Raw genomic sequence first — 70,191 nt, 5'->3', positions numbered from 1 at the left:
ACAGAACTAAACACAGCTATGGATTCGCTTCTCTGATTTCATCTGAAGATCTGAAGGCAAAAGAACAGCTGACCAAGATGATTCGTTTCAATCTCTCCCTTCTCTTTTTCACAGTAAAAGTTTTATGGACTTTTCTGTGTTTAATATCAGGCACATGCAGAGGCTCTGCTTCATGAAGGGCTTTTTATCTGCTGAATGTTGTTCCCAGCGTCCTCATCTGATGCGGGAGAGACGGCTCTCCCAGAGTAAACACACGTTCTGGTCTCGTGAGCCAGTGTTCACCAGTGAAATCAAACGCACATCAAGAGAGTTCAGCTTCTCTCATTATGCAGCCAGACCAGGGGCCCGTTTCAATAAGGAGGTTCAACCAACTCTGAGTTAAAACTTGAACTCTGAGTTGACTTACCCTGAGATGGGAAACTCTGAGTTTTCGGTTTCAGAACAGCATAAATGAGTAAGTTCAATCAACTCTAAGTTGACTGACTCGGAGTTAAGCGCGTGCACCACAACCATAAAAAGCCATTATCAATGGAGCACAGATATTATGAGTCACCATGGTAACAGCACCAGACAAAAAGAGGTCTGCATATTTCTCATCAGCAGTACGCAAACATTTTCTTTTTAAGCAACAGGGCAGCAGCGGCGATCGATAGAGTTGGTTTGGGAGAAAATAGTTGCTCGAGTCAATGCGTAAGTTTACATTTTAATTAAGCTACTGTTATACAGTGTTGGGTGTAATTACCAAGTAATCTAAATACTGTAATTTAAATAAAGGGATTACTCTTAATTCTTCTGTAATATAAAGTAAAATATGATGTCATTGCATTTAATACTGCATAGACTATAGAACAATTCTGTATAAAACAACAATGGATTTAACATAACATTTTTAAAAGGAATATTTTTAATGTAACCTTCCCTCTCTACACACTTTGGTCAATTCAAGAATAATTCATGCAATTGTATATTGTTAATTTGAAAGCATTAAAAGTGCAGTTTATTGTCTCTTTTTGTATTGTTCAAGTGGTTGAGGTTGATATGGGATTTATAAAGTAATTAGTAATAAGTAGACCAATACTTTCTAGAGATAGTAATTATTACATTAATCTAATTACACTGTTGAAGATGTCATTTGTAGTTAGTAATTAATAACTATTTTAGAGTAACTTACCCAACTGTTATAATATCAGAGGTGAAACTGGAAGAACAGTATGTTATTAAACCTCATTTTAATTTTCATGTAGGTGCAATCCTGCAGGCATTAAAAGAAAATAGCAGCTGAAAAAATGAAATATAAAAACATAATTCAGTCAGGTATGGCTTGAGCAAATCATGGGTGTAGGCTACCTGACTTTACAAACATTTGACATATTAAATAACTAAATAGCATCCAGTGTCTTGCAGTGCAGCAGCATTTTTGACATAGGTCTAATTAACACAATTAAATGTTCATTCTCATTTGACTTCTACTCAGCCAACAGAAAGAAGGAAGAGGCTCGCAAAGATGGAGATGAAGATGCAGAGGAGATGGAGATGAAGATGCAGAGGAGATGAAGATGCAGAGGAGATGGAGATGCAGAGGTGATGCAGAGGAGATGGAGATGGAGATGGAGATGAAGATGCAGAGGAGATGGAGATGCAGAGGATATGGAGATGAAGATGCAGAGGAGATGGAGATGCAGAGGAGATGGAGATGCAGAGGAGATGGAGATGGAGATGCAGAGGAGATGCAGAAGAGATGGAGATGGAGATGCAGAGGAGATAGAGATGGAGATGCAGAGGAGATGCAGAAGAGATGGAGATGGAGATGCAGAGGAGATGGAGATGGAGATGCAGAGGAGATGGAGATGCAGAGGAGATAGAGATGGAGATGCAGAGGAGATGGAGATGGAGATGCAGAGGAGATGGAGATGCAGAGGAGATAGAGATGGAGATGCAGAGGAGATGGAGATGGAGATGCAGAGGAGATGGAGATGCAGAGGAGATAGAGATGGAGATGCAGAGGAGATGGAGATGTAGATGCAGAGGAGATGGAGATGCAGAGGAGATGGAGATTCAGAGGAGATGGAGATGCAGAGGAGATAGAGATGGAGATGCAGAGGAGATAGACATGGAGATGCAGAGGAGATGGAGATGCAGAGGAGATAGAGATGGAGATGCTGAGGAGATGGAGATGCAGAGGAGATGGAGATGGAGATGCAGAGGAGATAGAGATGGAGATGCAGAGGAGATAGAGATGGAGATGCAGAGGAGATAGAGATGGAGATGCAGAGGAGATGGAGATGCAGAGGAGATGGAAGTGCAGAGGAGATGGAGATGAAGAGGAGATGGAGATGCAGATGAGATAGAGATGCAGAGGAGATAGAGATGGAGATGCAGAGGAGATGGAGATGGAGATGCAGCGGAGATGGAGATGCAGAGGAGATAGAGATGGAGATGCAGAGGAGATGGAGATGCAGATGCAGAGGAGATGGCGATGCAGAGGAGATGGAGATGCAGAGGAGATGGAGATGGAGATGCAGATGGAGATGGAGATGCAGAGGAGATGGAGATGGAGATGCAGAGGAGATGGAGATGCGGAGGAGGTGGAGATGCAGAGGAGATGGAGATGGAGATGGAGATGCAGATGCAGAGGAGATGGAGATGGAGATGCAGAGGAGATAGAGATGGAGATGCAGAAGAGATAGAGATGGAGATGCAGAGGAGATGGAGATGCAGAGGAGATGGAGATGGAGATGGAAATGCAGAGGAGATGGAGATGCAGAGGAGATGGAGATGCAGAGGAGATGGAGATGCAGAAGAGATGGATATGCAGAGGAGATTGAGGTGCAGAGGAGATGCAGAGGAGATAAGAGATGCAGAGGAGATGCAGAGGAGATAAGAGATGCAGAGGAGATGGAGATACAGCGGAGATGGAGATGCAGAGGAGATAGAGATGGAGATGCAGAGGAGATGGAGATGCAGAGGAGATGGAGATGGAGATGCAGAGGAGATGGAAGTGCAGAGGAGATGGAGATGAAGAGGAGATGGAGATGCAGAGGAGATGGAGATGCAGAGGAGATAGAGATGGAGATGCAGAGGAGATGGAGATGGAGATGCAGCGGAGATGGAGATGCAGAGGAGATAGAGATGGAGATGCAGATGCAGAGGAGATGGCGATGCAGAGGAGATGGAGATGCAGAGGCGATGGAGATGAAGATGCAGAGGAGATGAAGATGCAGAGGAGATGAAGATGGAGATGGAGATGCAGAGGAGATGGAGATGCAGAGGAGATGGAGATGCAGAGGAGATGGAGATGGAGATGGAGATGCAGAGGAGATGGAGATGCAGAGGAGATGGAGATACAGAGGAGAAGGAGATGGAGATGCAGAGGAGATGGAGGTGCAGAGGAGATGCAGAGGAGATGGAGATGCAGAGGAGATGGAGATGCAGAGGAGATGGAGGTGCAGAAGAGATGGAGATGCAGAGGAGATGGAGATGCAGAGGAGATGGATATGCAGAGGAGATGGAGATGAAAATGCAGAGGAGATGGAGATGCAGAGGAGATGGAGATGCAGAGGAGATAGAGATGGAGATGCAGAGGAGATGGAGATGGAGATGCAGAGGAGATGGAGATGCAGAGGAGATAGAGATGGAGATGCAGAGGAGATGGAGATGCAGAGGAGATAGAGATGGAGATGCAGAGGAGATGGAGATGTAGATGCAGAGGAGATGGAGATGCAGAGGAGATGGAGATTCAGAGGAGATGGAGATGCAGAGGAGATAGAGATGGAGATGCAGAGGAGATAGACATGGAGATGCAGAGGAGATGGAGATGCAGAGGAGATAGAGATGGAGATGCTGAGGAGATGGAGATGCAGAGGAGATGGAGATGGAGATGCAGAGGAGATAGAGATGGAGATGCAGAGGAGATAGAGATGGAGATGCAGAGGAGATAGAGATGGAGATGCAGAGGAGATGGAGATGCAGAGGAGATGGAAGTGCAGAGGAGATGGAGATGAAGAGGAGATGAAGATGCAGAGGAGATAGAGATGCAGAGGAGATAGAGATGGAGATGCAGAGGAGATGGAGATGGAGATGCAGCGGAGATGGAGATGCAGAGGAGATAGAGATGGAGATGCAGAGGAGATGGAGATGCAGATGCAGAGGAGATGGCGATGCAGAGGAGATGGAGATGCAGAGGAGATGGAGATGGAGATGCAGATGGAGATGGAGATGCAGAGGAGATGGAGATGGAGATGCAGAGGAGATGGAGATGCGGAGGAGGTGGAGATGCAGAGGAGATGGAGATGGAGATGCAGATGCAGAGGAGATGGAGATGGAGATGCAGAGGAGATAGAGATGGAGATGCAGAAGAGATAGAGATGGAGATGCAGAGGAGATGGAGATGCAGAGGAGATGGAGATGGAAATGCAGAGGAGATGGAGATGCAGAGGAGATGGAGATGCAAAGGAGATGGAGATGCAGAAGAGATGGATATGCAGAGGAGATGGAGGTGCAGAGGAGATGCAGAGGAGATAAGAGATGCAGAGGAGATGCAGAGGAGATAAGAGATGCAGAGGAGATGGAGATACAGCGGAGATGGAGATGCAGAGGAGATAGAGATGGAGATGCAGAGGAGATGGAGATGCAGAGGAGATGGAGATGGAGATGCAGAGGAGATGGAAGTGCAGAGGAGATGGAGATGAAGAGGAGATGGAGATGCAGAGGAGATGGAGATGCAGAGGAGATAGAGATGGAGATGCAGAGGAGATGGAGATGGAGATGCAGCGGAGATGGAGATGCAGAGGAGATAGAGATGGAGATGCAGATGCAGAGGAGATGGCGATGCAGAGGAGATGGAGATGCAGAGGCGATGGAGATGAAGATGCAGAGGAGATGAAGATGCAGAGGAGATGAAGATGCAGAGGAGATGAAGATGGAGATGGAGATGCAGAGGAGATGGAGATGGAGATGCAGAGGAGATGGAGATGCAGAGGAGATGGAGATGGAGATGGAGATGCAGAGGAGATGGAGATGCAGAGGAGATGGAGATACAGAGGAGAAGGAGATGGAGATGCAGAGGAGATGGAGGTGCAGAGGAGATGCAGAGGAGATGGAGATGCAGAGGAGATGGAGATGCAGAGGAGATGGAGGTGCAGAAGAGATGGAGATGCAGAGGAGATGGAGATGCAGAGGAGATGGATATGCAGAGGAGATGGAGATGAAAATGCAGAGGAGATGGAGATGCAGAGGAGATGGAGATGAAAATGCAGAGGAGATGGAGATGGAGATGCAGAGGAGATGGAGATGAAAATGCAGAGGAGATGGAGATGAAAATGCAGAGGAGATGGAGATGCAGGGGAGATGCATAGGAGATGGAGATGCAGAGGAGATGGAGATGCAGAGGAGATGGAGATGCAGAAGAGATGCAGAGGAGATGGAGATGCAGAGGAGATGGAGCTGGAGATGCAGAGGAGATGGAGATGCAGAGGAGATGGAGATGCAGAGGAGATGGAGATTCAGAGGAGATGGAGATGCAGAGGAGTTGGAGATGGAGATGCAGAGGAGATGCAGGGGAGATGGTGATGCAGAGGAGATGCAGAGGAGATAGAGATGCAGAGAAGATGCAGAGGAGAAGGAGATGGAGATGCAGAGGAGATGGAGATGCACAGGAGATGCAGAGGAGATGGAGATGCAGAGGGGATGGAGATGCAGAGGAGATGTAGAGGAGATGGAGATGCAGAGGAGATGGAGATGGAGATGCAGAGGCAGAGGAGAAGGAGATGAAGATGCAGAGGAGATGGAGATGCAGAGGAGATGGAGATGAAAATACAGAGGAGATGGAGATGAAAATGCAGAGGAGATGGAGATGCAGAGGAGATGCATAGGAGATGGAGATGCAGAGGAGATGGAGTTGCAGATGCAGAGGAGATGGAGATGCAGAAGAGATGCAGAGGAGATGGAGATGCAGAGGAGATGCAGAGGAGATGGAGCTGGAGATGCAGAGGAGATAGAGATGCAGAGGAGATGGAGATGCAGAGGAGATGGAGATTCAGAGGAGATGGAGATGCAGAGGAGTTGGAGATGGAGATGCAGAGGAGATGCAGGGGAGATGGTGATGCAGAGGAGATGCAGAGGAGATAGAGATGGAGATGCAGAGGAGATGGAGATGGAGATGCAGAGGAGATGGAGATGCACAGGAGATGCAGAGGAGATGGAGATGCAGAGGAGATGTAGATGGAGATGCAGAGGAGATGGAGATGCAGAGGAGATGGAGATGCAGAGGCAGAGGAGATGGAGATGGAGATGAAGATGCAGAGGAGATGGAGATGCAGAGGAGATGGAAATGGAGATGCAGAGGAGATACAGAGGAGATGGAGATGCAGAGAAGATGCAGAGGAGATGGAGATGCAGAGGAGATGGAGATGCACAGGAGATGCAGTGGAGATGGAGATGCAGAGGAGACTTAGAGGAGATGGATAGGGAGATGCAGAGGAGATGGAGATGGAGATGCAGAGGAGATGGAGATGCAGAGGAGATGGAGATGCAGAGGAGATGGAGATGGAGATGCAGAGGAGATGGAGATGGAGATGCAGAGGAGATGGAGATGCAGAGGCAGAGGAGATGGAGATGGAGATGCAGAGGAGATGGAGATGCAGAGGAGATGGAGATGGAGATGCAGAGGAGATGGAGAAGGAGATGCAGAGGAGATGGAGATGCAGAGGAGATGGAGATGGAGATGCAGAGGAGATGGAGATGCAGAGGAGATGCAGAGGAGATGGAGATGGAGATGCAGAGGAGATGGAGATGCAGAGGAGATGTAGATGCAGAGGAGATGGAGATGCCGAGGAGATGCAGAGGAGATGGAGATGCAGTGAAGATGCAGAGGAGTTGCAGAGGAGATGGAGATGGAGATGCAGAGGAAGTGCAGAGGAGATGGAGATGCAGAGAAGATCCAGAGGAGATGGAGATGCAGAGGAGATGGAAATGCAGAGGAGATGGAGATTCAGAGGAGATGGAGATGGAGGTGCAGATGAGATGGAGATGGAGATGCAGAGGAGATGGAGATGCAGAGGAGATGGAGATGCAGAGGCAGAGGAGATGGAGATGCAGAGGAGATGGAGATGGAGAGGAGATGCAGAGTAGATGGAGATGGAGATGCAGAGGAAATGGAGATGGAGATGCAGAGGAGATCCAGAGGAGATGGAGATTCAGAGGAGATGGAGATGGAGATGCAGAGGAGATGCAGAGGAGATGGAGATGCAGAGAAGATGCAGAGGAGATGGAGATGCAGAGGAGATGGAGATGCAGAGGAAATGGAGATGCAGAGGAGATGGAGATTCAGAGGAGATGGAGATGGAGATGCAGAGGAGATGCAGAGGAGATGGAGATGCAGAGAAGATGCAGAGGAGATGGAGATGCAGAGGAGATGGAGATGCAGAGGAAATGGAGATGCAGAGGAGATGCAGAGGAGATGGAGATGGAGATGCAGAGGAGATGGAGATGCAGAAGAGATGCAGAGGAGATGGAGATGGAGAGGAGATGGAGCTGGAGATGCAGAGGAGATGGAGATGCAGAGGAGATGGAGATGCAGAGGAGATGGAGATTCAGAGGAGATGGAGATGCAGAGGAGTTGGAGATGGAGATGCAGAGGAGATGCAGGGGAGATGGTGATGCAGAGGAGATGCAGAGGAGATAGAGATGCAGAGAAGATGCAGAGGAGAAGGAGATGGAGATGCAGAGGAGATGGAGATGCACAGGAGATGCAGAGGAGATGGAGATGCAGAGGGGATGGAGATGCAGAGGAGATGTAGAGGAGATGGAGATGCAGAGGAGATGGAGATGGAGATGCAGAGGCAGAGGAGAAGGAGATGAAGATGCAGAGGAGATGGAGATGCAGAGGAGATGGAGATGAAAATACAGAGGAGATGGAGATGAAAATGCAGAGGAGATGGAGATGCAGAGGAGATGCATAGGAGATGGAGATGCAGAGGAGATGGAGTTGGAGATGCAGAGGAGATGGAGATGCAGAAGAGATGCAGAGGAGATGGAGATGCAGAGGAGATGCAGAGGAGATGGAGCTGGAGATGCAGAGGAGATAGAGATGCAGAGGAGATGGAGATGCAGAGGAGATGGAGATTCAGAGGAGATGGAGATGCAGAGGAGTTGGAGATGGAGATGCAGAGGAGATGCAGGGGAGATGGTGATGCAGAGGAGATGCAGAGGAGATAGAGATGGAGATGCAGAGGAGATGGAGATGGAGATGCAGAGGAGATGGAGATGCACAGGAGATGCAGAGGAGATGGAGATGCAGAGGAGATGTAGATGGAGATGCAGAGGAGATGGAGATGCAGAGGAGATGGAGATGCAGAGGCAGAGGAGATGGAGATGGAGATGAAGATGCAGAGGAGATGGAGATGCAGAGGAGATGGAAATGGAGATGCAGAGGAGATACAGAGGAGATGGAGATGCAGAGAAGATGAAGAGGAGATGGAGATGCAGAGGAGATGGAGATGCACAGGAGATGCAGTGGAGATGGAGATGCAGAGGAGACTTAGAGGAGATGGATAGGGAGATGCAGAGGAGATGGAGATGGAGATGCAGAGGAGATGGAGATGCAGAGGAGATGGAGATGCAGAGGAGATGGAGATGGAGATGCAGAGGAGATGGAGATGGAGATGCAGAGGAGATGGAGATGCAGAGGCAGAGGAGATGGAGATGGAGATGCAGAGGAGATGGAGATGCAGAGGAGATGGAGATGGAGATGCAGAGGAGATGGAGAAGGAGATGCAGAGGAGATGGAGATGCAGAGGAGATGGAGATGGAGATGCAGAGGAGATGGAGATGCAGAGGAGATGCAGAGGAGATGGAGATGGAGATGCAGAGGAGATGGAGATGCAGAGGAGATGTAGATGCAGAGGAGATGGAGATGCCGAGGAGATGCAGAGGAGATGGAGATGCAGTGAAGATGCAGAGGAGTTGCAGAGGAGATGGAGATGGAGATGCAGAGGAAGTGCAGAGGAGATGGAGATGCAGAGAAGATCCAGAGGAGATGGAGATGCAGAGGAGATGGAAATGCAGAGGAGATGGAGATTCAGAGGAGATGGAGATGGAGGTGCAGATGAGATGGAGATGGAGATGCAGAGGAGATGGAGATGCAGAGGAGATGGAGATGCAGAGGCAGAGGAGATGGAGATGCAGAGGAGATGGAGATGGAGAGGAGATGCAGAGTAGATGGAGATGGAGATGCAGAGGAAATGGAGATGGAGATGCAGAGGAGATCCAGAGGAGATGGAGATTCAGAGGAGATGGAGATGGAGATGCAGAGGAGATGCAGAGGAGATGGAGATGCAGAGAAGATGCAGAGGAGATGGAGATGCAGAGGAGATGGAGATGCAGAGGAAATGGAGATGCAGAGGAGATGGAGATTCAGAGGAGATGGAGATGGAGATGCAGAGGAGATGCAGAGGAGATGGAGATGCAGAGAAGATGCAGAGGAGATGGAGATGCAGAGGAGATGGAGATGCAGAGGAAATGGAGATGCAGAGGAGATGCAGAGGAGATGGAGATGGAGATGCAGAGGAGATGGAGATGCAGAGGCAGAGGAGATGGAGATGGAGATGCAGAGGAGATGGAGATGGAGATACAGAGGAAATGGAGACGGAGATGCAGAGGAGATGGAGATGCAGAGGAGATAGAGATGGAGATGCAGAGGAGATGGAGATGCAGAAGAGATGGAGATGCAGAAGAGATGGAGATGCAGAGGAGATGGGGATGCAGAGGAGATGGAGATGGAGATACAGAGGAAATGGAGATGGAGATGCAGAGGAGATGGAGATGGAGATGGAGATACATAGGAAATGGAGATGGAGATGCAGAGGAGATGGAGATGGAGATGCAGAGGAGATGGAGATGGAGATGCAGAGGAAATGGAGATGGAGATACAGAGGAGATGGAGATGGAGATGCAGAGGAGATGGAGATGGAGATGCAGAGGAAATGGAGATGGAGATGCAGAGGAAATGGAGATGGAGATACAGAGGAGATGGAGATGGAGATGCAGAGGAGATAGAGATAGAGGTGCAGAGGAGATGGAGATGCAGAAGAGATGGAGATGCAGAGGAGATGGAGATGCAGAGGAGATGGAGATGGAGATGGAGATGCAGAAGAGATGGAGATGCAGAGGAGATGGAGATGGAGATGCAGAGGAGATGGAGATGGTGATGGAGATGGAGATGCAGAGGAGATGGAGATGGAGATGGAGAGGAGATGGAGATGGAGATGCAGAGGAGATGGGGATGGCCCTGAGCCTGAATGCTGGAAGGCCAATGGCTGAGGGAATTCCTGGAGGGACTTCATCAGAGCCAGTCACTCCCGAAGATTTAAGTGCCTTCATAATATGTAAGAGGTCTGTATATGTGTTATTTTTTGTATAGGGTGTTTTTGATATTTCCATATATTTTACTTTGGGTTGGGTTTGTTGTTGCTCGCAACAGATACTGATGGTAATATCTGTCTTTTGGAGCCTCCTGTCCCAACAGAACCCCAGACAGTTGTAAGTAGCCTAATCAATACACCAGAAATTATGACAAATAGTATTATAAAATGTGCTCAACCAAATGCTCATCTTCACAGGACGATGAGGATGAAGAAACAGTTTCTGCTGCCACAGAGAGGCCTACAGAGGAAATGTTAATATTATGTGTCTACACATCAAACAATCTACACATTCACATTTCTTCACATCATTTATGTGGAGTAACCTATTGAATCTAAGTTAATATCTAAGTATAAACGGATATTCTTATCTCTCCCCGTCCCCAGAGTGTGGAAGAACAGCAGGAGGAAGATCCATCAACTTCTGGTGCACAGATGAACACAGTTCAATGATTTTCAGTGAATGCCACAGTTTAATTCTGTAAAATTTGTTTAGAACTACATGATGTAACACTAATCTACTGTATTTTCAGTTGCCAGTTAAGAAGTTATATAGACTTCATCTTATTAAAAAAATTGTGGGGAAAAACAGCAATAATAAATGTACCGAAAGAATGAATGAGGTGTTTAAACACAACATCCTCTTTAAAAAAGGGGAGGAGACCGAAATAAACTCTGGGTTTACGGAAGTAAACCTGCTCCCGACCAGGTTAGGTTCACAGAGTAAGTTAGCATGGTAACTGACTCTGAGTATAAGTTACCTCTCTTTCAGAAACGGGCTTGACTTACCCTGCTTTCTCAGGTTTGACTTACCTCCCATTCTGAAACAGAAAACCCAGAGTTTCCCTCATTTCAGGGTTAACATACTCAGAGTTTTCACTTAACCTCCTTTCTGAAACAGGCCCCTGGTCTTTCTGTTATAAAATAAAGTTATGTCCATTCAGCTGAATACACACACACACACACACACACACACACACGTAGTGTTTCCATGTTTTATGGGGACTTTCCATAGACATAATGATTTTTATACTGTACAAACTGTTTATTCTATTCCCTTACACTAACCTTACCCCTAAACCTACCCATCACAGAAAACTTTCTGCATTTTTACATTTTCAAAAAACATCACTTAGTATGATTTATAAGCTGTTTTCCTCATGGGGACCAAAAAATGTCCCCACACGAACAAGGATTTCAGATATTGCCATCCTTATGGGGACATTTTGTCCCCATAATGTAGGGTTTACCAGGCCACACACATACACACACACACAAAAAAAAAAAAACCTGATGAGGGTCTCATCTGAATACAGCTTTCACCACAGGAAAGCTCGTAGGAATAGTCCTGCCAGATTTGTATGTTGGCATGTATTTACTCATAACAAATCTGAAATAAAATGATCAGTGTGCTCTTGTTTTCAAACAGTTTCAATAAAGACGAAAAAAAGATACAAAAAAATATTTGTATTTTCGCATTTGAGAAGTGCTGATAATAATGAGTTTAGCAACTCCTAAAGATACTCCAAACAAATCTGTTGATTGGTTAAACACAACATAAAGCCATAAATACAAATTTGCAAGACAAAACATTTATAACATCTGTTATCATTGAACTAAATAGATTTTAATATAAAAATATATATGGCTGCTAGACCAAACCAATGCTAAGACTTTTGAACAGTGAGCATACTACTGCTTCCTTAAATGCTAAAATGTATTCTCACTGAATAAAACATTAAGTATCTTAATTAATCCCCAAAAAGTATTGTGTGTGCTGTCTTTTTGTCCAGTAATCATAGTATAGAAAAGCAGCTATCTTTAATGAAATGGCAGCTGTCATGATAAGAGTTGTAACACCTGAACCTAATAATTGAGTATTACATGTTCCCATGACAACTGATTGTCAGGAAACAATTGGTAAATGGCAGTTGCTGGCACTATAAAGAGTCCCGTCAGGCAACACTAATATGTGTTGGAGGTCCAAGTATGTTTTTATGAATTTTTACTGGTGTTGTTGAGGTGGTTAGTTTTTGTTTGACCATGGAGTATACCACTAGCCGACTCTTAAGGTATGATGATAAATTGTAGTATTTGGCATTTGTTAGCAAGTGGCGTTCATCTAACAAGTGTCTTTTTTTATGTTTTTTTGTCTAAAGTTTTTCTTTGTCACTTCTCAGTCTTTGTGTCTGTGACCATTTTGGAAGTGGTAAGGTTATCCAGGCAAGTTCTATATAATTCATGTTTGCTAGCTAGTGATGGTCAGATCGAGGCTTCGTGAAGCAATGAAACAGTTGAACCAAATGGTCCATATTGTTTCGAGGCTTCGAATCAATCCGACACCTGTCTCAACGGTGACACCTAGTGGTCACTTGCAGGTGTTGATCTGAAACAACCTTGACGAGCCATGAAAATTTGTTGTTTTTTTATTATTGTACTTTTCTAATATGTGAATCTTGTAACCTATAGGCTCCTCCCTGTGAATAATGTTATTTTGCTCCTGCAAAATGAATATTAATAATATAAATCAAGCCACAATGTCTCACTTTTTTACATAAATTATATTTTTGAATAAAAATGTTCTGCTGTGGAAGGACTTCGCCTACTTTTTTTACAGATAATTTCTCCAGCCTTTGAAAAAATCCTCTCACAAGGGACACTTGTTGCTGGCATGCAAAGATATTTAGCTAGGACATACAAATGAGGAAAGATTACTGCTCTCTCTTTCCAGTAAGTTAGTGGATCATGAGTTCTGGGCAAATACGCATCGTTGATGTATTTTTTCACTTCCACTGTGGCATCAGCTGTAGCATTGTGTATCATATGGGTTTGATGGATACGAGTAAAAAAAAGTTCCCATAAAATGCCCTGTGTTACTACTGGTGTTGATGTTGATGGTGATGGTGATGGATACATCTATGCATACCTTGCTTAGATGGCCCAGCAGTGTCAGTAGCAGGCCTAGGTACAGGGGGAATGCCATCCTCTGCTCCCTGCAAAATGGCGCATCATGGATGATGTATTGTTGCAGTAGGCAAGCTGCCGATCACAATACACACATCTCACTTTATTTGGGGTTTCTAAATGGAAATGCTCCCACACCACAGATGTACGGCATCTCTTCTGGGGAGCCTCCATTTTTATCTATCTATCCAAATCTATCTAGATATGTATCTCTAATCTATCTATGTAATTAGATATATGTATCTACAATCTATCTATGTATTTAGATATGTATATATAATATGTATCTATAATCAATGTATTTAGATGTATCTATAAATGTATCTATACATCTATCTTTAATCTATCTATATATATGTATCTATCTATCTATCTATCATCTATCTATCTATATATACAGGCTATATATATATATATATATATATATTAATCTAGCTGTCTATATATATATCAATGTATATATTAATGTGTCACTATATGTATACTCTGTGTCTCTAGCCTATCAATCAATGTGTTGTGTAAATTTAAATGTAAGCCTAAATATAACTAAACAAATCGCACTATAAATGTCACTATATCACCAAAAATCCGCTATCTCAAAATCAAACTCTTCTCACAAAACCCCACGAGCTCTATATGCGTTGATTTCACTTTTATACAGATGTGCGATTGTGTGTTCTGTTTCCGACCGTGTCAATCAAACGCTGATTCGGCGGATCACACCTGATGAAACATTAGTGAAACACTTCGAGGCTTCGTTTGGCCAAAGTCACGTGACATGGGTGTTTTGAATCACGCTTCGAAACAGTGTTTCGAAACATCTGCACTTCGGGATCTCGCAAAGCTTCGGAACGACTGTTTCGCGTCAGCCATCCCTATTGCTAGCATGTCTATTTGATTCTTTCTATTCCCTTTTTTATTTTCAAGTTAGTGGCTTTGTCAGGAGTGGATATCCTGTATCCTATCAGGCTGGTTTCCCCATGCCGGATGTGAAGCCACAAAGTTCCTACAGCTGGTATGGTGCTGATGTATCAAATCCCATCAGTCCTCAAAGATCAAGGAGTAATACTTACAGTGCTGCACAAGTCAAGGGTGTGTATAAAAGTGTAAGCTATAGTCCTCAAAATGGCTCTTCTGGTTTTGGACCAGTGACTAATGTGTATAAGCCAGGTTCTGACTCTGATGCAAGTAGTCAACTTCAAGGACCTCTGATATCTTCAGCTGGAAGTGGCAGTCTTGTTTCTGGTTCTGTGAACACTGCAATGGGTACAAGTATGCACATTGAGTCTCTGCCTGAGCCAACACAGCTCAACTATCAAACTGTAGTACAGTCTAGTAATGAGTCTATTGAGTCTAGTAGCCAGCAAATAGTGCAGAACAGCTCCCAGTCCAGTGGCCAATTAGTGGAAGTCAGCTACCAGTCTGCAGTGCAGCCCATTGTCAAGCCTCAGAGAAGTAGACTTCAAGTTGTTTCCAAGTTATTTTCCGGTAACAGCCCAGTCCAGATTTCAAGTTCTACCTTTTTGGTCAAGCCTTTGCAGCAGATAAATGAGTCCTCGCAACCCAGCTATCAGTTAGGGCAAGCCAGCTTTCAGCCTAGTGGTGTGCAGCTAGCACAGGCAAGATACCAAATCGTAGCCAAGCCCAGCTTCCAACAATATTCTCAAGCCATTATCGAGAACTCTGAAAAAGCTGTCTCGCAATCTGTGGACCAGTCCAGTGGCCTGCAACCAGCCCAAGCTAGCTCACAGTCTGTGGACCAGTCTGTGGACCTGTCTGGCATCCAACAACCAGCCCAAGCCAGCTCACAGTCTGTGGACCAGTCTGTGGACCTGTCTGGCATCCAACAACCAGCCCAAGTCAGCTCACAGTCTGTGGACCTGTCTGGCATCCAACAACCAGCCCAAGCCAGCTCAGTCTATGGACCAGTCTGGCATCCAACAACCAGCCCAAGCCAGCTCACAGTCTGTGGACCAGTCTGGCATCCAACAACCAGCCCAAGCCAGCTCACTGTCTGTGGACCAGTCTGGCGTCCAACAGCCAGCCCAAGCCAGCTCACAGTCCGGCCTGCTGTCAGCACAAGCCGGCTACCAGTTTGTTCCCCAGCATGGCTTCCAAAAGCCTACACAAACTGTCTCCCAATCAGTGAACTGGCCAAGTGGTCTGCAGTTTGCAAAAGCTAGACACCAGTCTGTTGTCTGGCCTGGTGGGCAACATCCAGGACCGGCCCGCTACCAGTCTGTGGTGCAGTCCGGTGGCCTGCAATCAGCACAAACCCGTTACCAATCTGTGTCCCAGCCCAGCGATCTGCAGTCAGCACAAGCTCGTTTCCAGTCTGTGTCCCAGCCCAGCGGTCTGCACTCAGGCCAAGCAAGCTACCAGTCTGTGTCCCAGCCCAGCGGTCTGCACTCAGGCCAAGCAAGCTACCAGTCTGTGTCCCAGCCCAGCGGTCTGCACTCAGGCCAAGCCCGCTACCAGTCTTTGTCCCAGCCCAGCGGTCTGCAATCAGGCCAAGCCCGCTACCAGTCTGTGGACCAGTCTGGCATCCAACAACTAGCCCAAGCCAGCTCACAGTATGTGGACCAGTCTGGAATCCAACAACCAGCCCAAGCCAGCTCACAGCCTGTGGATTAGTCTGGCATCCAACAACCATCTCAGACCATCTCCCAGTCCGGCCTGCCGTCAGCACAAGCCAGCTACCATTTTGTGCCCCAGTATGGTTTCCAAAAACCTACATAAAACTGTCTCCCAATCAGTGAATTGGCAAAGTGGACTGCAGTCTAACACAAGCCAGTTACCAGTCTGTGGACCAGCCAAGTGGTCTACAATCAGGCCAAGCCAGTTACCAGTCTGTGTCCCAGCCCAGCAGTCTGCAGTCAGCACAAGCCCGCTACCAGTCTGTGTCCCACTCCAGTGGCCAGCAGTCAGCACAAGCCCGTTACCAGTCTGTGTCCCAGCCCAGCGGTCTACAATCAGGCCAAGCCAGTTACCAGTCTGTGTACCAGCCCAGTGGCCTGCAGTCAGCACAAGCTCGTAACCAGTCCGTGTCTCAGCCCAGTGGTCTGCAATCAGCCCAAACCAGCTACCAGTCTTTCTCCCAGTCCAGGGGCCAGCAGTCAGCACAAGCCCATTACCAGTCTGTGGACCAGCTAAGTGGTCCGCAATCAGGCCAAGCCAGATACCAGTCGGTGTCCTTGCCCAGCAGTCTGCTGTCAGCACAAGGTTGTTGCCAGTCTGTGGACCAGCTGTGTGGTCTGCAATCAGGCCAAGCCAGATACCAGTCTGTGTACCAGACCAGCAGCCTGCAGTCATCACAAATTCATTACCAGTCTGTGGACCAGCTAAGTTGTGTACATTCAGGCCAATCCCGCTACCTGTCTGTCTCCAAGCCCAGCGGTCTGCAATCAGGCCAAGCCAGTTACCAGTCTGCGGACCAGCCCGGCAGTCTGCAGTCAGCACAAGCCCGCACCAGTCTGTGTCACAGTCCAGTGGCCAGCAGTCAGCACAAGCCCGTTACCAATCTGTGTACCAGCCCAGCGGTCTGCAGTCCGCACAAGCTAATTACCAGTCTGTGTCTCAGCCCAGCGGTCTGCAATCAGGCCAAACCAAATACCAGTCTGTGTCCCAGTCCAGTGGCCTGCAGTCGCCAAAAGCCCGTTACCAGTCTGTGTCTCAGCCCAGCGGTCTGCAATCAGCACAAACCCGTTACCAGTCTCTGTCCCAGCCCAGTGGGCTGCAGTCAGCACAAGCTCGTTACCAATCTGTGGACCAGCTAAGGCCAAGCCAGTTACCAGTACGTGGACCAGCCCGGCAGTCTGCAGTCAGCACAAGCCCGCTACCAGTCTACATCCCAGTCCAGTGGCCAGCAGTCAGCACAAGCCCGTTACCAGTCTGTGTACCAGCCCAGCGGTCTGCAATCAGGCCAAGCCCGCTACCAGTCTGTGTCCCAGCCCAGCGGTCTGCAATCAGGCCAAACCAGCTACCAGTCTGTGTCCCGGCAGTCTAGATTCCAGGTCTTTCCTAAGCCAGAGCAGTCAAGTTACATGTCTCTTTCAAGTCTTGGTTCCAAACCTTTGGAGCAACCCAGTAAAATACCACTTCAAGCTATGAGTCTGATGCAGTCTTTCCAGCCTGGCTTTCAAGAACCAGCACTCTCAGACTACTCAAAATAAGAATTCATCTCCAGGCATATTGAGGTTGTTGCATTAAGTGAAGTCATAGCTGCATACTTTGCCTTGTGTTCTTTATTTAGTGTTTCTTTTTACAAAAATAAACAAACCTGTAACCTCAAGTGTCTACTGGGAGTCTTAGTATTGTTTGTACTGCATTAGCATGACCTAATCTTTCTTTAACATTAATCTGCTTTGTTCTCTCCTACGATTACACCTGTAGATAAGTTTTGGTTGAGCAGATCAAAGTGTATACTAAAAACAAGTGTAAAGGTGTCTAAAATGTTTTGAGCTTATCCACCTTCAACAACTTCCGGGTAGTCGAATGCATTTGACTAGATTGCTTTCATAGTGTAAACGCTCATTAGGTTGACTGTTTAAAAAGTACACTTATAGCACACTTAAACTGTCATAGGGATGGCATGCTTCCCATAATGTTAATGCATTGGGTCAGTTGATCATTCATGGCCATTTGAACAGAGTAAACTGTATGTATTTAATGAACATATAAATATACTTTATGTACTTTGAAAGATACTTTAAAATTGCACTTGAGTATACTTGACATGCTGACAAAAGTCTAAGAATATTTGGAAAGAAGCCGCAGTAACAAGTGATAGAAGATTGCTGGGGCAAATGTAAAATAATGCGATTATCTAAAAGCATACATATGTTCAAAACTGCCTATTGTTACAGAATGAAATGTCGGCCCAGGAAGGGTTAATGACTCTTAAGCTTTGGGGGTGTTGATGGACTCTCTACTCCATCTGTTTTGATCATCATTCTGAATCCAATCCAGACCTAGTCTTTGACAAATTAATTTTCTGAGCTTTTTGTTTAAAATGTTGCTTTATTAAATGAAACTTACCCACAGTTTTATTGCATACATATTTTATATAAAATAATTTTCATATTCTTAAACCTTTAACTTTTGCTTTTTACTTCGACCAAGGGTCTTCTTTGAAATGAGACCAAACTTAAGTCTGTGCTCTAAAGCTTAATTTTATGACAGGGACATTTTTGTCCTCTAAGGACCTCAGAGTAACTTTTTTTTTAAATTGATGCTCAAGAGGTTACACTCTGGCCTCAGGCCAAATAATGACAGATTGCAAAATTGGTGTTTTATTCAACTCTAGATTTTGAGGGAGATCATAGTTTTCAGCCAGTTGGTTTCAAAATTACACTTGTTATTTAGAAACTAGAAAGCAGTATTAGAACATGAATGTGGTCTTCATAAACATTCAAAGGATTTTAAACCGTTCGCCTGCAAGAAGATGCGAAAGAAGCTCAATTTTGTACACATGCAGTGTTTCCTCTGCGTCAGCGCACCATTACTGAACTGAGCTCTCTTTTGTGTCTTGTCAAGCTTAAACAAATGAATACACTCGAAATTATGTAAAAATGGCAATTTTGGTGAGTATCCTCCTAAGTCCAGAGATAATATAAAAAGTCTTAACGTAAACAGAGAAAAGCAGATCCATGCATTTGGACTTAAAAACTGAACTACACACACACACACACACACACACACACACACACACACACACACACACACACACACACACACACACACACACACACACACAAAAACACACACACACAAACACACACACACAAGCCAGAGAGAGAGTTTTAACAACTGAACAACACTTTCACTCACACACACACACACACACACACACACACACACACACACACACACACACACACACACACACACACACACACACACACACACACACACACACAAGCCAGAGAGAGAGTTTTAACAACTGAACTACACTTTCACACACACACACACACACACACACACACACACACACACACACACACACACACACACACACACACACACACACACACACACACAACCCAGAGAGAGAGCATTTTAACAACTGAACTACACACACACACACACACACACACACACATACACACAACCCAGAGAGCGTTTTAACAACTGAACTACACTTTCACACACACACACACACACACACACAACCAAGAGAGAGAGCGTTTTAACAACTGAACTACACTTTCAGACACACACACACACACACACACACACACACACACACACATACACACAACCCAGAGAGCGTTTTAACAACTGAACTACACTTTCACACACACACACACACACACACACACACACACACACACACACACACACACACACACACACACACACACCCACAACCCAGAGAGAGAGCGTTTTAACAACTGAACTACACTTTCACAAACACACATACACACACACACACACACAACCCAGAGAGAGAGCGTTTTAACAACTGAACTACACTTTCACAAACACACATACACACACACACACACACACACAACCCAGAGAGAGAGCGTTTTAACAACTGAAGTACACTTTTACACACACACACACACACACACACACACACACACACACACACACACACACACACACACACACACACACACACACACACACACACACACACAACCCAGAGAGAGAGCGCTTTAAAGTGAAAGTAGCCTAAAACTCTGCCCAAATCTGATCATGACTGAATAACTTCTTTAGCTTTAGTAAAGATGAATATAATTTATACATTATAGTATTTTTTTTACCTAAATACTATTATGCCTACTTGAAATCTGTTTATTTAATTTGTATCTTAATGTATTTATTTGTGCTATTCCTTGTAATTTGCTCATAAGTGTCTTTATTTAACAATATTAATTCAAATATTATTTATTTATGAAATCCTTATTGTTGAGCCCTGTGTGTTTATATATTTCCTTTTAGACCTGGTCTTTCTGTTATAAAATAAAGTTATCTCCATTCAGCTGAATATACACACACACACACACACACACACACACACACACACACACACACACACACACACACATACACCCAAAAACAAAACCTGATGAGGGTCTCATCTGAATACAGCTTTCACCACAGGAAAGCTCGTAGGAATAGTCCTGCCAGATTTGTATGTTGGCATGTGTTTACTCATAACAAATCTGAAATAAAATGATCAGTGTGCTCTTGTTTTCAAACAATTTCAATAAAGACGAAAAAAAAAAATTATTTTCGCATTTGAGAAGTGCTGATAATAATGAGTTTAGCAACTCCTAAAGATACTCCAAACAAATCTGTTGATTGGTTAAACACAACATAAAGCCATAAATACAAATTTGCAAGAAAAAACATTTATAACATCTGTTATCATTGAACTAAATAGATTTTACTATAAAAATATATATGGCTGCTTGACCAAACCAATGCTAAGACTTTTGAACAGTGAGCATACTACTGCTTCCTTAAACGCTAAAATGTATTCTCACTGAATAAAAAAATAAAGTATCTTAATTAATCCCCAAAAAGTATTGTGTGTGCTGTCTTTTGGTCCAGTAATCATAGTATAAAAAAGCAGCTATCTTTAATGAAATGGCAGCTGTCATGATAAGAGTTGTAACACCTGAACCTAATAATTGAGTATTACATGTTCCCATGACAACTGATTGTCAGGAAACAATTGGTAAATGGCAGTTGCTGGCACTATAAAGAGTCCCGTCAGGCAACACTAATATGTGTTGGAGGTCCAAGTATGTTTTTATGAATTTTTACTGGTGTTGTTGAGGTGGTTAGTTTCTGTTTGACCATGGAGTATACCACTAGCCGACTCTTAAGGTATGATGATAAATTGTAGTATTTGGCATTTGTTAACAATTGATATTGATCTAACAAGTGTCTTTTTTATGTTTTTTTTGTCTACAGTTTTTCTTTGGTACTTCTCAGTATTTGTGTCTGTGACCATTTTGGAAGTGGTAAGGTTTATCCAGGCAAGTTCAATACAATTTATGTTTGCTAGCATGTCTGTTTGATTCTTTCTTTTCCCTTTTTTATTTTCTTCAAGTTAGTGGCTTTGTCAGGAGTGGATATCCTGGATCCTATCAGGCTGGTTTCCCCATGCTGGATGTGAAGCCACGAAGTTCTTACAGCTGGTATGGTGCTGATGTATCAAATCCCATCAGTCCTCAAAGATCAAGGAGTAATACTTACAGTGCTGCAAAAGTTAAGGGTGTGTATAAAAGTGTAAGCTATAGTCCTCAAAATGGCTCTTCTGGTTTTGGACCAGTGACTAATGTGTATAAGCCAGATTCTGACTCTGATGCAAGTAGTCAACTTCAAGGATCTCTGATATCTTCAGCTGGAAGTGGCAGTCTTGTTTCTGGTTCTGTGAACACTGCAATGGGTACAAGTATGCACATTGAGTCTCTGCCTGAGCCAACACAGCTCAACTATCATACTGGAGTACAGTCTAGTAATGAGTCTATGGATTCTAGTAGCCAGCAAATAGTGCAGAACAGCTCCCAGTCCCGTGGCCAATTAGTGGAAGTCAGCTACCAGTCTGCAGTGCAGCCCATTGTCAAGCCTCAGAGAAGTAGACTTCAAGTTGTTTCCAAGTTATTTTCCGGTAACAGCCCAGTCCAGATTTCAAGTTCTACCTTGTTGGTCAAGCCTTTGCAGCCGCTAAATGAGTCCTCGCAACCCAGCTATCAGTTAGGGCAAGCCAGCTTACAGCCTAGTGGTGTGCAGCTAGCACAGGCAAGATACCAACTTGTAGCCAAGCCTAGCTTCCAACAATATTCTCAAGCCATTATCCAGAACTCTGATCCAGTTGTCTCGCAATCTGTGGACCAGTCCAGTGGCCTGCAACCAGTCCAAGCTAGCTCACAGTCTGTGGACCTGTCTGGCATCCAACAACCAGCCCAAGCCAGCTCACAGTCCGTGGACCTGTCTGGCATCCAACAACCAGCCCAAGCCAGCTCACAGTCTGTGGACCTGTCTGGCATCCAACAACCAGCCCAAGCCAGCTCACAGTCTGTGGACCTGTCTGGCATCCAACAACCAGCCCAAGCCAGCTCACAGTCTATGGACCAGTCTGTGGACTTGTCTGGCATCCAACAACCACCCCAAGCCAGCTCACAGTCTGTGGACCAGTCTGTGGACCTGTCTGGCATCCAACAACCAGCCCAAGCCAGCTCACAGTCTGTGGACCTGTCTGGCATCCAACAACCAGCCCAAGCCAGCTCACAGTCTGTGTACCAGTCTGTGGACCTGCCTGGCATCCAACAACCAGCCCAAACCAGCTCACAGTCTGTGTACCAGTCTGTGGACCTGTCTGGCGCCCAACAACCAGCCCAGACCAGCTCACAGTCCGGCCTGCTGTCAGCACAAGCCGGCTACCAGTTTGTTCCACAGCATGGCTTCCAAAAGCCTACACAAACGGTCTCCCAATCAGTGAACTGGCCAAGTGGTCTGCAGTTTGTAAAAGCTAGATACCAGTCTGTTGTCTGGCCTAGTGGGCAACATCCAGGACCGGCCCGCTACCAGTCTGTGGTGCAGTCCGGTGGCCTGCAGTCAGCACAAACCAGTTACCAATCTGTGTCCCAGCCCAGCGGTCTGCACTCAGGCCAAGCCCGCTACCAGTCTGTGTCCCAGCCCAGCGGTCTGCAATCAGGTCAAGCCAGCTCACAGTCTGTGGACCAGTCTGGCATCCAACAACCAGCCCAAGCCAGCTCACAGAATGTGGACCAGTCTGGCGTCCAACAACCAGCCCAGACCAGCTCACAGTCCGGCCTGCTGTCAGCACAAGCCGGCTACCAGTTTGTTCCACAGCATGGCTTCCAAAAGCCTACACAAACGGTCTCCCATTCAGTGAACTGGCCAAGTGGTCTGCAGTTTGTAAAAGCTAGATACCAGTCTGTTGTCTGGCCTAGTGGGCAACATCCAGGACCGGCCCGCTACCAGTCTGTGGTGAAGTCCGGTGGCCTGCAGTCAGCACAAACCAGTTACCAATCTGTGTCCCAGCCCAGCGGTCTGCAATCAGGTCAAGCCCGCTACCAATCTGTGGACCAGTCTGGAATCCAACAACCAGCCCAAGCCAGCTCACAGTCTGTGGACCATTCTGGCATCCAACAACCAGCCCAAGCCAGCTCACAGTCTGTGGACCAGTCTGGAATCCAACAAACAGCTCAGACCAGGTCCCAGTCCGGGCTGCCGTCAGCACAAGCAAGCTACCAGTTTGTGCCCCAGCATGGTTTCCAAAAACCTACACAAACTGTCTCCCAATCAGTGAACTGGCCAAGTGGTCTGCAGTTGGCACAAGCTAGATACCAGTCTGTTGTCTGGCCTAGTGGACAACATCCAGGACTGGCCCGCTACCAGTCTGTGGTGCAGTCCGGTGGCCTGCAGTCTGCACAAGCCAGTTACCAGTCTGTGTCCCAGCCCAGTGGCCTGCAATCAGCACAAGCCCGCTACCAGTCTGTGTCCCAGCCCAGCGGTCTACAATCAGGCCAAGCCCGCTACCAGTCTGTGTCCCAGCCCAGCGGTCTACAATCAGGCCAAGCCAGAGACCAGTCTCTGTCCTTGCCCAGCAGTCTGCAGTCAGCACAAGCTCGTTACCAGTCTGTGTCCAAGCCCAGCGGTCTACAATCAGGCCAAGCCCGCTACCAGTCTGTGTCCCAGCCCAGCGGTCTACAATCAGGCCAAGCCCGCTACCAGTCTGTGTCCCAGCCCAGCGGTCTACAATCAGGCCAAACCAGGTACCAGTCTGTGTCTCAGCCCAGTGGTCTGCAATCAGCCCAAACCAGCTACCAGTCTTTGTCCCAGTCCAGTGGCCAGCAGTCAGCACAAGCCCATTACCAGTCTGTGGACCAGCTAAGTGGTCCGCAATCAGGCCAAGCCAGATACCAGTCTGTGTACCAGCCCAGCAGCCTGCAGTCAGCACAAGCTCATTACCAGTCTGTGGACCAGCTAAGTGGTCTACATTCAGGCCAATCCCGCTACCAGTCTGTGTCCAAGCCCAGCGGACTGCAATCAGGCCAAGCCAGTTACCGGTCTGCGGACCAGCCCGGCAGTCTGCAATCAGCACAAACCCGTTACCAGTCTCTGTCCCAGCCCAGTGGCCTGCAGTCAGCACAAGCTCATTACCAGTCTGTGGACCAGCTAAGTGGTCTGCAATCAGGCCAAGCCAGTTACCAGTCCGTGGACCAGCCCGGCAGTCTGCAGTCAGCACAAGCCCGCTACCAGTCTATGTCCAAGTCCAGTGGCCAGCAGTCAGCACAAGCCCGTTACCAGTCCGTGTACCAGCCCAGCGGTCTGCAATCAGGCCAAGACAAATACCAGTCTGTGTCCCAGTCCAGTGGCCTGCAGTCGCAAAAAGCCCGTTACCAGTCTGTGTACCAGCCCAGCGGTCTGCAATCAGGCCAAGCCAAATACCAGTCTGTGTCTCAGCCCAGCGGTCTGCAATCAGCACAAACCCATTTCCAGTCTGTGCCTCAGCCCGGCGGTCTACAATTAGCACAAACCCGTAACCAGCCCAGTGGCCTGCAGTCAGCACAAGCCCGTTACCAGTCTGTGTACCAGCCCAGTGGCCTGCAATCAGCACAAGCCCGTTACCAGTCTGTGGACCAGCTAAGTGGTCTAAAATCAGGCCAAGCCAAATATCAGTCTGTGTCTCAGCCCAGTGGTCTGCAATCAGCACAAACCCATTTTCAGTCTGTGTCTCAGCCCAGTGGCCTGCAGTCAGCACAAGCCCGTTACCAGTCTGTGTACCAGCCCAGTGGCCTGCAATCAGCACAAGCCCGTTACCAGTCTGTGGACCAGCTAAGTGGTCTACATTCAGGCCAATCCCACTACCAGTCTGTGTCCAGGCCCAGCGGTCTGCAATCAGGCCAAGCCAGTTACCAGTCTGTGGACCAGCCCGGCAGTCTGCAGTCAGCACAAGCCCGCTACCAGTCTGTGTCACAGTCCAGTGGCCAGCAGTCAGCACAAGCCCGTTACCAGTCTGTGTCACAGTCCAGTGGCCAGCAGTCAGCACAAGCCCGTTACCAGTCTGTGTACCAGCCCAGTGGCCTGCAGTCAGCACAAGCTCGTTACAAATCTGTGGACCAGCTAAGTGGTCTGCAATCAGGCCAAACCAGCTACCAGTCTGTGTCCCGGCAGTCTAGATTCCAGGTCTTTCCTAAGCCAGAGCAGTCAAGTTACATGTCTCTTTCAAGTCTTGGTTCCAGACCTTTGGAGCAACCCAGTAAAATACCACTTCAAGCTATGAGTCTGATGCAGTCTTTCCAGCCTGGCTTTCAAGAACCAGCACCTCTGCACTCTCAGACTACTCAAAATAAGCATTCATCTCCAGGCATATTGAGGTTGTTGTATCAAGTGAAGTCATAGCTGCATACTTTGCCTTGTGTTCTTTATTTAGTGTTTCTTTTTACAAAAATAAACAAACCTGTAACCTCAAGTGTCTACTGGGAGTCTTAGTATTGTTTGTACTGCATTAGCATGACCTAATCTTTGTTTAACATTAATCTGCTTTGTTCTCTCCTATGTTTACACCTGTAGATAAGTTTTGGTTGAGCAGATCAAAGTGTATACTAAAAACAAGTGTAAAGGTGTCTAAAATGTTTTGAGCTTATCCACCTTCAACAACTTCCGGGTAGTCGAATGCATCTGACTAGATTGCTTTCATAGTGTAAACGCTCATTAGGTCGACTGTTTAAAAAGTACACTAATAGCGCACTTAAACTGTCATAGGGATGGCATGCTTCCCATAATGTTAATGCATTGGGTCAGTTGATCATTCATGGCCATTTGAACAGAGTAAACTATGTATTTAATGAACATATAAATGTACTTTATGTACTTTGAAAGATACTTTAAAATTGCACTTGAGTATACTTGACATGCTGACAAAAGTCTAAGAATATTTGGAAAGAAGCCGCAGTAACAAGATTGCTAGGGCAAATGTAAAATAATGCGATTATCTAAAAGCATACATAAGTTCAAAACTGCCTATTGTTACAGAATGAAATGTCGGCCCAGGAAGGGTTAATGACTCTTAAGCTTTGGGGGTGTTGATGGACTCTCTACTCCATCTGTTTTGATCATCATTCTGAATCCAATCCAGACCTAGTCTTTGACAAATTAATTTTCTGAGCTTTTTGTTTAAAATGTTGCTTTATTAAATGAAACTTACCCACAGTTTTATTGCATACATATTTTATATAAAATAATTTTCATATTCTTAAACCTTTAACTTTTGCTTTTTACTTCGACCAAGGTTCTTCTTTGAAATGAGACCAAACTTAAGTCTGTGCTCCAAAGCTTAATTTTATGACAGGGACATTTTTGTCCTCTAAGGACCTCAGAGTAACTTTTTTTTAAAATTGATGCTCAAGAGGTTACACTCTGGCCTCAGGCCAAATAATGACAGATTGCAAAATTGGTGTTTTATTCAACTCTAGATTTTGAGGGAGATCATAGTTTTCAGCCAGTTGGTTTCAAAATTAAACTTGTTATTTAGAAACTAGAAAGCAGTATTAGAACATGAATGTGGTCTTCATAAACATTCAAAGGATTTTAAACCGTTCGCCTGCAAGAAGATGCGAAAGAAGCTCAATTTTGTACACATGCAGTGTGTTCTCTGCGTCAGCGCACCATTACTGAACTGAGATCTCTTTGGTGTCTTGTCAAGCTTAAACAAATGAATACACTCGAAATTATGTAAAAATGGCAATTTTGGTGAGTATCCTCCTAAGTCCAGAGATAATATAAAAAGTCTTAACGTAAACAGAGAAAAGCAGATCCATGCATTTGGACTTAAAAACTGAACTACACACACACACACACACACACAAACACACACACACACACACACACACACACACACACACACACACACACACAAAAACACACACACACAAACACACACACACAAGCCAGAGAGAGAGCGTTTTAACAACTGAACTACACTTTCACACACACACACACACACACACACACACACACACACACACACACACACACACACACACACACACACACACACACAACCCAGAGAGAGAGCGTTTTAACAACTGAACTACACTTTCACACACACACACACACACACACACACAAACACACACACACACACACACACACACACACACACACACACACACACACACACACACACACACAACCCAGAGAGCGTTTTAACAACTGAACTACACTTTCACACACACACACACACACACACACACACACACACACACACACACACACACACACACACACACCCACAACCCAGAGAGAGAGCGTTTTAACAACTGAACTACACTTTCACAAACACACACACACACTTAGCTTTAGTAAAGATGAATATAATTTATACATTATAGTATTTTTTTACCTAAATACTATTAGGCCTACTTGAAATCTGTTTATTTAATTTGTATCTTAATGTATTTATTTGTGCTATTCCTTGTAATTTGCTCATAAGTGTCTTTATTTAACATTATTAATTCAAATATTATTTATTTATGAAATCCTTATTGTTGAGCCCTGTGTGTTTATTTATTTCCTTTTAGACCTGGTCTTTCTGTTATAAAATAAAGTTATGTCCATTCAGCTGAATATACACACACACACACACACACCCAAAAAAAAACCTGATGAGGGTCTCATCTGAATACAGCTTTCACCACAGGAAAGCTCGTAGGAATAGTCCTGCCAGATTTGTATGTTGGCATGTGTTTACTCATAACAAATCTGAAATAAAATGATCAGTGTGCTCTTGTTTTCAAACAATTTCAATAAAGACGAAAAAAATATTTTTATTTTCGCATTTGAGAAGTGCTGATAATAATGAGTTTAGCAACTCCTAAAGATACTCCAAACAAATCTGTTGATTGGTTAAACACAACATAAAGCCATAAATACAAATTTGCAAGAAAAAACATTTATAACATCTGTTATCGTTGAACTAAATAGATTTTACTATAAAAATATATATGGCTGCTTGACCAAACCAATGCTAAGACTTTTGAACAGTGAGCATACTACTGCTTCCTTAAATGCTAAAATGTATTATAAAAAAATAAAGTATCTTAATTAATCCCCAAAAAGTATTGTGTGTGCTGTCTTTTGGTCAAATAATCATAGTATAAAAAAGCAGCTATCTTTAATGAAACGGCAGCTGTCATGATAAGAGTTGTAACACCTGAACCTAATAATTGAGTATTACATGTTCCCATGACAACTGATTGTCAGGAAACAATTGGTAAATGGCAGTTTCTGGCACTATAAAGAGTCCCGTCAGGCAACACTAATATGTGTTGGAGGTCCAAGTATGTGTTTATGAATTTTTACTGGTGTTGTTGAGGTGGTTAGTTTCTGTTTGACCATGGAGTATACCACTAGCCGACTCTTAAGGTATGATGATAAATTGTAGTATTTGGCATTTGTTAACAATTGGCGTTGATCTAACAAGTGTCTTTTTTTATGTTTTTTTTGTCTACAGTTTTTCTTTGGTACTTCTCAGTATTTGTGTCTGTGACCATTTTGGAAGTGGTAAGGTTTATCCAGGCAAGTTCTATACAATTTATGTTTGCTAGCATATCTGTTTGATTCTTTCTCTTCCCTTTTTTATTTTCTTCAAGTTAGTGGCTTTGTCAGGAGTGGATATCCTGGATCCTATCAGGCTGGTTTCCCCATGCCGGATGTGAAGCCACGAAGTTCTTACAGCTGGTATGGTGCTGATGTATCAAATCCCATCAGTCCTCAAAGATCAAGGAGTAATACTTACAGTGCTGCACAAGTTAAGGGTGTGTATAAAAGTGTAAGCTATAGTCCTCAAAATGGCTCTTCTGGTTTTGGACCAGTGACTAATGTGTATAAGCCAGGTTCTGACTCTGATGCAAGTAGTCAACTTCAAGGATCTCTGATATCTTCAGCTGGAAGTGGCAGTCTTGTTTCTGGTTCTGTGAACACTGCAATGGGTACAAGTATGCACATTGAGTCTCTGCCTGAGCCAACACAGCTCAACTATCATACTGTAGTACAGTCTAGTAATGAGTCTATGGATTCTAGTAGCCAGCAAATAGTGCAGAACAGCTCCCAGTCCAGTGGCCAATTAGTGGAAGTCAGCTACCAGTCTGCAGTGCAGCCCATTGTCAAGCCTCAGAGAAGTAGACTTCAAGTTGTTTCCAAGTTATTTTCCGGTAACAGCCCAGTCCAGATTTCAAGTTCTACCTTTTTGGTCAAGCCTTTGCAGCCGATAAATGAGTCCTCGCAACCCAGCTATCAGTTAGGGCAAGCCAGCTTTCAGCATAGTGGTGTGCAGCTAGCACAGGCAAGATACCAACTTGTAGCCAAGCCTAGCTTCCAACAATATTCTCAAGCCATTATCCAGAACTCTGATCAAGTTGTGTCGCAATCTGTAGACCAGTCCAGTGGCCTGCAACCAGTCCAAGCTAGCTCACAGTCTGTGGACCAGTCTGTGGACCTGTCTGGCATCCAACAACCAGCCCAAGCCAGCTCACAGTCTGTGGACCTGTCTGGCATCCAACAACCAGCCCAAGCCAGCTCACAGTCTGTGGACCTGTCTGGCATCCAACAACCAGCCCAAGCCAGCTCACAGTCTGTGGACCTGTCTGGCATCCAACAACCAGCCCAAGCCAGCTCACAGTCTATGGACCAGTCTGTGGACCTGTCTGGCATCCAACAACCACCCCAAGCCAGCTCATAGTCTGTGGACCTGTCTGGCATCCAACAACCAGCCCAAGCCAGCTCACAGTCTGTGGACCTGTCTGGCATCCAACAACCAGCCCAAGCCAGCTCACAGTCTGTGTACCAGTCTGTGGACCTGTCTGGCATCCAACAACCAGCCCAAGCCAGCTCACAGTCTTTGGACCAGTCTGTGGACCTGTCTGGCATCCAACAACCAGCCCAAACCAGCTCACAGTCTGTGGACCAGTCTGGCGTACAACAACCAGCCCAGACCAATCTAATCTACAATTAGCACAAAACCCGTAACCAGCCCAGTGGCCTGCAGTCAGCACAAGCCCGTTACCAGTCTGTGTACCAGCCCAGTGGCCTGCAATCAGCACAAGCCCGTTACAAGTCTGTTGACCAGCTAAGTGGTCTACAATCAGGCCAAGCCAAATACCAGTCTGTGTCCCAGTCCAGTGGCCTGCAGTCGCCAAAAGCCCGTTACCAGTCTGTGTTCCAGCCCAGCGGTCTGCAATCAGGCCAAGCCAAATACCAGTCTGTGTCTCAGCCCAGCGGTCTGCAATCAGCACAAACCCATTTTCAGTCTGTGTCTCAGCCCGGTGGTCTGCAATTAGCACAAACCCGTAACCAGCCCAGTGGCCTGCAGTCAGCACAAGCCCGTTACCAGTCTGTGTACCAGCCCAGTGGCCTGCAATCAGCACAAGCCCGTTACCAGTCTGTGGACCAGCTAAGTGGTCTACAATCAGGCCAAGCCCGCTACCAGTCTGTGTCCCAGCCCAGTGGCCTGCAATCAGGCCAACCCCGCTACCAGTCTGTGTCCCAGCCCAGCAGTCTGCAGTCAGCACAAGCCCGCTACCAGTCTGTGTCCCAGCCCAGCAGTCTGCAGTCAGCACAAGCCCGTTACCAGTTTGTGTCCCAGCCCAGCGGTCTACCATCAGGCCAAGCCAGTTACCAGTCTGTGTACCAGCCCAGCGGTCTGCAATCAGGCCAAGCCAAATACCAGTCTGTGTACCAGCCCAGTGGCCAACAGTCAGCACAAGCTCGTTACCAGTCTGTGTCCCAGCCCAGCAGTCTGCAGTCAGCACAAGCCCATTACCAGTCTGTGTCCAGGCCCAGCGGTCTGCAATCAGGCCAAGCCAGTTACCAGTCTGTGGACCAGCCCGGCAGTCTGCAGTCAGCACAAGCCCGCTACCAGTCTGTGTACCAGCCCAGCGGTTTGCAATCAGGCCAAACCAAATACCAGTCTGTATACCAGCCCAGTGGCCTGCAGTCCGCACAAGCTAATTACCAGTCTGTGTCTCAGCCCAGCGGTCTGCAATTAGCACAAACCCGTTACCAGCCCAGTGGCCTGCAGTCAGCACAAGCTAATTACCAGTCTGTGTCTCAGCCCAGCGGTCTGCAATCAGCACAAACCCGTTACCAGTCTGTGTACCAGCCCAGTGGCCTGCAGTCAGCACAAACTCTCTACAAATCTGTGGACCAGCTAAGTGGTCTGCAATCAGGCCAAGCCCGCTACCAGTCTGTGTCCCAGCCCAGCGCTCTGCAATCAGCCCAAACCAGCTACCAGTCTGTGTCCCGGCAGTCTAGATTCCAGGTCTTTCCTAAGCCAGAGCAGTCAAGTTATATGTCTCTTTCAAGTCTTGGTTCCAAACCTTTGGAGCAACCCAGTAAAATACCACTTCAAGCTATGAGTCTGATGCAGTCTTTCCAGCCTGGCTTTCAAGAACCAGCACCTCTGCACTCTCAGACTACTCAAAATAAGCATTCATCTCCAGGCATATTGAGGTTGTTGCATCAAGTGAAGTCATAGCTGCATACTTTGCCTTGTGTTCTTTATTTAGTGTTTCTTTTTTACAAAAATAAACAAACCTGTAACCTCAAGTGTCTACTGGGAGTCTTAGTATTGTTTGTACTGCATTAGCATGACCTAATCTTTGTTTAACATTAATCTGCTTTGTTCTCTCCTACGTTTACACCTGTAGATAAGTTTTGGTTGAGCAGATCAAAGTGTATACTAAAAACAAGTGTAAAGGTGTCTAAAATGTTTTGAGCTTATCCACCTTCAACAACTTCCGGGTAGTCGAATGCATTTGACTAGATTGCTTTCATAGTGTAAACGCTCATTAGGTCGACTGTTTAAAAAGTACACTTATAGCACACTTAAACTGTCATAGGGATGGCATGCTTCCCATAATGTTAATGCATTGGGTCAGTTGATCATTCATGGCCATTTGAACAGAGTAAACTATGTATTTAATGAACATATAAATATACTTTATGTACTTTGAAAGATACTTTAAAATTGCACTTGAGTATACTTGACATGCTGACAAAAGTCTAAGAATATTTGGAAAGAAGCCGCAGTAACAAGTGATAGAAGATTGCTGGGGCAAATGTAAAATAATGCGATTATCTAAAAGCATACATATGTTCAAAACTGCCTATTGCTACAGAATGAAATGTCAGCCCAGGAAGGGTTAATGACTCTTAAGCTTTGGGGGTGTTGATGGACTCTATCTACTCAATCGGTTTTGATCATCATTCTGAATTTGATCCAGACCTAGTCTTTGACAATTTAATTTTCTGAGCTTTTTGTTTAAAATGTTGCTTTATTAAATGAAACTTACCCACAGTTGTATTGCATACATATTTTATATAAAATAATTTTCATATTCTTAAACCTTTAACTTTTGCTTTTTACTTCGACCAAGGGTCTTCTTTGAAATGAGACCAAACTTAAGTCTGTGCTCCAAAGCTTAATTTTATGACAGGGACATTTTTGTCCTCTAAGGACCTCAGAGTAACTTTTTTTTTTTAATTGATGCTCAAGAGGTTACACTCTGGCCTCAGGCCAAATAATGACAGATTGCAAAATTGTTGTTTTATTCAACCTTAGATTTTGAGGGAGATCATAGTTTTCAGCCAGTTGGTTTCAAAATTACACTTGTTATTTAGAAACTAGAAAGCAGTATTAGAACATGAATGTGGTCTTCATAAACATTCAAAGGATTTTAAACCGTTCGCCTGCAAGAAGATGTGAAAGAAGCTCAATTTTGTACACATGCAGTGTTTTCTCTGCGTCAGCGCACCATTACTGAACTGAGATCTCTTTTGTGTCTTGTCAAGCTTAAACAAATGAATACACTCGAAATTATGTAAAAATGGCAATTTTGGTGAGTATCCAAGTCCAGAGATAATATAAAAAGTCTTAACGTAAACAGAGAAAAGCAGATCCATGCATTTGGACTTAAAAACTGAACTACACACACACACACACACACACACACACACACACACACACACACACACAAAAACACACACACACAAACACACACACACAAGCCAGAGAGAGAGCGTTTTAACAACTGAACTACACTTTCACACACACACACACACACACACACACACACACACACACACACACACACACACAACCCAGAGAAAGAGCGTTTTATCAACTGAACTACACTTTCACACACACACACACACACACACACACACACACACACACACACACACACACACACACACACACACACACACACACACACAAACACACACACCCACAACCCACAACCCAGAGAGAGAGCGTTTTAACAACTGAACTACACTTTCACAAACACACACACACACACACACACACACAAACAAACACACACACACACACACACACACCCACAACCCAGAGAGAGAGAGCGTTTTAACAACTGAACTACACTTTCACACACACACACACACACACACACACACACACACACACACACACACACACACACACACACACACACACAAACACACACACAAGCCAGAGAGAGAGCGTTTTAACAACTGAACTACACTTTCACACACACACACACACACACACACACACACACACACACACACAACCCAGAGAGAGAGCGTTTTAACAACTGAACTACACTTTCACAAACACACACACACACACACACACACACACACACACACAACCCAGAGAGAGAGCGTTTTAACAACTGAACTACACTTTCACACACACACACACACACACACACACACACACACACACACACACACACACACACACACACACACACACACACACACACACACACACAACCCAGAGAGAGAGCGCGCTTTAAAGTGAAAGTAGCCTAAAACTCTGCCCAAATCTGATCATGACTGAATAACTTCTTTAGCTTTAGTAAAGATGAATATAATTTATACATGATAGTATTTTTTTTACCTAAACACTATTAGGCCTACTTGAAATCTGTTTATTTAATTTGTATCTTAATGTATTTATTTGTGCTATTCCTTGTAATTTGCTCATAAGTGTCTTTATTTAACATTATTAATTCAAATATTATTTATTTATGAAATCCTTATTGTTGAGCCCTGTGTGTTTATATATTTCCTTTTAGACCTGGTCTTTCTGTTATAAAATAAAGTTATGTCCATTCAGCTGAATACACACACACACACACACACACACACACAAAAACCTGATGAGGGTCTCATCTGAATACAGCTTTCACCACAGGAAAGCTCGTAGGAATAGTCCTGCCAGATTTGTATGTTGGCATGTGTTTACTCATAACAAATCTGAAATAAAATGATCAGTGTGCTCTTGTTTTCAAACAATTTCAATAAAGACGAAAAAAATATTTTTATTTTCGCATTTGAGAAGTGCTGATAATAATGAGTTTAGCAACTCCTAAAGATACTCCAAACAAATCTGTTGATTGGTTAAACACAACATAAAGCCATAAATACAAATTTGCAGGAAAAAACATTTATAACATCTGTTATCATTGAACTAAATAGATTTTAATATAAAAATATACATGGCTGCTTGACCAAACCATGCTAAGACTTTTGAACAGTGAGCATACTACTGCTTCCTTAAATGCTAAAATGTATTATAAAAAAATAAAGTATCTTAATTAATCCCCAAAAAGTATTGTGTGTGCTGTCTTTTGGTCAAATAATCATAGTATAAAAAAGCAGCTATCTTTAATGAAACGGCAGCTGTCATGATAAGAGTTGTAACACCTGAACCTAATAATTGAGTATTACATGTTCCCATGACAACTGATTGTCAGGAAACAATTGGTAAATGGCAGTTGCTGGCACTATAAAGAGTCCCGTCAGGCAACACTAATATGTGTTGGAGGTCCAAGTATGTTTTTATGAATTTTTACTGGTGTTGTTGAGGTGGTTAGTTTCTGTTTGACCATGGAGTATACCACTAGCCGACTCTTAAGGTATGATGATAAATTGTAGTATTTGGCATTTGTTAACAATTGGCGTTCATCTAACAAGTGTCTTTTTTTATGTGTTTTTTGTCTACAGTTTTTCTTTGGTACTTCTCAGTATTTGTGTCTGTGACCATTTTGGAAGTGGTAAGGTTTATCCAGGCAAGTTCTATACAATTTATGTTTGCTAGCATGTCTGTTTGATTCTTTCTCTTCCCTTTTTTATTTTCAAGTTAGTGGCTTTGTCAGGAGTGGATATCCTGGATCCTATCACACTGGTTTCCCCATGCCGGATGTGAAGCCACGAAGTTCTTACAGCTGGTATGGTGCTGATGTATCAAATCCCATCAGTCCTCAAAGATCAAGGAGTAATATTTACAGTGCTGCACAAGTTAAGGGTGTGTATAAAAGTGTAAGCTATAGTCCTCAAAATGGCTCTTCTGGTTTTGGATCAGTGACTAATGTGTATAAGCCAGGTTCTGACTCTGATGCAAGTAGTCAACTTCAAGGATCTCTGATATCTTCATTTGGAAGTGGCAGTCTTGTTTCTGGTTCTGTGAACACTGCAATGGGTACGAGTATGCACATTGAGTCTCTGCCTGAGCCCACACAGCTCAACTATCATACTGTAGTACAGTCTAGTAATGAGTCTATGGATTCTAGTAGCCAGCAAATAGTGCAGAACAGCTCCCAGTCCAGTGGCCAATTAGTGGAAGTCAGCTACCAGTCTGCAGTGCAGCCCATTGTCAAGCCTCAGAGAAGTAGACTTCAAGTTGTTTCCAAGTTATTTTCTGGTAACAGCCCAGTCCAGATTTCAAGTTCTACCTTTTTGGTCAAGCCTTTGCAGCCGATAAATGAGTCCTCGCAACCCAGCTATCAGTTAGGGCAAGCCAGCTTTCAGCCTAGTGGTGTGCAGCTAGCACAGGCAAGATACCAACTTGTAGCCAAGCCTAGCTTCCAACAATATTCTCAAGCCATTATCCAGAACTCTGATCAAGTTGTCTCGCAATCTGTGGACCAGTCCAGTGGCCTGCAACCAGTTCAAGCTAGCTCACAGTCTGTGGACCAGTCTGTGGACCTGTCTGGCATCCAACAACCAGCCCAAGCCAGCTCACAGTCTGTGGACCTGTCTGGCATCCAACAACCAGCCCAAGCCAGCTCACAGTCTGTGGACCTGTCTGGCATCCAACAACCAGCCCAAGCCAGCTCACAGTCTGTGGACCTGTCTGGCATCCAACAACCAGCCCAAGCCAGCTCACAGTCTGTGGACCTGTCTGGCATCCAACAACCAGCCCAAGCCAGCTCACAGTCTGTGGACCTGTCTGGCATCCAACAACCAGCCCAAGCCAGCTCACAGTCTGTGGACCAGTCTGTGGACCTGTCTGGCATCCAACAACCAGCCCAAGCCAGCTCACAGTCTGTGTACCAGTCTGTGGACCTGTCTGGCATCCAACAACCAGCCCAAACCAGCTCACAGTCTGTGTACCAGTCTGTGGACCTGTCTGGCGCCCAACAACCAGCCCAGACCAGCTCACAGTCCGGCCTGCTGTCAGCACAAGCCGGCTACCAGTTTGTTCCACAGCATGGCTTCCAAAAGCCTACACAAACGGTCTCCCAATCAGTGAACTGGCCAAGTGGTCTGCAGTTTGTAAAAGCTAGATACCAGTCTGTTGTCTGGCCTAGTGGGCAACATCCAGGACCGGCCCGCTACCAGTCTGTGGTGCAGTCCGGTGGCCTGCAGTCAGCACAAACCAGTTACCAGTCTGTGTCCCAGCCCAGCGGTCTGCACTCAGGCCAAGCCCGCTACCAGTCTGTGTCCCAGCCCAGCGGTCTGCAATCAGGTCAAGCCCGCTACCAATCTGTGGACCAGTCTGGAATCCAACAACCAGCTCAAGCCAGCTCACAGTCTGTGGACCAGTCTGGCATCCAACAACCAGCCCAAGCCAGCTCACAGTCTGTGGACCAGTCTGGAATCCAACAACCAGCTCAGACCAGGTCCCAGTCCGGCCTGCCGTCAGCACAAGCCAGCTACCAGTTTGTGCCCCAGTATGGTTTCCAAAAACCTACACAAACTGTCTCCCAATCAGTGAACTGGCCAAGTGGTCTGCAGTTGGCACAAGCTAGATACCAGTCTGTTGTCTGGCCTAGTGGACAACATCCAGGACTGGCCCGCTACCAGTCTGTGGTGCAGTCCGGTGGCCTGCAGTCTGCACAAACCAGTTACCAATCTGTGTCCCAGCCCAGCGGTCTGCACTCAGGCCAAGCCCGCTACCAATCTGTGTCCCAGCCCAGCGGTCTGCAATCAGGTCAAGCCCGCTACCAGTCTGTGTCCCAGCCCAGCGGTCTGCAATCAGGTCAAGCCCGCTACCAGTCTGTGTCCCAGCCCAGCGGTCTGCACTCAGGCCAAGCCCGCTACCAGTCTGTGTCCCAGCCCAGCGGTCTGCACTCAGGCCAAGCCCGCTACCAGTCTGTGTCCCAGCCCAGCGGTCTGCACTCAGGCCAAGCCCGCTACCAGTCTGTGTCCCAGCCCAGCGGTCTGCAGTCAGCACAAACCAGCTACCAGTCTGTGTCCCAGCCCAGCGGTCTGCACTCAGGCCAAGCCCGCTACCAGTCTGTGTCCCAGCCCAGCGGTCTGCACTCAGGCCAAGCCCGCTACCAGTCTGTGTCCCAGCCCAGCGGTCTGCAATCAGGTCAAGCCCGCTATCAATCTGTGGACCAGCTAAGTGGTCCGCAATCAGGCCAATCCCGCTACCAGTCTGTGTCCAAGCCCAGCGGACTGCAATCAGGCCAAGCCAGGTACCAGTCTGCGGACCAGCCCGGCAGTCTGCAGTCAGCACAAGCCCGCTACCAGTCTATGTCCCAGTCCAGTGGCCAGCAGTCAGCACAAGCCCGTTACCAGTCTGTGTACCAGCCCAGCGGTCTGCAATCAGGCCAAGCCAAATACCAGTCTGTGTCTCAGCCCAGCGGTCTGCAATCAGCACAAACCCATTACAAGTCTGTGTCTCAGCCCGGCGGTCTACAATTAACACAAACCCGTAACCAGCCCAGTGGCCTGCAGTCAGCACAAGCCCGTTACCAGTCTGTGGACCAGCTAAGTGGTCTACAATCAGGCCAAGCCCGCTACCAGTCTGTGTCCCAGCCCAGTGGCCTGCAATCAGGCCAAGCCCGCTACCAGTCTGTGTCCCAGCCCAGCAGTCTGCAGTCAGCACAAGCCCGCTACCAGTCTGTGTCCCAGCCCAGCAGTCTGCAGTCAGCACAAGCCCGTTACCAGTTTGTGTCCCAGCCCAGCGGTCTACCATCAGGCCAAGCCAGTTACCAGTCTGTGTACCAGCCCAGCGGTCTGCAATCAGGCCAAGCCAAATACCAGTCCGTGGACCAGCCCGGCAGTCTGCAGTCAGCACAAGCCCGCTACCAGTCTATGTCCCAGTCCAGTGGCCAGCAGTCAGCACAAGCCCGTTACCAGTCTGTGTACCAGCCCAGCGGTCTGCAATCAGGCCAAGACAAATACAAGTCTGTGTCCCAGTCCAGTGGCCTGCAGTCGCCAAAAGCCCGTTACCAGTCTGTGTACCAGCCCAGCGGTCTGCAATTAGGCCAAGCCAAATACCAGTCTGTGTCTCAGCCCAGCGGTCTGCAATCAGCACAAACCCATTACCAGTCTGTGTCTCAGCCCGGCGGTCTACAATTAACACAAACCCGTAACCAGCCCAGTGGCCTGCAGTCAGCACAAGCCCGTTACCAGTCTGTGTACCAGCCCAGTGGCCTGCAATCAGCACAAGCCCGTTACCAGTCTGTGTACCAGCCCAGTGGCCTGCAGTCAGCACAAGCCCGCTACCAGTCTGTGTCCCAGCCCAGCAGTCTGCAGTCAGCACAAGCCCGCTACCAGTCTGTGTCCCAGCCCAGCAGTCTGCAGTCAGCACAAGCCCGTTACCAGTTTGTGTCCCAGCCCAGCGGTCTACCATCAGGCCAAGCCAGTTACCAGTCTGTGTACCAGCCCAGCGGTCTGCAATCAGGCCAAGCCAAATACCAGTCTGTGTACCAGCCCAGTGGCCTGCAGTCAGCACAAGCTCGTTACCAGTCTGTGTCCCAGCCCAGCAGTCTGCAGTCAGCACAAGCCCATTACCAGTCTGTGGACCAGCTAAGTGGTCTACATTCAGGCCAATCCCGCTACCAGTCTGTGTCCAGGCCCAGCGGTCTGCAATCAGGCCAAGCCAGTTACCAGTCTGTGGACCAGCCCGGCAGTCTGCAGTCAGCACAAGCCCGCTACCAGTCTGTGTACCAGCCCAGCGGTCTGCAATCAGGCCAAACCAAATACCAGTCTGTGTACCAGCCCAGTGGCCTGCAGTCCGCACAAGCTAATTACCAGTCTGTGTCTCAGCCCAGCGGTCTGCAATTAGCACAAACCCGTTACCAGCCCAGTGGCCTGCAGTCAGCACAAGCTAATTACCAGTCTGTGTCTCAGCCCAGCGGTCTGCAATCAGCACAAACCCGTTACCAGTCTGTGTACCAGCCCAGTGGCCTGCAGTCCGCACAAGTTAATTACCAGTCTGTGTCTCAGCCCAGCGGTCTGCAATCAGCACAAACCCGTTACCAGTCTGTGTACCAGCCCAGTGGCCTGCAGTCAGCACAAGCTCGTTACAAATCTGTGGACCAGCTAAGTGGTCTGCAATCAGGCCAATCCCGCTACCAGTCTGTGTCCCAGCCCAGCGGTCTGCAATCAGCCCAAACCAGCTACCAGTCTGTGTCCCGGCACTCTAGATTCCAGGTCTTTCCTAAGCCAGAGCAGTCAAGTTATATGTCTCTTTCAAGTCTTGGTTCCAAACCTTTGGAGCGACCCAGTAAAATACCACTTCAAGCTATGAGTCTGATGCAGTCTTTCCAGCCTGGCTTTCAAGAACCAGCACCTCTGCACTCTCAGACTACTCAAAATAAGCATTCATCTCCAGGCATATTGAGGTTGTTGCATCAAGTGAAGTCATAGCTGCATACTTTGCCTTGTGTTCTTTATTTAGTGTTTCTTTTTACAAAAATAAACAAACCTGTAACCTCAAGTGTCTACTGGGAGTTTAGTATTGTTTGTACTGCATTAGCATGACCTAATCTTTGTTTAACATTAATCTGCTTTGTTCTCTCCTACGTTTACACCTGTAGATAAGTTTTGGTTGAGCAGATCAAAGTGTATACTAAAAACAAGTGTAAAGGTGTCTAAAATGTTTTGAGCTTATCCACCTTCAACAACTTCCGGGTAGTCGAATTCATTTGACTAGATTGCTTTCATAGTGTAAACGCTCATTAGGTCGACTGTTTAAAAAGTACACTAATAGCACACTTAAACTGTCATAGGGATGGCATGCTTCCCATAATGTTAATGCATTGGGTCAGTTGATCATACATGGCCATTTGAACAGAGTAAACTGTTTGTATTTAATGAACATATAAATATACTTTATGTACTTTGAAAGATACTTTAAAATTGCACTTGAGTATACTTGACATGCTGACAAAAGTCTAAGAATATTTGGAAAGAAGCCGCAGTAACAAGTGATAGAAGATTGCTGGGGCAAATGTAAAATAATGCAATTATCTAAAAGCATACATATGTTCAAAACTGCCTATTGCTACAGAATGAAATGTCAGCCCAGGAAGGGTTAATGACTCTTAAGCTTTGGGGGTGTTGATGGACTCTCTACTCAATCGGTTTTGATCATCATTCTGAATTTGATCCAGACCTAGTCTTTGACAATTTAATTTTCTGAGCTTTTTGTTTAAAATGTTGCTTTATTAAATGAAACTTACCCACAGTTTTATTGCATACATATTTTATATAAAATAATTTTCATATTCTTAAACCTTTATCTTTTGCTTTTTACTTCGACCAAGGTTCTTCTTTGAAATGAGACCAAACTTAAGTCTGTGCTCCAAAGCTTAATTTTATGACAGGGACATTTTTGTCCTCTAAGGACCTCAGAGTAACTTTTTTTTTTTTAAATTGATGCTCAAGAGGTTACACTCTGGCCTCAGGCCAAATAATGACAGATTGCAAAATTGTTGTTTTATTCAACCTTAGATTTTGAGGGAGATCATAGTTTTCAGCCAGTTGGTTTCAAAATTACACTTGTTATTTAGAAACTAGAAAGCAGTATTAGAACATGAATGTGGTCTTCATAAACATTCAAAGGATTTTAAACCGTTCGCCTGCAAGAAGATGCGAAAGAAGCTCAATGTTGTACACATGCAGTGTTTTCTCTGCGTCAGCGCACCATTACTGAACTGAGATCTCTTTTGTGTCTTGTCAAGCTTAAACAAATGAATACACTCGAAATTATGTAAAAATGGCAATTTTGGTGAGTATCCTCCTAAGTCCAGAGATAATATAAAAAGTCTTAACGTAAACAGAGAAAAGCAGATCCATGCATTTGGACTTAAAAACTGAACTACACACACATACACACACACACACACACACACAAAAACACACACACACACACAAACACACACACACAAGCCAGAGAGAGAGCGTTTTAACAACTGAACTACACTTTCACACACACACACACACACACACACACACACACACACACACACACACACACACACACACACACACACACACACACACAACCCAGAGAAAGAGCGTTTTAACAACTGAACTACACTTTCACACTGACACACACACACACACACACACACACACACACACACACACACACCCACACACACACCCACAACCCAGAGAGAGAGCGTTTTAACAACTGAACTACACTTTCACAAACACACACACACACACACACACACCCACAACCCAGAGAGAGAGCGTTTTAACAACTGAACTACACTTTCTCACACACACACACACACACACACACACACACACACACACACACACACACACACACCCCAGAGAGAGAGCGTTTTAACAACTGAACTACACTGACACACACACACACACACACAAACACATAGAGAGAGAGAGAGTGAGAGAGAGAGCGCTTTAAAGTGAAAGTAGCCTAAAACTCTGCCCAAATCTGATCATGACTGAATAACTTCTTTAGCTTTAGTAAAGATGAATATAAATTATACATTATAGTATTTTTTTTACCTAAACACTATTAGGCCTACTTGAAATCTGTTTATTTAATTTGTATCTTAATGTATTTATTTGTGCTATTCCTTGTAATTTGCTCATAAGTGTCTTTATTTAACATTATTAATTCAAATATTATTTATTTATGAAATCCTTATTGTTGAGCCCTGTGTGTTTATATATTTCCTTTTAGACCTGGTCTTTCTGTTATAAAATAAAGTTATGTCCATTCAGCTGAATACACACACACACACACACACACACACACACACACACACACACACAAAAAAAAACCTGATGAGGGTCTCATCTGAATACAGCTTTCACCACAGGAAAGCTCGTAGGAATAGTCCTGCCAGATTTTTATGTTGGCATGTGTTTACTCATAACAAATCTGAAACAAAATGATCAGTGTGCTCTTGTTTTCAAACAATTTCAATAAAGACGAAAAAAATATTTGTATTTTCGCATTTGAGAAGTGCTGATAATAATGAGTTTAGCAACTCCTAAAGATACTCCAAACAAATCTGTTGATTGGTTAAACACAACATAAAGCCATAAATACAAATTTGCAGGAAAAAACATTTATAACATCTGTTATCATTGAACTAAATAGATTTTAATATAAAAATATATATGGCTGCTTGACCAAACCAATGCTAAGACTTTTGAACAGTGAGCATACTACTGCTTCCTTAAATGCTAAAATGTATCCTCACTGAATAAAAAATAAAGTATCTTAATTAATCCCCAAAAAGTATTGTGTGTGCTGTCTTTTTGTCCAGTAATCATAGTATAAAAAAGCAGCTATCTTTAATGAAATGGCAGCTGTCATGATAAGAGTTGTAACACCTGAACCTAATAATTGAGTATTACATGTTCCCATGACAACTGATTGTCAGGAAACAATTGGTAAATGGCAGTTGCTGGCACTATAAAGAGTCCCGTCAGGCAACACTAATATGTGTTGGAGGTCCAAGTATGTTTTTATGAATTTTTACTGGTGTTGTTAAGGTGGTTAGTTTTTGTTTGACCATGGAGTATACCACTAGCCGACTCTTAAGGTATGATGATAAATTGTAGTATTTGGCATTTGTTAACAATTGGCGTTCATCTAACAAGTGTCTTTTTTTATGTGTTTTTTGTCTACAGTTTTTCTTTGGCACTTCTCAGTATTTGTGTCTGTGACCATTTTGGAAGTGGTAAGGTTTATCCAGGCAAGTTCTAAACAATTTATGTTTGCTAGCATGTCTGTTTGATTCTTTCTCTTCCCTTTTTTATTTTCTTCAAGTTAGTGGCTTTGTCAGGAGTGGATATCCTGGATCCTATCACACTGGTTTCCCCATGCTGGATGTGAAGCCACGAAGTTCCTACAGCTGGTATGGTGCTGATGTATCAAATCCCATCAGTCCTCAAAGATCAAGGAGTAATACTTACAGTGCTGCACAAGTTAAGGGTGTGTATAAAAGTGTAAGCTATAGTCCTCAAAATGGCTCTTCTGGTTTTGGACCAGTGACTAATGTGTATAATCCAGATTCTGACTCTGATGCAAGTAGTCAAAATCAAGGCTCTCTGATATCTTCATTTGGAAGTGGCAGTCTTGTTTCTGGTTCTGTGAACACTGCAATGGGTACAAGTATGCACATTGAGTCTCTGCCTGAGCCAACACAGCTCAACTATCATACTGTAGTACAGTCTAGTAATGAGTCTATGGATTCTAGTAGCCAGCAAATAGTGCAGAACAGCTCCCAGTCCAGTGGCCAATGAGTGGAAGTCAGCTACCAGTCTGCAGTGCAGCCCATTGTCAAGCCTCAGAGAAGTAGACTTCAAGTTGTTTCCAAGTTATTTTCCGGTAACAGCCCAGTCCAGATTTCAAGTTCTACCTTTTTGGTCAAGCCTTTGCAGCAGATAAATGAGTCCTCGCAACCCAGCTATCAGTTAGGGCAAGCCAGCTTTCAGCCTAGTGGTGTGCAGCTAGCACAGGCAAGATACCAACTTGTAGCCAAGCCTAGCTTCCAACAATATTCTCAAGCCATTATCCAGAACTCTGATCAAGTTGTCTCGCAATCTGTGGACCAGTCCAGTGGCCTGCAACCAGTCCAAGCTAGCTCACAGTCTGTGGACCTGTCTGGCATCCAACAACCAGCCCAAGCCAGCTCACAGTCTGTGGACCAGTCTGTGGACCTGTCTGGCATCCAACAAAGAGCCCAAGCTAGCTCACAGTCTGTGGACCAGTCTGTGGACCTGTCTGGCATCCAACAACCAGCCCAAGCCAGCTCACAGTCTGTGGACCTGTCTGGCATCCAACAACCAGCCCAAGCCAGCTCACAGTCTGTGGACCAGTCTGTGGACCTGTCTGGCATCCAACAACCAGCCCAAGCCAGCTCACAGTCTGTGGACCTGTCTGGCATCCAACAACCAGCCCAAGCCAGCTCACAGTCTGTGTACCAGTTCGTGGACCTGTCTGGCATCCAACAACCAGCCCAAACCAGCTCCCAGTCTGTGGACCTGTCTGGCGTCCAACAACCAGCCCTGACCAGCTCACAGTCCGGCCTGCTGTCAGCACAAGCCGGCTACCAGTTTGTTCCAAAGCATGGCTTCCAAAAGCCTACACAAACGGTCTCCCAATCAGTGAACTGGCCAAGTGGTTTGCAGTTTGTAAAAGCTAGATACCAGTCTGTTGTCTGGCCTAGTGGGCAACATCCAGGACCGGCCCGCTACCAGTCTGTGGTGCAGTCCGGTGGCCTGCAGTCAGCACAAACCAGTTACCAATCTGTGTCCCAGCCCAGCGGTCTGCAATCAGGTCAAGCCTGCTACCAATCTGTGGACCAGTCTGGAATCCAACAACCAGCCCAAGCCAGCTCACAGTCTGTGGACCAGTCTGGCATCCAACAACTAGCCCAAGCCAGCTCACAGTATATGGACCAGTCTGGAATCCAACAACCAGCCCAAGTCAGCTCACAGCCTGTGGATCAGTCTGGCATCCAACAACCAGCTCAGACCAGGTCCCAGTCCGGCCTGCCGTCAGCACAAGCCAGCTACCAGTTTGTGCCCCAGCATGGTTTCCAAAAACCTACACAAACTGTCTCCCAATCAGTGAACTGGCCAAGTGGTCTGCAGTTGGCACAAGCTAGATACCAGTCTGTTGTCTGGCCTAGTGGACAACATCCAGGACTGGCCCGCTACCAGTCTGTGGTGCAGTCCGGTGGCCTGCAGTCTGCACAAGCCAGTTACCAGTCTGTGTCCCAGCCCAGTGGCCTGCAGTCAGCAAAAGCTTGTTACCAGTCTGTGGACCAGCTAAGTGGTCCGCAATCAGGCCAAGCCAGATACCAGTCTGTGTACCAGCCCAGCAGCCTGCAGTCAGCACAAGCTCATTACCAGTCTGCGGACCAGCCCGGCAGTCTGCAATCAGCACAAACCCGTTACCAGTCTCTGTCCCAGCCCAGTGGCCTGCAGTCAGCACAAGCTCGTTACCAATCTGTGGACCAGCTAAGTGGTCTGCAATCAGGCCAAGCCAGTTACCAGTCCGTGGACCAGCCCGGCAGTCTGCAGTCAGCACAAGCCCGCTACCAGTCTATGTCCCAGTCCAGTGGCCAGCAGTCAGCACAAGCCCGTCACCAGTCTGTGTACCAGCCCAGCGGTCTGCAATCAGGCCAAGACAAATACCAGTCTGTGTCTCAGCCCGGTGGTCTACAATTAGCACAAACCCGTAACCAGCCCAGTGGCCTGCAGTCAGCACAAGCCCGTTACCAGTCTGTTGACCAGCTAAGTGGTCTACAATCAGGCCAAGCCAAATACCAGTCTGTGTCTCAGCCCAGTGGTCTGCAATCAGCACAAACCCATTTTCAGTCTGTGTCTCAGCCCGGCGGTCTGCAATTAGCACAAACCCGTAACCAGCCCAGTGGCCTGCAGTCAGCACAAGCCCGTTACCAATCTGTGTACCAGCCCAGTGGCCTGGAGTCAGTACAAGCCCGCTACCAGTCTGTGTCCCAGCCCAGTGGCCTGCAATCAGGCCAAGCCCACTACCAGTCTGTGTCCCAGCCCAGCAGTCTGCAGTCAGCACAAGCCCGCTACCAGTCTGTGTCCCAGCCCAGCATTCCGCAGTCAGCACAAGCCCGTTACCAGTTTGTGTCCCAGCCCAGCGGTCTACCATCAGGCCAAGCCAGATACCAGTCTGTGTCCTTGCCCAGCATTCTGCTGTCAGCACAAGCTGATTACCAGTCTGTGGACCAGCTAAGTGGTCTGCAATCAGGCCAATCCCGCTACCAGTCTGTGTCCCAGCCCAGCGGTCTGCAATCAGGCCAAGCCAGTTACCAGTCTGTGGACCAGCCCGGCATTCTGCAGTCAGCACAAGCCCGCTACCAGTCTGTGTCACAGTCCAATGGCCAGCAGTCAGCACAAGCCCGTTACCAGTCTGTGTACCAGCCCAGCGGTCTGCAATCAGGCCAAACCAAATACCAGTCTGTGTCCCAGTCCAGTGGCTTGCAGTCGCCAAAAGCCCATTACCAGTCTGTGTACCAGCCCAGTGGCCTGCAGTCCGCACAAGCTAGTTACCAGTCTGTGTCTCAGCCCAGCGGTCTGCAATTAGCACAAACCCGTTACCAGCCCAGTGGCCTGCAGTCAGCACAAGCTCGTTACCAATCTCTGGACCAGCTAAGTGGTCTGCAATCAGGCCAAGCCCGCTACCAGTCTGTGTCCCAGTCCAGCGGTCTGCAATCAGCACAAACCCGTTACCAGTCTGTCTACCAGCCCAGTGGCCTGCAGTCAGCACAAGCTCGTTACAAATCTGTGGACCAGCTAAGTGGTCTGCAATCAGGCCAAGCCCGCTACCAGTCTCTGTCCCAGCCCAGCGGTCTGCAATCAGCCCAAACCAGCTACCAGTCTGTGTCCCGGCGGTCTAGATTCCAGGTCTTTCCTAAGCCAGAGCAGTCAAGTTACATGTCTCTTTCAAGTCTTGGTTCCAAACCTTTGCAGCAACCCAGTAAAATGCCACTTAAAGCTATGAGTCTGATGCAGTCTTTCCAGCCTGGCTTTCAAGAACCAGCACCTCTGCACTCTCAGACTACTCAAAATAAGCATTCATCTCCAGGCATATTGAGGTTGTTGCATCAAGTGAAGTCATAGCTGCATACTTTGCCTTGTGTTCTTTATTTAGTGTTTCTTTTTACAAAAAAAAACAAACTTGTAACCTCAAGTGTCTACTGGGAGTTGTACTGCATTAGCATGACCTAATCTTTGTTTAACATTAATCTGCTTTGTTCTCTCCTACGTTTACACCTGTAGATAAGTTTTGGTTGAGCAGATCAAAGTGTATACTATAAACAAGTGTAAAGGTGTCTAAAATGTTTTGAGCTTATCCACCTTCAACAACTTCCGGGTAGTCGAATTCATTTGACTAGATTGCTTTCATAGTGTAAACGCTCATTAGGTCGACTGTTTAAAAAGTACACTAATAGCACACTTAAACTGTCATAGGGATGGCATGCTTCCCATAATGTTAATGCATTGGGTCAGTTGATCATTCATGGCCATTTGAACAGACTAAACTATGTATTTAATGAACATATAAATATACTTTATGTACTTTGAAAGATACTTTAATTGCACTTGAGTATACTTGACATGCTGATAAAAGTCTAAGAATATTTGGAAAGAAGCCACAGTAACAACTGATAGAAGATTGCTGGGGCAAATGTAAAATAATGTGATTATCTAAAAGCATACATATGTTCAAAACTGCCTATTGCTACAGAATGAAATGTCAGCCCAGGAAGGGTTAATGACTCTTAAGCTTTGGGGGTGTTGATGGACTATCTCCTCCATCGGTTTTGATCATCATTCTTAATTCGATCCAGACCTAGTCTTTGACAATTTAATTTTCTGAGCTTTTTGTTTAAAATGTTGCTTTATTAAATGAAACTTACCCACAGTTTTATTGCATACATATTTTATATAAAATAATTTTCATATTCTTAAACCTTTAACTTTTGCTTTTTACTTCGACCAAGGTTCTTCTTTGAAATGAGACCAAACTTAAGTCTGTGCTCCAAAGCTTAATTTTATGACAGGGACATTTTTGTCCTCTAAGGACCTCAGAGTAACTCTTTTTTAAATTGATGCTCAAGAGGTTACACTCTGGCCTCAGGCCAAATAATGACAGATTGCAAAATTGGTGTTTTATTCAACTCTAGATTTTGAGGGAGATGATAGTTTTCAGCCAGTTGGTTTCAAAATTACACTTGTTATTTAGAAACTAGAAAGCAGTATTAGAACATGAATGTGGTCTTCATAAACATTCAAAGGATTTTAAACCGTTCGTCTGCAAGAAGATGCGAAAGAAGCTCAATTTTGTACACATGCAGTGTTTTCTCTGCGTCAGCACACTATTACTGAACTGAGCTCTCTTTTGTGTCTTGTCACGCTTAAACAACTGAATACACTCGAAATGATGTAAAAATGGCAATTTTGGTGAGTATCGTCCTAAGCCCAGAGATAAAATAAAAAGTCTTAAAGCAGCAGTAGGGAGCTTTTAGAAAACGTTGACTTAGCCTGAAAATTTGAAGATGCACAACTTACAGGCCCTCCCTCCACAGCTCCTCCCCCACAGCGGAGCCTGCCGTGCGTGAATGCGCAAGCTAGTAAGCAGGACCACCAATGACGGCGGATTATAAACAGTTATGGAACATTCACTAATAGGGACGAGACATATACAATATGCTTTACATTGACTATGGCCTGCCCATACTTTGACTACAAACTTGGTCCTCCAATCATTATGTATTTTGCAATACATGTAACTTTATACCTTTGCATTCTTTCTATAAGCTATAAATAGCTAGTAAGATAACGTTAATATAACGGTATAACGTTACAGTATCCAAGTAATTTTTCTAGTGATACGTAATGCTAGATAAGCTAATCTGTAAATCTGAAAATGTCTGTTCTGACTAAACCCAACTGTGATACTTTTATTCTCATATATTTTTATTTTTATTTTTTATTCTTATAATTTATAGTATTATGTTTCTTGTTGTATTTGTATATGTCCACTGGAAGCCTCAGTACCAAAACAAATTCCTTGTGTGTGCAAGCACACTTGGCAATAAAGCTCTTTCTGATTCTGATTCTGATTCTGATAAGGTTTGCTAGTACATTATTTCAGCACCATGACAAGCCAGTGAATTAGCAGGTTTCAATTGTTGCTTACCACAGTGCGTGACATTTTATCTTTATGCTGCTAGAGTTTTGACACCGAGTCAATGGGCTCTGTCTAATTCTTTCTTTTTCGCTTGTTTATCGTCATCGTTCTTTTTCCTTTTACCTCCTTGTTTTATGAGCAGGTGCCACTCAAGAAATTGGCAGTTTAGGTTGTTTCTCCGCCAATAGCACAGCTGCAGCACACCGGCAATCTTGAGTTTGAACGACGGTACGTGCTCGCGCTGTGCAAGAGAGGGGTGTGATCAGCGCGTACACGAGCGTGATTGACACTGCTAAGACATTCCTCATGGCTCTGATTGGTTGTTTCTGACCGGGAGCGGTGTATTTCTGCAAATGGCAATAGGACCACAGGGAGGAGCCAGAGGAGCTTGATTTTTTCAGAGATTATCCGTCTCATATTCTACTGTCAGGATATAATGACAGTTTTAACAAATATTTATTTACAAAAGTTACCTACTGGAGCTTTAACGTAAACAGAGAAAATCAGATCCATGCATTTGGTCTTAAAAAAACTACACTCACACACACACACACACACACACACTTCTTATGCAGTCCATCGATTTCGAAGATGACGTCACTTCTAGGATGCATTGTTGGAATGTTGAGGCAACTGCTGCTGTCGGCGGTGACATTGAAGGTGGCTGTGAAGCCCAATCCGGGAGCCACATGTCCTGCCGCAGTAGGAACATGTGAATGCTGCGTCTGGGTATGGATATAGTTGTGGCTGTGCGCGTTGGTATCTGCGCTGATGCAGCTCAGTTCTGTGTTGAGCGCGCTGTAATTTGATCTGTTGGGCCCCCAGATCGCATGTAGAACTCTATGCCTGTCGGTTGGCAGCTGTTGTTTCCAGGACTCCAGGGTTGATGCCACAGCTTTTCAGGGTCTCGTTGAGGTGATCCTTGTAGCGACGCTTCTGACCCCAAGGTCTCCTGTTGGCTGCGTATATCTGCCCAAAGAGGACCGGCCGGGGTAGGCGGTGGGAAGGCATGCGGATAACATGTCCAACCCATCGCAGTTGCCGCCTAGCAAGGATTGCCTCCATGCTGCTGGAGTTGGTGCGCTGTAGGATGCCCATGTGGGGGATTTTGTCTTTCCATGTGACACCTAGTATGCGCTGGAGGCATCTGATGTGAAAACCCTCAAGACACCGAATATGCCTGCGGTAGGGAGTCCATGCTTCTGCACCATACAGCAGGGTGAAACGCAGACTGCCCGGTAGACGTCCGCTTTGGTGAAGGTACGGAGATGCGGAGATTAAAGAGGTTCCTGTCCAGACGAAACTGTAGGGAAACACCCTTGTCGGGGCTGAGGGAGTTACGGGAGATGAGGGTGACTGCTGCCATGAAGAGGTTGAAGATCACTGGAGCCAGTACACACCCCTGTTTCACTCCTACCTGCACAGGAAAGGAGGGGGATTGAGATGTACCCACAATCACACGAGCCTGGATGCCAACGTGAAACTGCTGTAGGATGTACAGAAATCTTGAAGGCACCCCAAACTTCTCCAGGATGACCCAAAGGACTTGACGGTCAATGGTGTCAAAAGTCTTTGTCAGGTCAATGAAGGCAATGAACAGGTCTTTGTTCGGTTCTCTGGCCTTCTCCTGCAATTGGCGCAGGACAAAGATCATGTCGGAGGTGGACCGATCCTGCCTGAAGCCACACTGTGACTCAGGAAGTATCCTTTCACACACACACACACACACACACACACACACACACACACACACACACACACACACACACACACACACACAACCCAGGGAGAGAGTGCTTTAACAACTGAACTACACTCACACACACACACACATCCCAAAAGAGAGAGTGCTTTAACGACTGAACTACACTCATACACTCACACACACAACCCAGAGAGAGAGCGCTTTAACAACTGAACTACACTCACACAAACACACAACCCAGAGAGAGAGCGCTTTAACAACTGAACTACACTCACAAACACACACACACAACCCAGAGAGAGAGAGCGTTTTAACAACTGAACTACACTGACACACACACACACACACACACACACACACACACACACACACACACAAACACATAGAGAGAGAGAGAGTGAGAGAGAGAGAGAGCTCTTTATAGTGAAAGTAGCCTAAAACTCTGCCCAAATCTGATCATGACTGAATAACTTATTTAGCTTTAGTAAAGATGAATATAATTTATACATTATAGTATTTTTTTACCTAAATACTGTTAGGCCTACCTGAAATCTGTTTATTTAATTTGTATCTTAATTTGTGCTATTCCTTGTAATTTGCTCATAAGTGTCTTTATTTAACGTTATTTATTCAAATATTGTTTTATTTATGAACTCCTTAGTGTTGAGCCCTGTGTGTTTATATATTTCCTTTTAGACCTGGTCTTTCTGTTATAAAATAAAGTTATGTCCATTCAGCTGTATACACACACACAAAAAAAAAACTGATGAGGGTCTCATCTGAATACGGCTTTCACCACAGGAAAGCTCACAGGAATAGTCCTGCCAGATTTGTATGTTGGCATGTTTTTACTCATAACACATCTGAAATAAAATGATCAGTGTGCTCTTGTTTTCAAACAGTTTCAATAAAGACGAAAAAAATATTTGTATTTTCGCATTTGAGAAGTGCTGATAATAAGGAGTTTAAAAAAAAACTCCTAAAGATACTCCAAACAAATCTGTTGATTGGTTAATCACAACATAAAGCCAGAAATACAAATTTGCAAGAAAAAACGTTTATAACATCTGTTATCATTGAACTAAATACATTTTAATATAAAAATATATATGGCTGCTAGACCAAACCAATGCTAAGACTTTTCAACAGTGAGCATACTAATGCTTCCTTAAATGCTAAAATGTATTCTCAGTGAATAAAAAATCAACTATTTTAATTAATCCCCAAAAAGTAATTCTTGTGCTGTCTTTTTGTCCAGTAATCATAGTATATAAAAGCAGCTATCTTTAATGAAATGGCAGCTGTCATGATAAGAGTTGTAACACCTGAACCTAATAATTGGGTATTACATGTTCCCATGACAACTGATTGTCAGGAAACAATTGGTAAATTGCAGTTGCTGGCACTATAAAGAGTCCCGTCAGGCAACACTAATATGTGTTGGAGGTCCAAGTATGTTTTTTTTAATTTTTACTGGTGTTGTTGAGGTGGTTAGTTTTTGTTTGACCATGGAGTATACCACTAGCTGACTCTTAAGGTATGATGATAAATTGTAGTATTTGGCATTTGTTAACAAGTGGCGTTCATCTAACAAGTGTCTTTTTTAGTTTTTTTTAGTTTTTAGTTTTTCTTTGGCACTTCTCAGTATTTGTGTCTGTGACCATTTTGGAAGTCGTAAGGTTTATCCAGGCAAGTTCTATATAATTCATGTTTGCTAGTGTCACTGGGTGACGAAGGCGTAACTAAAAATCAGCGCGTGATTCCTTTGGGGCGCACTTCCGGGGTAACACCAGGGCTGTTCCGGTTCGCTGTCATGGCCGACCATTTTCTCGTATAAAGCTCCATTTAGTCATAATGATGTTACACCCCCCTCCGGTCTGAATAGGAGCTGCTGGTGGAATGATCTAGGCCAAATGAAGTGAAGGCTTAAATCCCCTGTGAGGTATTTGTAGAGTTGCAGTGCTTACGAATTGAAGTGTTCACGTGTGGGATTGTGGAGGGCTTGATGTATGCACAAGTTAAAGGAAAATTGAAATAGTCCGTCGCTCTAAATCTTTCCTGGGATCATCCAGCCCCGTGGGGAGGTTCTACGACTTGACTGTGTGTGTAGATGTGTGCAGGTGGCCATTGCTGTAGTGAAGAAACAAAGAACCAGTCACTCACGCCGCCTTGAGTTCACTGAAATCGAAGACCGCCACCTCCTGAGCTTCCTGGTAGTTCTAAAGACCCTGCACCTCAGGTATTTCGAGCTCTATTACTGTATTGAAGAAACAGAGAGAACCAGTCATTCACCATTCACGCCGCCTGGAGTTCGCGACCTCGATGACCGCCACCTCCTGTTTTTTTCAAGCTCTGTTGCTTTAGTGAAGAAACAGAGAAAGCCAGTACCTCACGTTGCTCTGAGCTATTCACCTGAAGATCCTCTTAGTCCGAGCATCCTTAGCTCCTCCGCTGTCCTGAGGAAATAGAGAAAGTCACTCACGCTGCTCGGAGTTACTTACCTGAAGACCCTCGTAGTCTGATCATTCTGAACTCCACCGCTGTCCTGAGGAAGCAGAGCAAGCCAGCTCCTCCTGCTGTTCCGGGTTACTTGTCTGAAGATCCTTGGGTGTTGAGCATACTGAGTTCCCTGGTCGCTCGGAAGAATAGACTGAGTTCAGTTCTCCAAGTTGATAATATTTTAAGTATGTTTTAATATCTAATAAAGACAACTAATTTAAAGTATCTCGTGTCCGGCCTCGTGGTGTTCCCTTGGTGTAGCTCCTCAGATCGGTAGTTGGTACGGGTGGTGGGCTACTGGGCTCTGTCCCCACCCCGGCCGGTGACACTAGCATGTCTGTTTGATTCTTTCTCTTCCCTTTTTTATTTTCTTCAAGTTAGTTGCTTTGTCAGGAGTGGATATCCTGGATCCTATCAGGCTGGTTTCCCCATGCAGGATGTGAAGCCACGAAGTTCCTACAGCTGGTATGGTGCTGATGTATCAAATCCCATCAGTCCTCAAAGATCAAGGAGTAATACTTACAGTGCTGCACAAGTTAAGGGTGTGTATAGAAGTGTAAGCTATAGTCCTCAAAATGGCTCTTCTGGTTTTGGACCAGTGACTAATGTGTATAAGTCTGGTTTTGACTCTGATGCAAGTAGTCAACTTCAAGGATCTCTGATATCTTCAGCTGGAAGTGGCAGTCTTGTTTCTGTGAACACTGCAATGGGTACAAGTAAGCACATTGAGTCTCTGCCTGAGCCAACACCGCTCAACTATCAAACTGTAGTACAGTCTAGTAATGAGTCTATGGTGTCTAGTAGACTGCAAATAGTGCAGAATAATTGCCCAGTCCAGTGGCCAATTAGTGGAAGTCCGCTACCAGTCTGCAGTGCAGTCCATTGTCAAGAAGTAGATTTCAAGTGGTTCCAAGTTATTTTCCGGTAACAGCCCAGTCCAGATTTCAAGTTCTACCTTTTTGGTCAAGCCTTTGCAGCAGATAAAGTCCTCACAACCCAGCCATCAGTTAGGGCAAGCCGGCTTTTAGCCTAGTGGTGTGCAGCTAGCACAGGCAAGATACCAACTTGTAGCCAAGCCCAGCTTCCAACAATATTCTCTCAAGCCATTAGCCAGAACTCTGAACAAGCTGTCTTGCAATCTGTGGACCAGTCCAGTGGCCTGCAACCAGCCCAAGCTAGCTCACAGACTGTGGACCAGTCTGGCATCCAACAACCAGCCCAAGCCAGCTCTCAGTCTGTTGACCAGTCTGGCATCCAACAACCAGCCCAAGCCAGCTCACAGTCTGTGGACCAGTCTGGCATCCAAAAAACCAGCCCAAGCCAGCTCACAGTCTGTGGACCAGTCTGGCATCCAACAACCAGTCCAAGCCTGCTCACTGTCTGTGAACCAGTCTGGCATCCAACAAACAGCCCAGACCAGCTCACAGTCCGGCCTGCCTTCAGCACAAGCCAGCCACCAGTTTGTTCCCCAGCATGGCTTCCAAAAGCCTACACAAACTGTCACCCAATCAGTGAACTTGCCAAGTGGTCTGCAGTTTGCACAAGCTAGATGCCAGTCTGTTGTCTGGCCTAGTGGGCAACATCCAGGACCGGCCCGCTACCAGTCTGTGTCCCAGACAACTAATTTAAAGTATCAGTTGGGTGTGTAGTAAATGCAGGCCACTGTACCAGCCCAGTGGCCTGCATTCAGCACAAACCCGTTACCAATCTGTGTCCCAGCCTAGCGTTCTGCAGTCAGCAGAAGCTTGTTACCAGTCTGTGTCCCAGCCCAGCGGTCTGCAATCAGGCCAAGCCCGCGACCAGTCTGTGTCCCAGCCCAGCGGTCTGCAATCAGGCCAAGCCCGCTACCAGTCTGTGTCCCAGCCCAGCGGTCTGCAATCAGGCCAAGCCCGCTACATGTCTGTGTCCCAGCCCAGCGGTCTGCAATCAGGCCAAGCCCGCTACCAGTCTGTGTCCCAGCTAAGTGGTCTGCAATCAGGCCAAGCCCGCTACCAGTCTGTGGACCAGTCTGGCATCCAACAACCAGCCCAAGCCAGCTCACAGTATGTGGACCAGTCTGGCATCCAACAACTAGCCCAAGCCAGCTCACAGTATGTGGACGAGTCTGGCATCCGACAACCAGCCCAGACCAGCTCCCAGTCCGGCCTGCCGTTAGCACAAGCCAGCTACCAGTGTGTGTTAACCAACATGGTTTCCAAAAACCTACACAAACTGTCTCCCAATCTGTGAACTAGCCAAGTGGTCTGGCCTAGTGGGCAACATCTAGAACTGGCCTGCTACCAGTCTATGTACCCCACCCAGTGGTTTGCAATCAGCACAAACTCGTTACCAGTCTGTGTACCAGCCCAGTGGCCTGCAGTCCGCACAAGCCAGTTACCAGTCTGTGTACCAGCCCAGTGTTCTGCAGTCAGCACAAGCTTGTTACCAATCTGTGGACCAGCTAAGTGGTCTGCAATCAGGCCAAGCCAAATACCAGTCTGTGTCCCAGCTAAGTGGTCTGCAATCAGTCTAAGCCTGTTACCAGTCTGTGTCCCAGCTAAGTGGTCTGCAATCAGGCCAAGCCCGCTACCAGTCTGTGGACCAGTCTGGCATCCAACAACCAGCCCAAGCCAGTCAAGTCAAGTCATCATTTATATAGCGCTTTTAACAATGTAGATTGTTTCCAAGCAGCTTTACAGAGATAAACATATAATTTAAGGTAACAGAGATTGGTTTGGTTTTATAGTTGTTCTTGAAAAATGTTTTTTCCAGCTAAAGTTAGTTTTGATTGATTCACTTCCTTCTAAATGATCATTTGTTATTAAATTAGGGGCCGCTAAGACGACACCGTTCTCTCTAAACAGACTTTAAACGTGAACCTGTGATAGACGCTGATGGCGTTCACATGCGCATTAAGAATTGATTCTATAGTTATGTGCGTTTGAATATATGTGCGCAGGTTTGTAATTCCTTACAAACCATGCCTAAACAAACTACTTGTCTTGTCTATAAATTTTGATGCAGAATTTTATCTTATCACTTTGGGTAGGTAAGCGAACCGAAAAATTCCACAACGTTTTATCTGTAGAGTGGTATAGGGATCCTCCATAGGGAGAGGCTAGTTGGCACTTCAGCACTGCATTGTCATCAGGTCCAGGCGAAAGTCCTTCGTCAGATCTGGAAACGGCCTGGATCCGGCAGGCTGCGGGAAAACCTCGGGATAAACAAAGACACTAAAATTAGTGTAGATGCCATTCTTCTTATGATGTAACGAGTACACCAGGATTTAAGGGAAGTGTTCCCAGTTCCGGCCTACCTAATCTAAGCAGCCTAATATTGAATTATAGAAGTCTATAGTGTTATGTGAATGCTAGTTTCAAAGAGATGTGTTTTTAGTCTAGCTTTGAACTGACAGACTGTGTCTGCTTCCCGGACAATGTTAGGAAGATTGTTCCAAAGTTTTGGTGCTAAATAGGAAAAGGATCTACCGCCAGCAGTCGATTTAGATATTCTAGGTATTATCAACTGGCCAGAACTTTGAGATCGCAATAGACGTGAAGGACTATAATGCTTTAAGAGCTCGCTCAAGTACTGGGGAGCTAAACACTTTAGTGCTTTGTAAGTAATCAAGAATATTTTAAAATTTATATGATGTTTAATAGGGAGCCAATGCAATGTTGACCAAACCGGGCTAATATGGTCGTACTTCCTGGTTCTGGTAAGAACTCTAGCGGCTGCGTTTTGAACTAGCTGTAGTTTGTTTATTAAGCGTGTAGGGCAACCACCCAGTAGAGCATTACAATAATCTAGCCTTGATGTCATGAACGCATGAACTAGTTGTTCCGCATTTGTCAATGAGAGCATATGACGTAATTTAGATATATTTTTAAGATGGAAAAATGCGGTTTTACAGACACTAGACACGTGACTTTCAAATGAAATATTGGTATCAAAGAGCACACCCAGGTTCCTAACTGATGACGAAGACTTAACAGAACAGTCATCCATTACTAGTCATCCAATTTTTTATATCAACTATGCATTCCGATAATTTTGTGAATTGGTGAGTTTCATTAGGTTTGGAAGAAATATAGAGCTGAGTATCATCAGCATAACAGTGAAAGCTAATTCCAAGTTTTCTAATTATATCTCCTAAAGGTATTATGTACAGAGTGAACAGCAGCAGTCCTAGTACTGAGCCTTGTGGTACGCCATACTGAACTTTTGACCGATAAGACATCTCTTCATTTACTGCTACAAACTGATAGCGGTCAGATAAATATGATTTAAACCATGCCAATGCAATTCCACTAATGCCAACATAGTTTTCTAGTCTATTTAAGAGAATGTTGTGGTCAATGGTGTCAATATACATATAAATATACTTTATGTACTTTGAAAGATACTTAAAATTGCACTTGAGTATACTTGACATGCTGACAGAAAAGTCTAAGAATATTTGGAAAGAAGCCGCAGTAACAAGTGATAGAAGATTGCTGGGGCAAATGTAAATTAATGCGATTATCTAACAGAATACATGTTCAAAACTGCCTAATATTACAGAATGAAATATCGGCCCAGGAAGGGTTAATGACTCTGAAGCTTTGGGGGTGTTGATGGACTCCATCTACTCCATCTGTTTTGATCATCATTCTGAATCCGATCCGGACCTAGTCTTTGACAATTTAATTTTCTGAGCTTTTTGTTTAAAATGTTGCTTTTTGATAATGAAACTTACCCACAGTTTTATTGAATACATATTTTATATAAAATACTTTTCATATTCTTAAACCTTTAACTTTTGCTTTTTACTTCGACCAAGGTTCTTCTTTGAAATGAGACCAAACTTAAGTCTGTGCTCCAAAGCTTAATTTTATGACAGGGACATCTTTGTCCTCTAAGGACCTCAGAGTAACTTTTTTTTAAATTGATGCTCAAGAGGTTACACTCTGGCCTCACGCCAAATAATGACAGATTGCAAAATTGGTGTTTTATTCAACTCTAGATTTTGAGGGAGATCATAGTTTTCAGCCAGTTGGTTTCAAAATTACACTTGTTATTTAGAAACTAGAAAGCAGTATTAGAACATGAATGTGGTCTTCATAAACATTCAAAGGATTTTAAACCGTTCGCCTGCAAGAAGATGCGAAAGAAGCTCAATTTTGTACACATGCACTGTTTCCTCTGCGTCAGCGCACTATTACTGAACTGAGCTCTCTTTTGTGTCTAGTCACACTTAAACGAAATATGTAATTATCGAAATTATGTAAAAATGGCAATTTTGGCAAGTATCCTCCTAAGTCCAGAGATAAAATAAAAAGTCTTAATCAACGTAAATAGAGAAAATTAGATCCATGCATTTAGTCTTAAAAACTGAACCACACTCTCTCTCTCTCACACACACACACTCACACACACAACCCAGAGAGAGAGCACTTTAACAACTGAACTACACTCTCTCACACACACACACACACACACACAACCCAGAGAGAGAGCACTTTAACAACTGAACTACACACACACACAGACACACAACCCAGGGAGAGAGCGCTTTAACAACTGAACTACACTCACACACACACACACACACATACACACATACACAACTCAGAGAGAGAGCGCTTTAACAACTGAACTATACTCACACACACACACACACACACACATGTACACACACACACAACCCAGAGAGAGAGAGTGCTTTAACAACTGAACTACACTCTCTCACACAAACACACACACACAACCCAGAGAGAGAGCGTTTTAACAACTGAACTATACTCACAAACACACACACACACACAACCCAGAGAGAGAGCGCTTTAACAACTGAACTATACTCACACACACACGCACAAACACACACAAACACACACACACACAACCCAGTGAGAGAGCGCTTTAACAACTTAACTACTCTCTCACACACACACATACACACACACAACCCAGAGAGAGAGTGCTTTAACAACTGAACTACTCTCTCACACACAAACACACAGGCAACCCAGACAGAGAGCGCTTTGACAACTGAACTACACTCTCTCACACACACACACACACAACCCAGAGAGAGAGCGCTTTAACAACTGAATTACACTCTCACACACACACACACACACACACACACACACACACACACACACACAACCCAGAGAGAGAGCGCTTTAACAACTGAATTACACTCTCACACACACACACACACACACACACACAACCCAGAGAGAGAGCGCTTTAACAACTGAATTACACTCTCACACACACACACACACACACACACACACACAACCCAGAGAGAGAGCGCTTTAACAACTGAACTACACTCACACACACACACAACCCAGCAGATCCTCCTTCATCTGCTCCTCTCCTCCTTCAAGTGCTTCTCTCCTCCTTCATCTGCTCCTCTCCTCCTTCATCTGCTCCTCTTCCCCTTCATCTGCTCCTCTCCTCCTTCATCTCTTCCTCTTCTCCTTCATCTCTTCCTCTCCTCCTCTCCTCCTCCATCTGCTCCTCTCCTCCTTCATCTGCTCCTCTTCTCCTTCATCTGCTCCTCTTCTCCTTCATCTGCTCCTCTTCTCCTTCATCTGCTCCTCTTCTCCTTCATCTACTCCTCTTCTCCTTCATCTACTCCTCTTCTCCTTCATCTGCTCCTCTTCTCCTTCATCTGCTCCTCTTCTCCTTCATTTCTTCCTCTTCTCCTTCATCTGCTCCTCTCCTCCTCCATCTGCTCCTCTCCTTCATCTGCTCCTCTCCTCCATCTGCTCCTCTCCTCCTCCATCTGCTCCTCTCCTCCTCCATCTGCTCCTCTCCTCCTCCATCTGATCCTCTCCTCCTCCATCTGATCCTCTCCTCCTCCATCTGCTCCTCTCCTCCTCCATCTGCTCCTCTCCTCCTCCATCTGCTCCTCTCCTCCATCTTCTCCTCCATCTCTTCCTCTTCTCCTTCATCTGCTCCTCTCCTCCTCCATCTCTTCCTCTCCTCCTCCATCTGCTCCTCTCCTCCATCTGCTCCTCTCCTCCATCTGCTCCTCTCCTCCATCTGCTCCTCTCCTCCATCTGCTCCTCTCCTCCATCTGCTCCTCTCCTCCTCCATCTCTTCCTCTTCTCCTCCATCTGCTCCTCTCCTCCTCCATCTGCTCCTCTCCTCCTCCATCTGCTCCTCTCCTTCATCTGCTCCTCTCCTCCATCTTCTCCTCTTCTCCTCCATCTCTTCCTCTTCTCCTTCATCTGCTCCTCTTCTCCTTCATCTGCTCCTCTCCTCCTCCATCTCTTCCTCTCCTCCTCCATCTGCTCCTCTCCTTCATCTGCTCCTCTCCTTCATCTGCTCCTCTCCTTCATCTGCTCCTCTCCTTCATCTGCTCCTCTCCTTCATCTGCTCCTCTCCTTCATCTGCTCCTCTCCTCCTCCATCTGCTCCTCTCCTCCTTCATCTGCTCCTCTCCTCCTCCATCTGCTCCTCTCCTCCTCCATCTGCTCATCTCCTCCTTCATCTGCTCCTCTCCTCCTCCATCTCTTCCTCTTCTCCTTCATCTGATCTTCTCCTCCTTCATCCGCTCCTCTTCTCTTTCATCTGCTCCTCTCCTCCTTCATCTGCTCCTCTTCCCCTTCATCTGCTCCTCTCCTCCTTCATCTCTTCCTCTTCTCCTTCATCTCTTCCTCTCCTCCTCTCCTCCTCCATCTGCTCCTCTCCTCCTTCATCTCTTCCTCTTCTCCTTCATCTGCTCCTCTTCTCCTTCATCTGCTCCTCTTCTCCTTCATCTGCTCCTCTTCTCCTTCATTTCTTCCTCTCCTCCATCTCTTCCTCTTCTCCTTCATCTGCTCCTCTCCTCCTCCATCTCTTCCTCTCCTCCTCCATCTGCTCCTCTCCTCCATCTGCTCCTCTCCTTCATCTGCTCCTCTCCTTCATCTGCTCCTCTCCTCCTCCATCTGCTCCTCTCCTCCTCCATCTGCTCCTCTCCTCCTCCATCTGCTCCTCTCCTCCTCCATCTCTTCCTCTTCTCCTCCATCTGCTCCTCTCCTCCTCCATCTGCTCCTCTCCTCCTCCATCTGCTCCTCTCCTCCATCTTCTCCTCCATCTCTTCCTCTTCTCCTTCATCTCTTCCTCTTCTCCTTCATCTCTTCCTCTCCTCCTCCATCTCTTCCTCTCCTCCTCCATCTCTTCCTCTCCTCCTCCATCTCTTCCTCTCCTCCTCCATCTGCTCCTCTCCTCCATCTGCTCCTCTCCTCCTCCATCTGCTCCTTTCCTCCTCCATCTGCTCCTTTCCTCCTCCATCTGCTCCTCTCCTCCTCCATCTGCTCCTCTCCTCCTCCATCTGCTCCTTTCCTCCATCTTCTCCTCTTCTCCTTCATCTCTTCCTCTTCTCCTTCATCTGCTCTTCTCCTCCTTCATCTGCGCCTCTTTCCCTTCATCTGATCCTCGTCTCCTTCACCTCTTCCTCTCCTCCTCCATCTGCTCCTCTCCTCCTCTCCTCCTCCATCTCTTCCTCGTCTCCTTCACCTCTTCCTCTTCTCCTCCATCTGCTCCTTTCCTCCTCCATCTGCTCCTCTCCTCCTCCATCTGCTCCTCTCCTCCATCTTCTCCTCTTCTCCTTCATCTCTTCCTCTTCTCCTTCATCTGCTCTTCTCCTCCTTCATCTGCGCCTCTTCCCCTTCATCTGATCCTCGTCTCCTTCACCTCTTCCTCTTCTCCTCCATCTGCTCCTTTCCTCCTCCATCTGCTCCTTTCCTCCTCCATCTGCTCCTCTCCTCCATCTGATCCTCTCCTCCTTCATCTCTTCCTCGTCTCCTTCACCTCTTCCTCTCCTCCTCCATCTGCTCCTCTCCTCCTCCATCTCTTCCTCTCCTCCATCTGCTCCTCTCCTCCTTCATCTGCTCCTCTCCTCCTTCATCTGCTCCTCTCCTCCTCCATCTCTTCCTCTCCTCCTCCATCTGCTCCTCTCCTCCTCCATCTGCTCCTCTTCTCCATCTGCTCCTCTCCTCCTCCATCTCTTCCTCTCCTCCTCCATCTCTTCCTCTCCTCCTCCATCTGCTCCTCTCCTCCTCCATCTGCTCCTCTCCTCCATCTGCTCCTCTCCTCCATCTGCTCCTCTCCTCCATCTGCTCCTCTCCTCCATCTGCTCCTCTCCTCCATCTGCTCCTCTTCTCCATCTGCTCCTCTCCTCCTCCATCTCTTCCTCTTCTCCTCCATCTGCTCCTCTCCTCCTTCATCTGCTCCTCTCCTCCTCCATCTCTTCCTCTTCTCCTTCATCTGCTTCTCTCCTCCTCCATCTCTTCCTCTTCTCCTACATCTGCTCCTCTTCTCCTTCATCTCTTCCTCTCCTCCACCATCTCTTCCTCTTCTCCTTCATCTGCTCCTCTCCTCCTCCATCTCTTCCTCTTCTCCTACATCTGCTCCTCTTCTCCTTCATCTCTTCCTCTCCTCCACCATCTCTTCGTCTTCTCCTTCATCTGCTCCTCTCCTCCTCCATCTCTTCCTCTTCTCCTTCATCTGCTCCTCTCCTCCTTCATCTACTACTCTCCTCTCCTCCTTCATCTGCTACTCTTCTCCTACATCTGCTCCTCTCTTCCTTCATCTTCTCCTCTCCTCCATCTATTCCTCTCCTCCTTCATCTATTCCTCTCCTAGAATTTATTTATTTCTCTCCATCTTATTCTCTTATTTATTTCGTATTTAACAAAACCAATTCAAAGAGTCCTATTTTACTGTATATGTCCAAGTAATGGAAAGAACTTCAACACCTCACTATAGGTGTACAACCCTCAGTTGTTTTTTTCAGTACTTTTGAGCTACCGATGTTGCAGAAGTAGAGGCTTTATACTATATTTATTGAAAATCAAGCTTTTAATGTTTATGTCTATGTGGTGTTTTTAATATGCTTTAAGACAAACCATGCATAAATTAATAAGTCAACACGAGTATTTTCTCCTTAAAACTGCAGTGAACCAAAGACAGTCTCAAAAACACGGTTTGAAATCACTGGTGTGTAACCAATCAGATCAAAGTGTGAACGTCAATGATTGGATCTCTGAGCTGTGTGAGTGAGTGGAGGTGGGGCTCATTTGCATATTCATAGGTCCGTGTTTACTAATTGAGGCAAGGGTGTCGAGTTACATTCAAGATATTTTATAGCATGAAGATTTATTTTCAAGGAAAAAACGCTTAAATATGAGTTTTAAGGGATAAAATGATTGACTACAGCAGAACTTTAAGGTTTGGAACATTAGGTCTTCATTTCTGTCATGCTGTGTTTAAGCATTTGTAAATAAGACCAGAAACATCCATGATTTTGGTATTGGGTAAGCTTGAGTGACAAGAAAATGTAAGCATTTTAGAAACAAGTTAACTGTACTGTGTGAAAACAACATGAATTGTGTTAATGGTATGGTCACAACACAAGGATGTTGTGCTAATTGTGTTCAGAGTTTTGGAAATGTGACTACAGATTGGACAAAAGGATGTTAGCAACTGTAATTGCAATTAATTAATGCATTACAGAAGCAATTTCCTGCATATCTGAAAAGATTCTGCCTCATGAAAGCAACCTTTGGATCCTAAAACACAACAATTATTGTAAAACGTTTCAAAATGTAAAAAATGTAGACATATTTATCGTACTGTTATATCATTGAAGGATTTTCATCTCACCTGTTCATTTGTAGGAAGATTCATACTATTGATGCAACTATTGATGCAGATGCAGATTTGTTTTCAGCCTTAGACCGGCGTCTCTTAGAGAGAGATCATGGTTTACAATTTGGTCAATAATTCTGGCCCATCACATCAGGGATCTCCACTCTCGCTCTCCCTCTCTTTCCCTCTCTGTTCCACTCCTCTTTCCCACCAGCCGGTCTTCTTTCATCCATATTTCCAAACAAAATCAATTCCAAGCAATCCCTGTTTACTAAAACATGGTAATGAGACTAAAGCAGGACACCTGGGTCGCTTTCAGCTGAAACTGCAAATTGCTTGGAATGATTATTATTTAATTTTCTGCTAAGATTTTATACGTTTAAAAATAATTACTGCAGAAATTTGAAAGCAGTGTGTTAGCATTTGAAAATGTGTCACAGATATATATAGTTTGTGCAAAATGTGGTCATTGAATGCATTTTGTGTAAAAGAAATGAAAAATAATTCAAAGTCTGATCCAAATACTTTTATACAAATACTTCGCTGAATGTGGCTTCAGGTTTGAACAATGATTTTTAGCAACTAAAAAAAATGCAATTAGCTAAATTTAGAGGGTTTCTGAGTCTGACCCACTTAAGTACATCTTTATATGTAATTTCATAATTATTACTTATTTTGTGTTTGTAATGTGGCAGTAAATATAAGTGCTGACAAGCATTTCAAGTAAACCAAATATACTTTGTCATTTCTATTGAAACTTGGGTAAAACTTTATTTCACAGTTACTTTGTTACACGTTACATGTTGTTACTAGAGTAATTACCATAAATGCTTAATTACATGCAACTAATCTTAAACCACACCCTAACCATTATAGTACGTACATGTAGTTAATTATTATAACTAAGTACTTAAATGTATAAGTACACTATTTTACAGTCTCTGTGTCACAATGTGTAACTAGAACTTGTCATGTATTTGAATATATTTGTAATTACACATTTGTAATGATGAAGCTGTATTTTAGTACATTTAAAATATATTAATGTAAATTAAATGTAAACTAAAATTGTAATGAAGTGCTTTAGTATGTTAGTAAACATCAAAATAAGGGCACTTTAAAGCATGCCAAAATATTAGTAAAACATTAAAGTTTAATATGTACTTTAAAGTAACTTTAAATTTGACATTTTACAATGTACACTTTTTAAAAAACTCTTCCTGTAAGTGGCATTATATTTAATTAATATTATATCATCTGCAAGTATATTTTTTGATATACAGGTGCAAAGTCAATCAAATTAAGCACTTCATTTTCATTTCAAGGCATTGGCAGCCCTAGTTTTTAACAAAAGGAAATGAAAACAAAGTCTGCTTGTTTTTATCTTTTTAAAAGTGTATGCATCTAACATTAATTGCTCTAATATTGGGAAGAAAAGATATACAACCTAATACAAGTAAATATGTTCCAAATGTCATTTAAATAATTTACCTTAGTATAATGAAGAAAAAAAACTGTTATTTGATTTAGGAAAAGCATGTTGCCTTTATAATAATCGCGATTTGTTTTCACAGTTAGAGTTGTATTGTTTTTTCAGTATGCCTTTATATTTAAAAAGCCATTATTGTGCCCTTTTTAATATATTGATGTTGTTTTCGTGCTCTAAAAGAGCAGGTTTTCCTGCTTGAATGTTGATTATTTTCCTCATATTCTCCATTGTTGCGGCTCCTCCTCGGCAAAGTCAAAAGATGCAAACCCGAAGCAGTGATCTGTTCTCGCCCATTTTGTTGATGTTGTACAATTCCTCTGTTGAATGACTGTGTCAAATTTCTTTGGATTGCAATTAGGTGAATTCCTCTTCCCGTCATTCCGATTCAAATTCCAATTCAACATCCTGCAGGGTGTGACCAATTCAATTCATGAACTCAAAGGGACTCCGTTCGTAAATAGTGATTTTTCCTGACAGAAGCAAAAGAAATACAGGAGAGAAAGTGTCGGGCGTTTGAGGACACACTTTAATCATGTACGACTATGGCCTGGTTTCAGGATCTTGTCCAATTTACGCGTTCAAATTTGAACCTTGCCTCTTCTTGTACCGCCTTAAAATGTATCAGTGCACTTCAGCTATTCATTCTTTCATGATCTCTGCCCTTGTTTAAAGCTTAAACGCATCGAAAGAGCTTTATATTCCTGACATGTGCCATTGGTCTTAAAATAGGGGCATCAGCGGAGACTCCTGTCACCAGAAGCCAGAGGAATCAGCACTGACAGGCCAACCTTATACTGCGAAACAAAACTGGGTCATTGGGCCTCATGATCTAGTCATAGGATGTCAGAGTCATTCTCTGTAGGGAACGTTTGTAGCATCTTTATCCAGTGATTGAAGCGTTGGCCCACCTGACATGGTTCTCAGGTCTTCCACTCTCTTTTCCCCTCGTTATGGGCTTATACTCTTGGGGAAATGCAAAATGAGTAATCATCTCCGATGGAGCATATCTCTCGCAGATCCCAGATTAGCATGAAGCGTGTACCCGTATTTATAAACACAGACAAAAGCGGAGATTAATGAGTCACGGAGGCGTCCCGCGGCGAGGGAAGCGAGTCGTTAGCGCCAAGGGCCACCACACACTTCATACACTCCTCTTCAAACGGGCACACACTCCTCTCGGAGTCACAGAGAGAAGAGTTTGAAAACGCCACCTGCTAAACTACAAGCTACTCATATTTTAAAGTAGTTCAATTTCAGCGAAGGAACCGTTTTAAAAAGTTGATTCTAGTCTATATATAAAGCACATGACCGCTTCCATACAGAATTGTAAAGGATTCTGTTATTCAGTTCAGGATAAGATCATTTTATGGATTAATTCATTTTATTTATTTTTTAATTTTTATTTTGATTGATGAATGAACTTCATTACAAGAAAAAAAACCCGTCTCAGGTTACCCATGTAACCATGGTTCCCTGAGAAGGGAACGAGACGCTGCATCGATGCCGACACTTTGGGGAATCCCTTCAGCGTCGGCGCTCCTGAAGTCACATGTGCAGCGAGTGAACCCGCCAGGTTTCCTCAGAGCTCTGATCGAACAGCGCCCGCCGGGAGCGAAGCGCTCTAAGAGGCAAACGCTCACAATGCTCACACTCAACCCCCTCGAGGGCTGAGCGAGCATGCTCTGCTCCCAAACAACTAACACAGATTATGTGGATCCCACTGGGGATTTCTTTAAGACTGCAAGGGAAGCTCGGCTTCCCCTATAATGTACAAAAATTAATGGTCAAATGACTAAAAATGCGTTAGAACACGTTCATCTCAAAGACGAGTTTGTTCAGAATCAGGTTCATATAGCAGGTCGGCTGACTCGATTTCATTCCCGGAGCGTCAGTGCATTTCCCTGTTGGAGCCGAGCGTCCGGTGACTTCAGTAATCAAACTGCGATTATGTCCCGTCGCGGATTTTGAAAGTGTAGTCGAAACACAAACTGCTGCAACATATATCTTGGTATTTGCTTGGCAAAATTGTTTTTGAAAGCTGACAACAGCTGTGACGTCGGCTTCTTTATAGCTTCCTCACTCCGCTGGCACACGTCACGTGATGACGTTGCACCAATCAAGATTGGACAAAGTTTCACATGTGACTTCAGGGGATTTGTTTACTGTCTAGACTCAAAAGTTCTTTATGGACTTCAGTGGCTGAAATGGAATTAAAAAAGAGCACATTAGAAGGGCAACATGCAACCGACTCATTACCCAGAAAATCATGATCCACCAAATTACCTAATTTAATTAGAGTATCCATAATATTTGTTTTGCATTTTTAATTTGAAGTCCCCTTGAAAAATGCCCCCGTGAAAATCGAGCTTTTAATTTTGTTTATGTCTTTAATATGTTTCAAGACAAATCATGTGCAAATTCATAAGTCAGCACCATTGTTGAATATTTTCTCTTTAAAACTGCTGAAAATAGTCTCAAAAACAAGTGAATCTCTCAGCTGCTGTGAGTGAGTGGAGGCGGGGCTAATTTGCATATTCATAGAATACTAAATGAGGGAAAGGTGTCGAGTTACATCCAAGCTATTTTAAGGCATGAAGAGATATTTTCAAGGACAACAATGCTTAAATATGTCATTTTGGTGATCAAGGATGCGTTTTAAGGGATAAAATCATTGACTACAGGGGGACTTTAAACTCTGACACACTTTTTAAAAGTCAGGGAACTTAACAGATTTAAGAAAAAAAAATATGTAAGGGATTTATTCAATTTCTTGAATTTAACAGGATCATTAGTATTTTCATCTATCAAATTAAGATAGTTCTCACATTTAGAATTGTTAATCAGTTTTATGCACTTATTTCTTAATGCACTGTAATGTGTCCAGTCTAGTTTTACTTTTGTTTTCTTTGCTTTAACCCGAGCATGATGTTTTAGTCTAATGAAAGCTGAAATGGTTTCATTAAACCATGGGTTGTTTCTGCCACTTATTCTGAATCTTCAGAAAGAAGCATGTTTCTCATTTAAGTTTAATTTAAAATATTCCTGTTGTAAAGCCGTCTAACTCGACCCAATGGCGGTATTCGAATTAGCGGTGAAGGGCTCTGCGTGCTATTGTCTTTTCTCGCGGCAAAGTATTTTGGGTTAAATGCAATACATTTTCTCATGTATTAACTCGTTATTTCATCTGACTCCATAAATGAGAGGGGGTTTTAGTGATATCCTTGTATCATTAAATGTGAGCGAATTTTTTACTATTCTTTTAAACTCTTGAATGAAAATAATCATTAAAATTTCATAATAAATTCAAAGATAATCAATGCAAAACATCAAATGCTCTTGAACAAAGAGGAAAAAGTTTACCCGACAAGGAATGCGTGAGGCTGAGAGTCTCGCAACTCTCAGCCTCACGGGCCGATCTCAGATACAGAAAAGGCCCCGAGCTCTCGCTGTGTTTCAATATATACCCAGACCTCATTTCAGATCTAAACATCATCCACAGTGGTAAGTCACCATTTGCTAGCAGTGGAAAATTAGCATTCAGTCAAATGGTCAGAAGTGTTAACTCAAAGACACCCCCTCCAGTGTGGAAGATGTGTCTAAACTTCCTAAGAACTTTATTACCTTTTGGGTTTACTTCTTTGGGAATGAGACATTTGTACCATTCGCACTGAGACATTTCAAATAATACCAAACATGTCTAAAGCTCGATGATAATCATTCACATTAAACCATTTAGATTCTTGTGTGAGTTTGGGAGATCTCTGCCAGGATGAAGAATGGGGAGAGAAATGTAGATTAGGATGAGGGAGGTGAGACCTTCGTCTCAATAGTGCATGAGGGGGAGTTCAAGTCTTAATTTCCTTTGTTTTCTCAGAGAGTGGCCCTCTCTTAAAGTCCTTCCAGTTTTTCCAGTCTTACACGTATGTCTAATATGCCTGAATGGCTCTGTTAAAATTTATTTGATCTTACATTCAATTTACTAATTACATTACACAAGTTTTGTAAATGATATACTGTAGGTCAATTACAATTCTAAAATTGCAAAATTTTGCTAAATAAACAAAATACTTTGTATCACCTCAAAGAATGGATACATTTTTTAAAAAAAAAGTCAAATTATGACTCAATGAATCAACAGTTGAAATTAAAATAAAAACTAATCTTAGTCACTGAAGTCACTGAAATGATTCAGATTTCCAAATACTACTTACAAGGTTGTAACGCTACACCAGTTATAAACTGAATTTAGCATTACTACATTTAGTTACACCTCTTCAT

General features: G+C 44.9%; 7 protein-coding genes and 2 long non-coding RNA genes across 9 annotated transcripts; all 9 read left to right on the top strand.

Annotated features, from left to right (window-relative positions):
* The first annotated feature begins 21,118 nt into the window (after positions 1-21,118).
* On the top strand, positions 21,119-23,134 carry LOC143733344 (uncharacterized). Its single transcript, XM_077225029.1, has 4 exons — positions 21,119-21,224; positions 21,312-21,361; positions 21,451-22,465; positions 22,539-23,134. The coding sequence occupies exons 1-4, from the start codon at positions 21,196-21,198 to the stop codon at positions 22,840-22,842; spliced, it is 1,398 nt and encodes a 465-aa protein (XP_077081144.1). The 5' UTR covers positions 21,119-21,195; the 3' UTR covers positions 22,843-23,134.
* On the top strand, positions 23,125-25,842 carry LOC143733340 (uncharacterized). The gene is made up of 3 exons (XM_077225025.1): positions 23,125-23,203; positions 23,257-24,196; positions 24,390-25,842. Exons 1-3 carry the CDS (start codon positions 23,125-23,127, stop codon positions 24,547-24,549), a joined length of 1,179 nt encoding a protein of 392 aa, XP_077081140.1. The 3' UTR covers positions 24,550-25,842.
* On the top strand, positions 24,633-25,842 carry LOC143733339 (uncharacterized). The gene has a single exon (XM_077225024.1). The coding sequence runs from the start codon at positions 24,633-24,635 to the stop codon at positions 25,770-25,772; it is 1,140 nt and encodes a 379-aa protein (XP_077081139.1). The 3' UTR covers positions 25,773-25,842.
* A 2,865-nt stretch (positions 25,843-28,707) lies between these two features.
* Positions 28,708-31,905, top strand: LOC143733338 (uncharacterized). The gene is made up of 5 exons (XM_077225023.1): positions 28,708-28,796; positions 28,885-28,934; positions 29,024-30,079; positions 30,143-30,345; positions 30,403-31,905. The coding sequence occupies exons 1-5, from the start codon at positions 28,768-28,770 to the stop codon at positions 31,903-31,905; spliced, it is 2,841 nt and encodes a 946-aa protein (XP_077081138.1). The 5' UTR covers positions 28,708-28,767.
* A 3,328-nt stretch (positions 31,906-35,233) lies between these two features.
* Positions 35,234-35,601, top strand: LOC143733331 (uncharacterized). Its single transcript, XR_013201320.1, has 3 exons — positions 35,234-35,338; positions 35,427-35,476; positions 35,563-35,601. It is a non-coding gene; the product is annotated as an uncharacterized LOC143733331 (long non-coding RNA).
* A 7,770-nt stretch (positions 35,602-43,371) lies between these two features.
* LOC143733328 (uncharacterized) lies at positions 43,372-44,491 on the top strand. The gene is made up of 3 exons (XM_077225012.1): positions 43,372-43,474; positions 43,563-43,612; positions 43,702-44,491. Exons 1-3 carry the CDS (start codon positions 43,446-43,448, stop codon positions 44,175-44,177), a joined length of 555 nt encoding a protein of 184 aa, XP_077081127.1. The 5' UTR covers positions 43,372-43,445; the 3' UTR covers positions 44,178-44,491.
* On the top strand, positions 44,323-56,041 carry LOC143733306 (uncharacterized). Its single transcript, XM_077224969.1, has 4 exons — positions 44,323-44,347; positions 44,443-45,625; positions 47,126-47,146; positions 55,471-56,041. The coding sequence occupies exons 1-4, from the start codon at positions 44,323-44,325 to the stop codon at positions 56,039-56,041; spliced, it is 1,800 nt and encodes a 599-aa protein (XP_077081084.1).
* LOC143733337 (uncharacterized) lies at positions 45,987-47,067 on the top strand. Its single transcript, XM_077225022.1, has 2 exons — positions 45,987-47,029; positions 47,064-47,067. The coding sequence occupies exons 1-2, from the start codon at positions 45,987-45,989 to the stop codon at positions 47,065-47,067; spliced, it is 1,047 nt and encodes a 348-aa protein (XP_077081137.1).
* Positions 52,766-54,501, top strand: LOC143733330 (uncharacterized). Its single transcript, XR_013201319.1, has 3 exons — positions 52,766-52,850; positions 52,938-52,987; positions 54,190-54,501. It is a non-coding gene; the product is annotated as an uncharacterized LOC143733330 (long non-coding RNA).
* Positions 56,042-70,191: the final 14,150 nt, after the last annotated feature.

The sequence above is a fragment of the Siphateles boraxobius genome, unplaced genomic scaffold (genome assembly GCF_051911475.1).
Source record: "Siphateles boraxobius isolate OS27281-9 unplaced genomic scaffold, OSU_SipBor_1 97, whole genome shotgun sequence".
Taxonomy (NCBI): Eukaryota; Metazoa; Chordata; class Actinopteri; order Cypriniformes; family Leuciscidae; genus Siphateles; species Siphateles boraxobius.
The sequence above is the reverse complement of the archived record's forward strand: the minus strand, read 5'-3'. Positions and strand labels throughout refer to the sequence as shown.

Excerpts from the sequence above, each read along its gene's own strand:
- LOC143733340 (XM_077225025.1), top strand. The coding sequence starts at position 23,125 with ATGTGGACCAGTCTGGCGTCCAACAACCAGCCCAGACCAGCTCACAGT. Across the intron at positions 23,204-23,256 it reads TCAGCACAAGCCGGCTACCA|TGAACTGGCCAAGTGGTCTG; the intron begins GTTTGTTCCACA and ends TCTCCCATTCAG. Across the intron at positions 24,197-24,389 it reads TCAGCCCAAACCAGCTACCA|TCTGTGTCCAAGCCCAGCGG; the intron begins GTCTTTGTCCCA and ends TCCCGCTACCAG.
- LOC143733337 (XM_077225022.1), top strand. The coding sequence starts at position 45,987 with ATGTCCCAGTCCAGTGGCCAGCAGTCAGCACAAGCCCGTCACCAGTCT.
- LOC143733339 (XM_077225024.1), top strand. The coding sequence starts at position 24,633 with ATGTCCAAGTCCAGTGGCCAGCAGTCAGCACAAGCCCGTTACCAGTCC.
- LOC143733328 (XM_077225012.1), top strand. The coding sequence starts at position 43,446 with ATGGAGTATACCACTAGCCGACTCTTAAG. Across the intron at positions 43,475-43,562 it reads ACCACTAGCCGACTCTTAAG|TTTTTCTTTGGCACTTCTCA; the intron begins GTATGATGATAA and ends TTTTGTCTACAG. Across the intron at positions 43,613-43,701 it reads CTGTGACCATTTTGGAAGTG|TTAGTGGCTTTGTCAGGAGT; the intron begins GTAAGGTTTATC and ends ATTTTCTTCAAG.
- LOC143733344 (XM_077225029.1), top strand. The coding sequence starts at position 21,196 with ATGGAGTATACCACTAGCCGACTCTTAAG. Across the intron at positions 21,225-21,311 it reads ACCACTAGCCGACTCTTAAG|TTTTTCTTTGGTACTTCTCA; the intron begins GTATGATGATAA and ends TTTTGTCTACAG. Across the intron at positions 22,466-22,538 it reads CCAGCCCAAGCCAGCTCACA|TCTGTGGACCTGTCTGGCAT; the intron begins GTCTATGGACCA and ends TCTGTGGACCAG.
- LOC143733306 (XM_077224969.1), top strand. The coding sequence starts at position 44,323 with ATGAGTCCTCGCAACCCAGCTATCA. Across the intron at positions 45,626-47,125 it reads GTGCAGTCCGGTGGCCTGCA|ATCAGCACAAACCCGTTACC; the intron begins GTCTGCACAAGC and ends CAGCGGTCTGCA. Across the intron at positions 47,147-55,470 it reads TCAGCACAAACCCGTTACCA|GCCACTGTACCAGCCCAGTG; the intron begins GTCTGTCTACCA and ends TAGTAAATGCAG.
- LOC143733338 (XM_077225023.1), top strand. The coding sequence starts at position 28,768 with ATGGAGTATACCACTAGCCGACTCTTAAG. Across the intron at positions 30,080-30,142 it reads CCAGTCTGTGGACCTGTCTG|CCCAAGCCAGCTCACAGTCT; the intron begins GCATCCAACAAC and ends TCCAACAACCAG. Across the intron at positions 30,346-30,402 it reads AGTCTGTGGACCAGTCTGGC|CCCAGTGGCCTGCAGTCAGC; the intron begins GTACAACAACCA and ends ACCCGTAACCAG.